General features: G+C 35.2%; 4 protein-coding genes across 4 annotated transcripts; all 4 read left to right on the top strand.

Moving 5' to 3' along the window:
• The first annotated feature begins 7,551 nt into the window (after positions 1 to 7,551).
• On the top strand, positions 7,552 to 11,147 carry LOC150066389 (olfactory receptor 4K15-like). The gene is made up of 2 exons (XM_090352786.1): positions 7,552 to 8,462; positions 11,123 to 11,147. The coding sequence occupies exons 1-2, from the start codon at positions 7,552 to 7,554 to the stop codon at positions 11,145 to 11,147; spliced, it is 936 nt and encodes a 311-aa protein (XP_090208912.1).
• A 12,324-nt stretch (positions 11,148 to 23,471) lies between these two features.
• LOC150066388 (olfactory receptor 4K5-like) lies at positions 23,472 to 24,443 on the top strand. Its single transcript, XM_090352777.1, has one exon. It carries the CDS (start codon positions 23,472 to 23,474, stop codon positions 24,441 to 24,443), a length of 972 nt encoding a protein of 323 aa, XP_090208903.1.
• An 11,770-nt stretch (positions 24,444 to 36,213) lies between these two features.
• Or4k1 (olfactory receptor family 4 subfamily K member 1) lies at positions 36,214 to 37,149 on the top strand. Its single transcript, XM_090352770.1, has one exon. The coding sequence runs from the start codon at positions 36,214 to 36,216 to the stop codon at positions 37,147 to 37,149; it is 936 nt and encodes a 311-aa protein (XP_090208896.1).
• A 14,542-nt stretch (positions 37,150 to 51,691) lies between these two features.
• On the top strand, positions 51,692 to 52,678 carry LOC150066386 (olfactory receptor 4K15). Its single transcript, XM_090354579.1, has one exon. The coding sequence runs from the start codon at positions 51,704 to 51,706 to the stop codon at positions 52,676 to 52,678; it is 975 nt and encodes a 324-aa protein (XP_090210705.1). The 5' UTR covers positions 51,692 to 51,703.
• The last annotated feature ends 19,411 nt before the right edge of the window (positions 52,679 to 72,089 follow it).

Below are 72,089 nucleotides of genomic sequence, written 5' to 3'. Positions count from 1 at the left end.
CCTATTTCCCCATAAAACATCAAAGGCATGAGACTTGTAGATACAATTTAGAAGTTCAGTTTTAATACAACAAAATAATAAACAGTAAAGTGAATTCTTATATAAAAGTTATAGGACTTAAATCTCCATAAATCTCTTTACACATACGCTTCGCATTATTTCTCAACTATAAAATGTGAAGAATATATTCATGAGCCTTAAGGGAAAAGAAGGACTTCTCAATATATACATATGTTTATATATATATATATATATTAGAAAATACGATGAAGAAATAGTCAATATAAATATTACCATTCTATCCTTCTTCCTTTCCTTTTTTCTTTTTTCCTCTTTCCTTCCTCCTCTCCTCTTATCTGTCTCTTCATTCTTTGTTTCTTTCAGCAAAGTGATGTATCAAGATGATAGAATATGTGTTATGCTTTTATATTATATCTGTCTTCATGTTGAAATAGTAATAATTTTCTTATAACTTCATTAGCTCTTATTTTAATATTTAGTCTATATAAAGGGCACACTGACAATATTTAATTAGTTATTTTTGACTACTAAAACAGCACAGCATTAATACATTTGTGCATGTGACTACTTGAGAAGTTGGAATTTCAGCTTTTCAACTTTAAATGACAAAAAAAATCTTAAAATTAAGGCCGGGAGTTTGGCCTAGTGGTTAAAGTGCTTGCCTAGCATGCATGAAGACCCGGGTTCGATTCCTCGCTACCACATACATAGAAAAAAAGCCAGAAGTGGTGCTGAGGCTCAAGTGGTAGAGCTCTAGCCTTGAGAAAGTCCAAGGACAGGGCTTAGGCCCTGAGCTCAAGCCCAGGACTGGCAAAAAAAAAATAAGATAAAATTGGTTTTGAGTTAGCTGGCTTTTGATCTTGCATAATTAATAAGAATATCACAGTTTACTTTTTGCCATTAAGTATAATGCTAGCTGTGGATTTGTCATACACAGCCTTTATTATACTGAGGAATGCTTCATGGATTCCTAGTTTCTCCAGAGCTTTTAGCATAAAGGGGTGTTGGATCTTGTCAAATGCCTTTTCTGCATCTATTGAAACAATCATGTCCTTGCTCCTGTTGATGTGTTGAATTATATTAATTGATTTGCATATGCTGAACCAGCTTTGCATCCCTGTGATGTATCCTGTTTGATCATAGTTTATAATTTTTTGATGAGTTGCTGAAGACGGTTGGCCAGTATTTTGTTGAGAAGTTTTGCATCAATATTCATCAAAGAAATGGGTCTATAGTTCTCTTTCTTCCATGAATCTCTGTCTGGTTTGGGGAAGAGGGTTATACTGGCTTCATAGAGTGAGTTTGGCAAAGAGCCTTCGTTTCAATTTCATTGAAGAGCTTGAAAGTATTGGTGTGAGCTCTGCTTTGAAGACCTTATAGAATTCAGCTGTGAATCCATCTGGCCCTGGGCTTTTCTTAGGTGGAAGGTTTTTTATTGTCATTTCTACTTCAGTGCTTGAAATGGGTCTGTTTAGTTGGATTAGATCTTCTTGGTTCAGTGTGGGCATGTTAATATTGGCTAGAAACTAATCCATTTCTTCTAGATTCTCAAATTTGTTGGCATAAAGGTTTGAAAAGTATTCCCTCGTGATGCTCTGGATCTTGGTAATTTCTGTCGTGATATTACCATGCTCATCTGTGATTTTGTTTATTTGGGTGTATTCCCTTCTTTTTTTGGTAAGATTTGCTAAGGGTCTGTCAATTTTGTTAATTTTTTGAAAGAACGAACTCCTTGTTTGTTGATTTTTCCTGTAGTTTTTTGGACTCCAATTCATTTAATTCTGCTTTGATTTTAATAATTTGCTTCCTTCTACTGGGATTAGGGTTGGTTTGTTGCTCTTTTTTCAGGAGCTTAAGGTGACACATTAAATTGTTGGTTCATGATTTTTCCAATTTGTTATTGTAGGCATTCAGAACTATAAATTTTTCTCTGAGTACTGCCTTTGCTGTGTTAAGAATCAAAAATTTCATGTAGAATAATAAAAGACCTCGTATAACAAAAACACTTCTTAGCAGAAAGAACAGGCCAGGAGGAATTTCAATACCAAACTTTAGACTTTATTACAGAGCGATAGTGACCAAAACAGGTTGGTACTGGCACAAGAACAAGCCTGAAGACCAATGGAATAGAAGTGAGGACCCAGATATTAAACCACAGAACTATGGCCACCTAATCTTTGATAAGAGAGCAAAAAAAATAGAATGGAAGGAAGACAGCCTCTACAACAAATGGTGCTGGCAGAACTGGTTAAGCACCTGCAGAAAACTAAAGTTGGACCCTTCTTTGTCACTCTGCACTAGGATTAACTACAAATGGTTCAAAGACCTTGAGGTAAAAGCCAATACAATGAAAACTTTACAAGAAGAAATAGGAGATGAACTATGTCTCCTTGGCACAGGTAAAAACTTTCTTAATATGGACCTAGAAACAGAACAAATCAGTCAATGGCTGGATAAGTGGGACTGCATTAAACTGCAGAGCTTCTGTATGGCAAAGGACATAGCTAGCAAATTAACTAGAAAGCCTACAGAGTGGGAGAAGATCTTCACCAACCATACAACAGACAAAGACCTCATATCTAAAATATATCAACAGCTCAAAAACTTGAATCACTCCAAAACTAATCTCCAAAGTAACAACCATCCCATTAAAAGATGGGCCAAAGACTTAAAGAGAGTCTTCTCTGAAGAAGAAATAAGAATGGCCTATAGACACATGAAGAAATGCTTTACCTCTCTGGCCATAAAAGAAATGTGAATCAAAACAACTCTAAGATTCCACCTCACTCCAGTTAGAATGGCTAGGATAAAGAAATCTAATAACAACAGATGTTGGAGGGGATGTGGCCAGGAGGGATCACTACTACACTGTTGGTGGGAGTGAAAACTTGTAAAACCACTATGGAAAGCAGTATGGTGGTTCCTCAAAGACTAAACATAGAGTTCCCCTATGACACAGCAATTCCACTACTAGGCATTTACCCAATTGTCCAGAAACAAGCACATACTAAATCCACTAGAACAATGATGTTCATTGCAGCACTATTTACCATAGCAAAGACATGGAACCAACCCTGATGCCCCTCAGTTGATGAGTGGATCAACAAGATGTGGTATTTGTACACAATGGAATTCTATTCTGCTGTGAGAAAGAACGACATTGCCCCATTTGTAAGGAAATGGAAAGACTTAGAAAAAATCATATTAAGTGAAGTAAGCCAGACTCAAAGGAACATAGGCTCAATGGTTTCCCTCATTTGTCATAATCAGTAGAAACCTTGGGCTCTCCTAGCAGAGATTTACAATAGAACAAAATCTAGATACATAAGGCCATATAGTATGACGCTAAATGTAAGAACCTCCAGGATATAGAAACAAAAGCCATATAATGAGTGATTGTTGTCCTTGATGGACTATGTTTTCTGTCATCTCTTTTGCTGTCCCTTGATTATCTCATATTGTTACAATATTTCACGTTGTTATCTGCTATATATTTATATATGCTTAATTGGTTATTAGAAATTGGATATGGAGGGGGAAATCAGGATGAGTGGGGACTCGGGGAGAGGGAAATGGCAACCATGACATGAGAAAGGGTATCAATTTTGTGAAGTAATGCACCTTCTATCTGGTGAATATAATGTAAGCCTTCTATTAATTACAATAAAATATATGGAAAAATTCTGAAACAAAATTAGGATTGTAGTCCAATCAGTGGGAAATAAAGCATATCTACGTAAAAAAAAAGAACATCATAGGTTACCCTCTGATTAGTACTGATTCTTGGATTATTATCTTTCATGAAAATACCTTGTAGACAAACTTTCAATTATGTAAGATACCAAATAGATTTACTTCTTTCTTTATACCTTGGTATTAGAGAAGCAATCATTTTCCTTTTGTGGAGTGAATTCAGAAGCATGCTGAAAAATATCATTCCTTACTTTTGCAAAATATTAGGTAATAGTTGGAATTTCTATGAGTATTTTCTCTTTTTTAAAATATGGATTTGCAACAATAACACTATCTTTAAAACCATCTTCACCAAACAATGGTACTCAAACTTTGTCTAAAAAATTAGCATGTAAAACATTACTTCTCAAAGGTTCAATATTAAAAACCTGATTAACACACCTTTTGCACAGTCACCAGTGTTGAAGGATTTTATTTAAATACTGGATTTCTCAAATTATAAACCTTTGTTACACTTTCAAATGGCCAGTTCATCTATGGTTAAATGTTCATCTTTACTGTTAAAAGTGCACTGAAACTCTTCATTTTGTAATATTATGTAGCAAATAAAAGCAAATGAGATTTAACGCATTTTCTCGTCAATAAATTGGTGAGATAAAGAGTGAGCATCTTCATAATCTAATAAGATTATTTTCTGTTTAATGAATAAAATATTTCTAAAGTTCCCTGTTAAATTGGTGCATCCTCAAGTATGTATAATGGTACATTTTGGTATAATAGAAGGAAATACTTTATGTTTGTATAGTTATATACTGACAAATATACTATACTTATGTTAATACAATATATCCCTGTGTTCCTATTATACATAATTTTAATCTCATCTTGTTACTTAATTTTCCTAAAAGTTAGGTCCTTATCAATTAAAACTAGCTTTACCTTTTCTGAGTAAAAAGATAATAAATGCTCATGCAGCACCATCACCAATGTCAACAAAGTTCAGTGGAAATAGAAATGTTAAAGCAATTAAATTATTGTATCCCTTCACCCAGAGATAATAAATCATATTTTACCTTTGAATTAAGTCTGTAAAGTTTTAGTTAATGCATGTGTATACTTTGGGAAGCAGTAAGAATAGATTTCTATATAGGGAATCTTAGCAAGTTTCAGATTTCTATGATTCTATTTTCTTATTACTTTATTATATTTTTAATATTTGTATAGAGGTCATGTACAGAGGGATTACAATGATGTGAGCCAGGTAATGAGTATATTTCCTTCCTTGGCTTTCTCCCAGTCCCTCTCTCCCATCTCCTCCCATGAATTGTAGAGTTCATTTTCATACACAGCCATTAGAAAAAATAAAATAATGTTGTTCACAGGGAATGTACTGGATCTGGAACAAATCATGTTAAATGAGGCAAGCCAAGCTCAGAGAGTCAAAGGTAACATGTTTTTTTTCTGATATGTGGAAATTAGATCTTAAAAAATATACTTGGATATGATAAATTATATACATAAACAATGAGACAAAGAAGATAGTCTTAAAAGAGAAGTGCAAAGGTGAAAAACCTATGTGCCTCTTCATATTTTCTTCATATGCTCTATCTATGTATATATATATATATACATACATATTTCTTATAGGAAAAGAAACATAATTTAGAAAAGTTGAAAAGTATTTACTTTCCTGCAGATTTCATTATTTATCATACAAAAGGAAACCATAGACAGGTGCTTGTGGTCCTTGCCTATAATCCTAGCTACTGAGGAAAGTGAAGGACACAGTTCACAGGCATGAAGCTCATTGTGACTCAAGTGGTAGAGCACAGCCTCATAAAAAGGAGCTTAGGAAGAGTACCTTGACCTTGAATTCAAGCCCCAGAACTGGACAAAAATAAGAAAAGGAAGAAGGGATCTTACATTTCTAAGATAAAGTAGTGGATAAGTCCATTGAGTTAGTGAAGAAAAAATATGCTTTAGATAGAAGAAGAATTGAAGAGGACAGTTAGTTGTCTTGTCATCTTGACAATTAAGTCCACTATAGGAAAGTATCTTCTACCCATCAAAACACGAAGCTACATACAATGAGTTAGCTTGATCCACTTTACGTGAGACTAACTCAGCTGCCCGAACCAAGCAGGTGAGCTGTACAAGTTATATTTCATGTAAACTATGTTAGTATAGTGTATGTATATACAATTTATACATAGTGTATATGTATAGGCATAGCATATGTTCTTTTTCTAGTGAAGGGGTGCAATGAAGATACAAGTGCAGACCATCTAAAAATAACATCTCTATACAAATAATCTTTATTATGCTTCCTGCTTAGTTTATTCACATAATTTTAAGTAAATGAATTCTCATTTTCAATTCATCAAAAATATCTACTTCTCACAAAAAAGAATGAAGGTCTGTTAAGAAGCACTTAAAATGTTTTTTGGAAAGGTGATGCACAGAATTACCTCTTCAATTTCCTTTTGAATAGTGCTACCTCCTCTTTCATGCTCTCCCAGGTTTTCCCCTTCTGACTTCCCTACCTCCAAAGTTGTATAGTTCATTTCCTATAATGGGTTTCACTGCTGAATTGTTTCACCCTTTGTCCTACTGTTTCTGTGCTTCCTCTTCCCCTCCCCAAATCAGATAAAATTTTATAGAAGAAAAAAGGAACAGAAATTAAAACAGTGACAGAAGGGGGGGGAAATAAATAAGAAACAAAAAAGCATCATAAACTAATAAAAACTTCTTACTTCCATTTCCTGGAGTTCAATTTGATAAGCATTTTATATGATGTTATGCATATAGTTATTGAGACTTTTGGATCCTCTCCTAAGAATATCTTCCTTTGTTCCCCTGTGTGAATGTTCAGGTTGCTGTTTAATCATGTCCAGATGTAATTATTTGGGTTTTACTATCCATTGGGTTTACTTGTAGATTTTTAGGCACATTCTAGTTACTACACACGAGGGAAACCATGCAGCTGCTTGCTTTGCTCAGTATAATTTTTTTTCCAAGTTATCCATTTCCTTACGAATTGGGACAAAGTCATTCTTTCTTATGGAAGCATAGAATTCCATTTTCTGTCTATACACATTTTCTTGATCCATTCATCTACTGATGGACAGTTGGGTTGGTTTCATATCTTGGTTATGGTAAGCAAAGCATGGTCATGCTGGTGTTCTTAGTGTAACCTTGTTTGTGGTGAATAGGATAGATGCCCAGAAGTAGGATTGCTGGGTCACAGGGAAGCTCTGTGTTTAGTCTTTTGAGGAACCTCTATAATTGCTTTCCAGAGTGGTTAAATAAATTTACATCCTGACCAACACTATAGTAGCATTCCATTTTGGCAACATCCTTACCAGAATCTGTTTTGTTAGTTTTCTTAATAATAGCCATTCTAACTGGGGTGGGGTAGAATCTCAGTGTTGCTTTGATTTGCATTTGTTTTATGGCCAGAGAGGTCAAACATATCTCCTTGTGTCTATTGATATTTCTATTCTTATTTCTTCTTTGGAGAAGTTTCTCTTAAGTATTTATTCCATTTGAGTTGTTTCTTCTTTGTTTTGGGGTGGCTTAATTTTTCTTTTTCTGGTTATGGGGCTTGAACTCTGGGCTTGGTCATTGTCCCTGAGCCATGAGTTGAAGAGCTCAGGGACAGGGGCCAGGCCAAGTTCAAGCCCTATGACCTACAAATAAAAAAGAATATAGAGTACATTTTGAGTAGAATTTGTTAGCAGACCAGGCTTTTTGTCATGTAATCCTAGTAATATTTTCATTTCCATTCATTTTACAGGCATGTTTCTGATTTGATCTCTTTCTCTGAAGTTTGAAATTATGGATCAAAAAAACAAATCTGGAGTTACTGAATTTGTATTGCACAGCCTTTCAGGCTCTCCAGAGCTACAACTCTTTTATTTCACATTTTTCTCTCTCTTTTATTTATCCATTGTGCTGGGTAACCTCATCATTGTGCTCACCGTCATCTCTGAACCAGTCTTGCATACACCCATGTACTTCCTACTCAGTAACCTCTCTTTCATTGACATGTGTCTATCTACTTTTGCTACCCCCAAAATGATAATTGACTTGCTTATGGAGGAGAAAACCATTTCTTTTGATGGCTGCATGGCCCAGATATTCTTTCTGCACGTGTTTGCTGGTGGTGAGATGATGCTTCTTGTAGCCATGGCTTATGATAGATATGTAGCTATATGTCAACCCCTACATTATGCAGTCATCATGAGTAAACACAAGTGCATAGGCTTGGTGATGGGTTCTTGGATAATTGGGATTCTGCATTCAATAAGTCAACTGGCTTTTACAGTGAACCTTCCATTCTGTGGCCCCAATGTGGTGGATAGTTTTTTCTGTGACCTTCCTTTGGTAATCAAACTAGCTTGCACTGACACCTATGTTCTCCAGATATTGATGCTTTCAGACAGTGGTCTAATGGCAATGATATCATTTGTGCTCTTGCTGATCTCATACACGGTCATCTTTGTTACTCTGCGACGACGATCCTCAGCTGGCATGGACAAGGCACGGGCCACCCTGACAGCCCACATCACTGTGGTGATCCTCTTCTTTGGGCCATGCATCTTCATTTATGGTTGGCCATTTAGTGACTTACCAGTGGATACAGTTCTGTCAATATTTTATACTGTTTTTACCCCTCTCTTAAATCCCCTCATCTACACCTTAAGAAATAAGGAGATGATATCAGCAATGAGAAAACTAAGGAAGCGGCAAGTAAATTTCTAACTAATCCATTGTTGCTTGTGATTAAATGTGGATCATAATAAAATATAAATTACCATTATTTCCTGTGTGAATTTCTGTTATGCCTGTCTGTAATATAAATAGATAGATAGATAGATAGATAGATAGACATAGATTTAGATATAGTTTTTTTGTGTGGATCATGGGGCTTGAACTAAACCTGGGCACTGTCTCGGAGTTCTTCAGCTCAAGGCTACCTATCGCCCTACTCTTGAGCCAAGCCTCACTTTCCATTTTCTATAAGTTAATTGGAGATAAGACACTCAGGTCCTTTTGTGCCAGGGCTGACTTTGGGCCTTGGTCCTCAGATCTCAGCCTCATGAGTAGGTAGTATTACAAGTGTGAACCACTGCACCCGGTTTATATTTTATTTTTTGTAAGTTCAAATCTATCCCCTCTTTTTTCTTATCTCTTCTCTGACTTTAAAATGTTTAGTCATTTTAATTATTTTATTTTCACTTATACATATGCTGCATTTTAATCATATTCATTCCAATCAATGGTCACTTATTGCTCTCCTCCAATATAACTTTCCTCCCTACAAGAGACCCTAACTTACACTCATAATTTTTCAGTATGAACTTCACAAGAAACTTTATGATATTTGTGTTTCTCTGATTTATTTTACTTAACGGGATTATGTCCACATTTGAACAAGGAGTGAAATTTTACGGACATCAGAAGAAAAATTTAAAAATTTCCTTGGGACAAGTGAAAATAGTAATAAAACATGCCCAAACCTATGGTATACAACAAGAACTTGCATTAAAAAGATTTAAAATAATGTAGCATACCTCAAGTTCTATAAAAGCAGATATAAATCACTGTAAAATAGAAGAAATAAATAAAAAGACTGAAGTAGAAAGAGTGGTTATTACTTCCTGTCCAATGAAAAGACAAATTTGATAAACTGGCCTTATCTCAACTAGAATATACCCCCCCACACACACACATATACAGAGACAGAGGCAGAGTTTAAAGGGAAAGGAAAAATTATGACTGATAATATGATAATTAAATGGATTGTTAAAATTAGGTATTTTGAAAAACTATATGCTAATCAATTGGAGAAATATAGAGAATGGACAAAAATCTACAATAAATCAAAGTGTTTGAATTATTAATGAAGTGCTTCATCTGTATTTCATGTCTATATTTGAAGCTAAGCTAAACTGGATCACTGCATAAGGACAACCTATCTAGAAATCTCTGCAGTAATCTATGTCTAATAAACCAGCAAAAATCTTGACTTGAGTCTTGGCTCAAATTATAGAATGCTAATAGGCAAAAAATGTCATGCACACAAGAATATAAGTCCTTAAATGAAGCCATAGTACTAGCAAACACACGAAATTCAAAGCCAGTACTAGCTACTGAGGAGGCTGATACCTGAGAATTAACGTTTGAAGCCACTCTAGCAAGTATGTCTGTGAAAACCTTATCTTCTGTTAATTAGCATAAAATAAGAAGTGGAGCTGTGGCTCAAGTGGTAGAGTATCACCTAAGGAACAATGTTTAGGCCTTAATTTCAAGCTCTATAACCAGCAAAAAACAAAAACAAAAACTGCAAAAAGAAAAAATGTGGGACAATGCAGAAGACTGAATCTCCGAGGTCAAAGATAACCTAGATACTATAGAGAAAGACCAGGAAATGAGTCAGACTAAATCTAGGAAATATGAGAGATCTCTTCAGGAGCTCCAAGAGACAATTAGGAAGCCTAATTTAAGGCTAATCTGTATGGAGGGGGACTGGAGAAAGAGGTCAGTGGAACAGGAAATATATTTCAGAGAATCACCTCAGAGAACTTCCCAAATATCCAGTAGGACAGGCCCATACAGATACAAGAAGGTTTTAGAACCCCAAACAGACTTGACCAGAAAAGAACATCCCACCGCCCATTATAATCCATATAGGAGCAATAGAGACCAAAGAAAGCCTCCTAAAAGTGTCCAGAGAAAAAAGAACACTCACCAACAAAGGAAAACCAATCAGAGTAAGCACAGGTTTCTCAGAAGAGACTATGCAAGCAAGAAGAGCTTGGGAGGATGTATGTCATGCCCTAAAGACAACTACCAACCAAGAATACTGTACCCATCTTAGCTCCCATTCATAACTGAGGGAAGAATAAAAACTTTCTATTCCGAGGAAAAGTTACAACATTATGTAGTGACAAAATCAGCATTACAGAAAATTCTCAAGGATGTTCTACATATTGAAAATGAACACAAACATGGTACTGGCAAAGAAATCACACCTACAAATCATACCAGCTAATTACTGAAAGAACTGATAAGCCATAGGCCCTAACGAAATTTTAAAGAAAATGGCAGGAACTAGTAAATATGTTTCAATTCTAACCCTCAATATTAATTGAATTAACTGTCTAATTAAATGGCATAGACTGTCTAGTTGGATCAAAAAGCAAGATCCATCATTCTGCTGTCTTCAAGAGACAGATCTTTCCCAAGAAACAGACATATTTTCAAAGTGAGAAGTTAGAATAAAATCTATCAAGCTAAAGGTCCCCTTAACAGGCTGGAATTGCCATCCTCGTATCAGATAAAATAGACTTCAAACTAAAATTAGTGAGAAGAGACAAAAAAAGGATACTACATTCTACTAAAGGCATCTCTCCTCCAGAAGGATATAAACATCCTAAATATCTACAGACCTAATCCCGGAGCACTGAACTTCATGAAACAAACTACTTTTATTGAAACCACTCAGATCCAAATTCAGTGATTGTAGGTGACCTTAACACACAACTCTCACCTATGGATGGATCAACTAGGCAAAAACTCAATAAAGAACCTTCAGAATTGAACAATTGTATAAACCAACTGCATCTACTAGACATCTGCAGATCATTCCACCCAGAAACACCAGAATATATATTTTCTTCAGTAGCACATGGAACATATTCTAAAATAGATCGACAACATTTTAGGGTATGAAAAAAACCTGTGCAGATTCAGATATGCTGAAATTATTCCCTGCATTCTCTCAGACCACAAGGGAATCAAATTGGAACTGAACACCAGTCTCCACCAACAAAAACCCTATAACTCATGGAGTTGAACAACACATTGTTGAATCACCAATGGGTCATTGAGGAGAACAGAAAAGAAATTCAACAGTTTATGAAATTTACCAAAAAGGAGCACACAAAATGCCAGCTCTTTTGGGACACAGCAAATGCAATTCTCAAAGGAAAATTAGACCTCTGAGTGCCTACATTAACAAATTGGAAAAATCACAAACCAACAATTTAATGGCACACCTTAAACTCTTGGAAAAAGAGCAAACAAGAACCTCAATCCCAGTAGAAGGAAGCAAATCATTAAAATCAAAGTCAAATTAAATGAATTGGAGTCCAAAAAAGCTATGGAAAGAATCAACAATACAAGAAATTGGTTCTTTGAAAAAATTAAGCAAATTGACAAACCTTTAGTATATCTTACCAAAAGAAGGGAGCACACCCAAATAAACAAAATCACTGATGAGAATGGAAATATCACAACAGAAATGACCAAGATCCAGAGCATCATAAGGGTATACTTTTCAAACCTTTATGTCAATAAATTTGAGAATCTAGAAGAAATGAACGAAATTTCTAGCCATCATTAACATACCTAACTGAACCAAGAAGACCTAATCCTATTAAACAGACCTATTTGAAGTACTGAAATAGAAAATGCAGTAAGAGACCTCCCATCCAAGAAAAGCCCAGGGCCAGATGGAGTCACAGCTGAATTCTAAAAGGTCTTCAAAGCAGAGCTCACACCAAGCTCTTCAATGAAATTGAAAACGAAGTCTCTTTGCCAAACTCATTGTACAAAGCTATCATTAAAAAACCAGACAGAGACTCATCAAAGAAAGAGAAATATAGACCCATTTTTTGATTAATGATGCAAAACTTCTCAAAAAATACTGGCCAACCATCTTAAACAACTCATCAAAAGAATTATACACTATGATCAAACAAGATTCATCACAGGGATGCAAAGCTGGTTCAAAATACACAAGACAATGTAATTCATCACATCAACAGGAATAAGGACGAGAATCACTGGGTTGGCTCAGTAGATGCAGAAAAGGAATTAGATAAAACCCAACACAATTTTATGCTAAAATCTTTGAAGAAACTAGGAATCCATGGAACATTCTTCAGTATAATAAAGACTGTGTATGAAAAACTCACAGCTAGCATTATACTAAATGTCAAAAAGATAAAGCAATTTCCTCTAAAATCAGGAATGAGAGAAGAATGCCTTCTCTCTCCACTCCTCTTTAACATAGTATTAGAATTCCTAGCCAGAGCAATAAGGCTAGAAGAAAGTATAAAGGAGATCCAAATAGGGAAAGAGGAAGTGAAAGCTTCCCTCTTTGCAGATGACATGATTCTGTATTTAAAGATCTGTATAGATTACACTCCAAGTTGCTTTAGCTGATTTGAAACTTTTGTTAAGGTAGCAGTATATAAAATTAACCCCCCAAAATCAATCACCTTCCTATATGCCTATAAGAGTATCGAGTTAGAATTTCTGACCTTTTGCTTTTAGGTTATTCTCCAAGCTATCAAATACAGTAGCAATTTGACAACATTCTTTCTTGATTTGACATGGAAAAGTGGCTTTCTCTTTGACTTTCTGGAAATATTTACAGCCTAGAATAAGCCTGGCTGATCAAGGAAGAAAAAGGTCAAGACTAGAAAGAGGAGTTGATAGGTATGCATCCAAGAATGAACCCATGGAACAGGTGCTGCAGTTTTGAAATCAGAGATGTGCTTGTTTTTGCCAGAAACACAAAAGCAAAGGCACTTGAACCTCCTAAATTGTGATTCAAGAGCAGCTTTCTGTTGCTTGAAGGTGGCACTTACAAGGGAGGTCTTTCCACTCCCACTACCTCACAGTTCCCCATCATACCAACACCACAGTGGCAAAGATGCATCCCTGCTTGTACTTCAGAATCAAGTGTGTAATCGCGCACAACAGTGTCCCACTGCAAGTGAGCTCTGGTTACACTGTATAACTATACACAGCCCTGTTACTCACCATCTCTGAATAACCATATTCCATACTGAACCATGATAAAGAGAACTGAACATAGAAAAATCTCTTTGAAATCAGAAACTTTTCTAACTAGGTGCTGGAGACTCATATCTGAAATCTGAGGATTATGCTTGAAGCCAATCTGGGCAGGAAAGACCATGAGACTCTTATCTCCAATTAAGGAGCAAAAGCAGAAAGTAGAGCTTGGATCAAGTGGTTGAATGCCAGCCTTGAGCAAAAAAGCTAAAGGAGTTTAAGCCCTGAGTTTAAGCCCTAGTACTGGCACGCACACACACACACACACACACACACACACACACACACACACACACACACACACACACACAGCATTCTGTGTGAAAGAATTACTATTATTTTGCATTTTCTCTTTCCTCGTCTTTATGCTCCTCTTCACCATCGCCCCTTTCCAAATGTGGGTGTGATAAATATCTTAAAACTCGTTTTTCTTTGGATGGAAAAATTTTCTGTCCTCAATCTGCAAGCATTTTGCCACTGCTTAGCTAGCTGTAAGCATGGCAGTCTCATGGTAGTGTGTAAGGTGTTTACAGAAAAATCTACCAGAGCATGATGGAATGAAGAGTAACATGCCAGCTGGCTTCCAAGGGAGGCAGCCCAAGAAAATGTTAAAAGAAGCAAACACCTCCACAGGCGAGAAAGAAATTACAGCCCAACAAAAGGATCATAATGATGAGTGATGAGCTGCCACAAGCATCTTGATTAAACATGTTTGCTTTTGAGATTTGCTTCAACCTTCGCCAGAAATTCATTTTCCCTTCAATTTTTGCATTTTGTAGGGCACCAGCACAAAATTAGGTGTATACTTATTAAACATTTATTTAGAGGACAAAAAAAAGTATCGAGTTAGCAATCGTAAAAGCAACCCATTTTGCAATAGCCTCAAAGAAAATAAAGTACTTAGGATTAACTAAGAATGCAGAACTGAGGAAATGAAAAACTTCCCATGCTCCTGAATTGGAAGAATTAACATTGCAAAATGGCAATCTTGCCAAGGGCTATCTACAAATTCAAGGCAATACCCATCAATATCCCAATGTCAGTCTTTTTTATATATTTTTATTGTAATTATTAGAAGGGTCATATTATATTGAAAAGATGGAAGGTGCATTGCTTCACAAACATTGATACCGTTTCTCATGGCTTGGTCCTCATTTCCCACCCGATCCCTCATCTTGTTTTCCTCCCTTCTCTCTCCTATTTCACATAACCAAATATGGATATATACAATATATTATATAACAAGGTGAAATACCGTAACAATATGAGATAACCAAAGGACAGCAAAAGAGATGACAGATAACATAGTACATTAATGACAACAATCACTCATTATATGGCTTTTGTTTCCTATCCTGGAGGTCCTTTCATTTAACCTCATACTATATGGCCTTATGTATCTAGATTTTGTTCTATTGCAAATCTCTGCTAGGAGAGCCCAAGGTTTCTACTGATTATGACAAATGAGGGAAACCATTGAGCCTGTGTTCCTTTGAGTCTGGCTTACTTCACTTAATATGATTTTTTCTAAGTCTTTCCATTTCCTTACAATTGGGGCAATGTCGTTCTTTCTCACAGCAGTGTAGACTTCCACATCTTGTTGATTCACTCATCAACTGAGGGATATCTGGGTTGGTTCCATATCTTTGCTATGGTAAATAGTGCTGCAATGAACATCATTGTTCTAGTGGATTTAGTATGTCCTTGTTTCTGGAAAATTGGGTAAATGTCAAGTAGTGGGATTGCTGTGTCATAGGGGAACTCTATGTTTAGTCTTTGAGGAACCACCATACTGCTTTCTATAGTGGTTGAATGAGTTTGCACTCCCACCAACAGTGCAGTAGTGATCCCTCCTGGACACATCCCCTCCAGCATCTGTTGTTATTAGATTTGTTGATCATGGTCATTATAACTGGAGTAAGGTGGCATCTTAGAGCTGCTTTGATTTGCATTTCCTTTATGGCCAGAGAAGTCAAGTATTTCTTTTTTTTACAACAGTTAAAATTATGTGAGAAGAACCTAATAGTCTTCCCTTACTTTTCTTTGTCTTCATATAATTTTTATTGTAACTAATTGAAGGGTTACATGATATTTGCCAGGTAGAAGGTGCATTAATTCACATACACTGATACCCTTTCACATATCTTGGTCCCCATTTCCCTCCCCCCACCCCCACCCTTCATCTTGTTTTCCCCCCCTCCCTATCCAATTTCAAATAACCAAATACAAATATATCCGATATATCAGATAACAAGGTGAGATACTGTAACAATATGAGACAACCATGGGGCAGCAAAAGAGATGAGAAATAACATAGTACATTAAGGACAACAAGCATTCATTCTATGGCTTTTGTTTCTATATCCTAGAGGTCCTTTCATTTAGCGTCATACTATATGGCCTTATGTATCAAGGTTTTGCTCTATTGCAAATCTCTGCTAGGAGAGCCCAAGGTTTCTACTGATTATGACAAATGAGAGAAATCATTGAGCCTGAGTTCCTTTGAGTCTGGCTTACTTCACTTAATATGATTTTTTCTAAGTCTTTCCATTTCCTAAAAAATGGGGTGATGTCATTCTTCCTGACAGCAGCATAGAATTCCATTGTGTACAAATACCACATCTTGTTTATCCACTCATCAACTGAGGGACATCTGGGTTGGTTCCATATCTTTGCTGCAATGAATATCAATGTTCTAGTGGATTTAGTATGCCCTTGTTTCTGGACAATTGGGTAAATGCCTAGTAGTGGGATTGCTGGGTCACAGGGGAGTTCCATGCTTAGTCTTTTGAGAAACTGCCATACTGTTTTCCATAGTGGTTGAATGAATTTGCACTCCCACCAGCAGTGTAGTAGTGGTCCCTCCTGGCTACATCCCCTCCAGCATCTGTTGTTATTAGTTTTTTGATCCTGGCCATTCTAATTGGAGTGAGGTGGAATCTTAGAGTTGTTTTGATTTGCATTTCTTTTATGACCAGAGATGTGGAGCATTTCTTCATGTGTCTATAGGCCATTTTGTTTTTTCTTCAGAGAAGACTCTTTTAAGTCTTTGGCCCATCTTTTAATGGGATGGTTGTTACTTTGGAGATTAGTTTTGGAGTGATTCAATTTTTTTGAGCTGTTGACATATTTTAGATATGAGGTCTTTGTCTGCTGTATGGTTAGTGAAGATCTTCTCTCCCTCTGTAGGCTTTCTAGTTAATTTGCTAGCTATGTCCTTTGTCAGACAGAAGCTCTTCAGTTTAATGCAGTCACACTTATCCAGATTTTCTCTGATTTGTTCTGTTTCTGGGTCCTTATTAATAAAATTTTGACTTGTTCCAAAGAGACCTAGTTTATCTCCTAAATTTTTCTTGTAAAGTTTTCAGTGTATCTATCTTTATCTCCAGGTCTTTGATCCATTTGTAGTTAATCCTGGTGCAGGTTGACAAAGAAGGATCCAACTTTAGTTTTCTGCAGGTTCTTTACCAGTTCTTCCATCACCATTTGTTGAAGAGGCTGTCTTTCTTCCATTCCTATTTATTGCCTCCTTTATCCAAGATTAGGTGGCCATAAGTCTGTGGGTTATTATCTGCAGTCCTCAGTTCTATTCCATTGATCTTCAGGGTGTTCTTATGCCAGTACCAAGCTGTTTTGGTCACCATAGCTCTGTAAGAGAGTCTAAAATTTGGTATTGAAATTCCTCCTGGGCTGTTCTTTCTGCTAAGAATTGTTTTTGCCATACGGGTCTTTTATTATTCCTATTTGGAATAAATGATTTACTTTCCATTTGTTTTTTCCCGAAGTAGCAAGTTTGATTTCATGGAATTCACAGAACTTAGTGTACTTCATATACTGTCCAAGAGCATAGTGACCCTAATTTTTCTGTAATGTTTTGATAGTCCTTTTGTAATTGTCAACAATGTGGGATTGTGATTTATTTTTTCTAATGGGAATGTCTAGTAAAAGCTAGTAATTAAATCCCCAATGGAAGCTGAATATTGACTACATATTGCCAATCTTAAAAGCCTCAAATGTTCAGTTAACTATATGTACTCTTATATTTGACTAACGCAAAAGGTACCTATAAATGTCACTACCATTAGAAAGAAATTAATCCTTTGTTAGGAAATTTGAAGAATTCATTTACATTCATAATGAATTTTGTAACAGGTAAGAAAAAATTGCTGAAAAAGATTTATTTTGAAAATAGACTATGTCCAGTTCTGCATTTCAAACAACTATGACATTGTATTGTTGAGGGGATCCATAAGGGAGAGAAAAGTGTTAGAAGCAAAAGATTTGTTTAGTATTTTAGTAATTCTGGAAGAATGTGTGAAATTTTGTCATATGGTTAAGTATTATTGAAAGGGCTACAAAATTATAATTGCATGTATAATAAAATCCATTACTCTCACAACAGTTAAAGCAATGAAGTAAGCATGCAAAATTAAACCATACATGCAGTCATATATATGCATCATGATTTTAATATATCATATTATTATATACAGATTATATATATTCTTATAGAGTAAAACTGCAACTATCTTCAGAGAATTGCACTATAAAAACCATGAGAATGCTAAAATCCAACTAATGGTTTTCTTGTTCTAAAAGGTCTGTATTATTCATCCATTAAAAGTAATGTGAGAGGATTTAGTTAATTCTATAGAAGTAGAATGCAATTTCTTTTGTAAAATTACCATTTTTACCACTTTTAAATAATGTGGTAACTTAAATCTAGTTTACTTCTAACACAATAAATTTTTTTTCTGAATTTTGCATTTCCAATTTGGTGGGAAGATAAATCAGCAATCCGGAATAAAACGTGAAATAGGCAAATTTATAACTGATATTAATATACGTTTATGGAGAATTTGTTCCTGTACAACTGTATACTAAATCCCATGAGTTGCAATGTTGCAATGTTGTAGAGAAATGATATCTACAAAAATATATAATGTTGAGCAAGGATATAACACACATGTAAGAAAAATGATAAAACATTGGAAAAAGACATTTCCAGAATGTGGTAAACACTGATGCTACAAAATTATCTCATCAGACATTATTATTGATATGGTGATAAACGGAATGTCTCAAGAAGGGAAAAAATGAGGAGTGGAGAAAGGAATAAAAATGAAATAAATAAAAAAATGAAATAAACCAGATTACATAAGAATAAAGAAATACAGGGTGAATAAAAAGGGAGCTTAGTGGAAATCTATTTGTTAGAGAAGTCATATGAATAAATGATTGGAAAACTAGTTGTGTCTCTTACAAGTATAACAAAATTCACTGTTATTAGCATGTCTGCAAGGACATTTGATAGAAAGTTTCCTCTTAGGGTGGTAACAAAAGCTATGGTTGGTGTGCTCAACATATGAGCTGTGGCCGAAGAAGGAAGCATGTATATATTACTTTAATAAAATTTCTTGTAAGAATGAGAAGTTAACAGAAAAGTAAAAGTAGTTGAAATGTTTAGGATATGTTTACTTAAATATTTTTATATTCTCATTTTTAAATTCAGTTTTTGTTGTTTTGTTGTTGTGCTAATACTGAAGCTTAAAGTTGGGGCCTTGTACCATTGGTTAACTTTTGTGGTCCAAGGCAGGTACTCTGACTCTCTTGAACCATACCTCCATTTCTATTCTCAATTTTTTTGACAATCCTGGGGATAGAACTCCCAAGACTAAGCACTGACTCTCCTCAGACTATCCTCAAGGCTAGTGTTCTACCACTTGAGCCAAGGCACCATTTCTGGCTTTTCCTATGTTTGTAGTATCGAGGAATCAAACCCGGGTCTTCATGTATACTAGGCAAGCACTCTACCTTTAAGCCAAACTCCCAGCCCTTTATTCTCAATTTTTATTACTTGTTCTCTGTTGATTCAGGGTGATCAGTTTGTCAATGATTAAAATGGTTAAATTAAAATGGAAAAAAAACCTGCAAGCGAACTTGTGGTTAGCTTGATGCAAGAAACTTTGTGGTTCTTTACTGAGTTATTATTGTCTCCAACTAGATATTTAGTACTACTTGCATAAAAATGAATTGCTCCACTCCAAATGTTGATACTGTCAATGCTGAGAAATCCTAGTTAACTGAAAACTCAGTGTTTAATTGTGGATTAAGTTAGATTAAAATTCAATATCCATGTTGGCAATAGGGGCTGCCTAGGTAGGGCATAATGCTTACACTCTGGCTATCATGGCATCAAGATCCAAAGCAGCAACTTATAATGTTACAGTGTGCCATCCTGGGGTGTGATTCACATTCTAGTTTAATGACTTCCTTAGGCCTTTGATTTCTTATAACAACATAGAATTCATATGGGTATTTTCCTCAGTGTTATACAAACTTCCAATTATACATGAGAGAGCAACAGCATTTTGTTACGACTTATTACATGTTTAATCTTAGTTTTGCTCTTTTATTTCAAATTCTCACTAACACCTCTGTGGGCTGCTTGACTGATTACTACTATACTGTTAAATTTTCATTATTGATTCTGTAGTTGGGGAATAATAAATTCTCCACAGATATATTGTAAAACTTACTCAAAATACATGCTACATGTTTATCTAGCCCACTATATGCTTGTCCAAGTAAGGTTTCAAAATATCCTTAACTCTTTTATTTTTCTACCTTTAAAATTCTTGATTATAATTCACTAGAAATCTGCTTCATTTTTTTGCCAGTCATGGGGCTTGAACTCAAGACCTGGGCACTGTCCTTGGGATTTCTCAAGGCTAGTACTCTACTGTTTGAACCACAGCACCACTTCTGGCTTTTTATATGTCTGTGGTACTGAGGGCTTTGTGCATGCTAGGCAAGCACTCTACCACTAAGCCATGCTCCCAGCCCAATTCTTTTAGTTTATATAAATCACATTCATGTTAGAAACATTTTCATTAGATAGAGCTGATCATTTTATGTGATAAACACATGAACTTGAACATGAGAACCTTTAATTTGGTAGGGAAAATTAGTTATATATGGAATAAGAAGATGAATTCATTTACATTATATTTTAGAGCCTATTATTGTTCTCATACTATAAACTCAGTTTTAGTGTCATTAATCTCTTCATTAAATTATGCATCATCTTAATTTCTTATTTTATTTGCAGAATCCACGATAGGACATTTTCAAAATGAGGGCCAGTTGAAATGCTTTTCGAATGTTCTTCCAACTGAAGTATAAGCAATGTACTTTCCTTGGCCACTTCTCTATGAGGTTTGCAATTTTATCCATCTAAAAGAGAGGTGGGATATTGTGGAAACATAGGAAACATAGGAAACACTGGTTTGTCTATATGTCTTTTAGAGAGTAAGAAGAGTTGCAGAATGGTGGGAAAAGGATAAACAAATGCTGCAATGATACTTACAGAACACTGTGTTAAAAATGAACTGTGCAACTTGTGGATAGGATGGGAGGAAAAAACTGGGAGGGAGCTAGGAAAAGGGTGACATTATCAAAAAAAATGTATTCTTTGCCTAACTTATATAACTGTAATCCCTCTGTTTTTAACATTTAAAAATAAAACTTGAGTGGCCGGGAGTTTGGCCTAGTGGTAGAGTTCTTGCCTAGCATGCACAAAGACCCAGATTCAATTCCTTGGTACCACATACAGAGAAAAAAGCCAGAATTGGTGCTGTAGATCATGTGGTGCAGATCTAGCTTTGAGAAAACCCAAGGACAGTGTTCAGTCCCTGAGCCCAAGCCCAGGACTGCCAAAAAATAAATAAACAAATAAATAATAAAAAGTGAACAAGTATAATTCACAATGATATTAGTCTAAAGTTAAAACAGTGTGATCACATATTATACTGTAAAAAATCAGCCATAGGTTTTTCCAGGAATATTAAGGAAAGTATTGTACTTTAATATTTCAGAAAAGTAGTGAAAGTATCCAAGAAATTTGAATTGGTTTTGCTCTTTTGCAAAGCTTGTGGGAAGCTGGGATGAAATTACCTCTGGTGGTATTATTCCAAATCATTTTATGTCTGAGCTAATTACTATTGTGTAAGAGATAAACATATCCAGAAGTTTGAGGGTTCTATTGAAACTGAGAAAGATTACTTTAAATTTTTTATTTTATTTATTTTTTATTGAAAGATTTTAACACTGATTTTTCCCATATATTTTTCATTGTAATTAATAGAAGGGTTACATTATATTCATTAGATAGAAGGTACATTACTTCACAAACATTGATACCATTTCTCATGACATGGCCCCCATTTCCCTCCCCACCTCCCCTCGCTCATCTTGATTTCCCCCCTTCCCTATCCAATTTCAAATAACCAGTTAAGCATATATAAAATGTATCGGATAACAAGGTGAAATATTGTAACAATGTGAGATAGCCAAGGGATGGCAAAAGAGATGAGAGATAACAGTACATTAAGGACAACAATCACTCTTTATGTGGCTTTTTTAACACTGATTTTTATGTTATATTTCAAATGTCATGTTTAACAAATATTCAGAAAGAGACTCTCAATATGCAATTACTGTCACATAAATTTTAGAACATAATTAAAATTAAGCTGAAAGTTTGTATGTCATAGCTACATAGCAATCTACATAATATAACACTATGTCTATAGAGTATATATCCCATCATAGATTTTTATGTCTATGTAGTTATATTTATATCTCTAAGACTGTGTCAATAACTTTCGGTACCTGAATATTGAGTCATTGCTCTTATTCTGTTCGGATCTAATATGCACATATCAAGGTAAATTTTTATTTTATTAATAAGTTGATGCACAGAGGGGTTACAGTCATATAAGTAAGGTAATGAGTATATTTCTTTTTGAACAGTGTTACCCCTTCCTTATTTTCTCCCTTTATCCCTTCCCCGACTCCTCTCCCCCCAAGATGTAAAGTTTATTTCCAATATAGTGTCATGCATGTATTACTGTTGGACTGGTCTACCCTTTGTCCTTTGTCATGCCATTTCTGTGATTCCCCTTCCCCTCCCCAAATCAGATAAACTTATATACAAGAAAAAGGGTCCTGACAACAGGAAGTAAACCAAGGGGAAAAATGAAAGAAAAATGAAGTAACCACAAACAGTACGTTAACACAACAACAAAAATCACCAAAGAAAACAACAAAAAAACCCCACTTGTTTCTATTATTTACCATAGCTAAGATTTGGAATCAACCAGATACCCCTGAACAGATGAATGGATGAAGAAAATACATACACAGTGAAATTTTATGCTTCCTTTAGAAAAAAAGGCACACTTCCATTCTTAAGGATATGGGAAAACATGGAAAGATTCATATTAAATAAAGTAAGCCAGACCCCCCAAAATATAGATACCATGGTTTCCCTCATTTGTAATAATTAGTGTGTATCTAGGATTTTCCTAGCAGAGGATCACAATAACTCAATAGCTATGTATATATGACCATATAAAACTATGCTAATCTAAATTAAATATTATTTGATTATTCTCATAATCTTAAAACTGTACAGACATACTGTCATAGTCTTTTAATTTTTTTGTGTGTGTACCAGTTTTATGACTTGAATTCAGAGCCTTGTACTATATTTGAAATGTTTTTCTGAAGGCTGACACACTACATTTCTATTTCTAGGTTTTTGATGGTTAATTAGAGAGAAGATTCTCACAGATTTTTCTCCTCAGCTGGTTCCAAAGCACAATCCTCAGATCTCAGTCTGCTGAGTACTTAGGAAAACAGGCATGTAGCAATTGCACCCTGCTCGCAAAAATTTTATATTAATCAAAGACAAGTTATATCTGCTTTTGAAATTATCATGTCAGAAACTTGAGAAAATTAATATTGTTCTTATTCATATTTCTAATTTCTTTTTTATTACCCTTGCTTTAGGGCTGTTTCTAATCCAGTCAGGAGACTGGATCATGGATAAAGCCAATTCTTCCATGGTATCTGAATTTGTGTTGCTGGGACTCTCTGATTCTCAGCATCTCCAGCTTTTCTTCTTTCTTTTCTTCTCAGTGTTGTACATGGTCATTGTTTTAGGAAACCTTCTTGTTATTATCACAGTGACTTCTGATATCAGCCTGCAATCCCCCATGTATTTCCTGCTGGGAAACCTTTCCTTTGTTGATATTTGTCAGGCTTCTTTTGCTACACCTAAGATGATTGCAGATTTTCTCAGTGAACATAAAGCCATATCCTTCACTGGATGCATAGCCCAAATTTTCTTTATTCATTTGTTTACTGGAGGAGAGATGGTGCTACTGGTTTCTATGGCCTATGACAGATACGTGGCCATATGTAAACCTCTGTACTATGTGACTCTCATGAGACAAAGGACATGTACTTTCTTAGTAATAATGTCTTGGGCTGTGGGTTTGGTGCACACATTAAGCCAGTTATCATTTACTGTGAATCTACCATTTTGTGGACCCAATGTAGTGGACAGTTTTTTTTGTGATCTCCCCCGAGTGGCCAAACTTGCCTGCTTGGACTCTTACACCATTGAAATATTAATTGTGGTCAACAGTGGAATTCTTTCCTTAAGCACATTCTCTGCTTTGGTGAGTTCTTACATCATTATTCTTATCACAGTCTGGTTCAAGTCTTCAGCTGCGATGGCCAAGGCATTTTCTACACTGGCTGCTCACATCATGGTGGTAGCATTATTCTTTGGACCTTGCATCTTCATTTATGTGTGGCCCTTTACCACCTACCCTGTGGATAAAGTGCTTGCGATATTTTACACAGTTTTCACTCCCATCCTAAATCCCATCATTTACACACTAAGGAATAGAGACATAAAGATTGCTATGAGGAAAATTGCAACCCATTACCTAAGACCACTCCAAAATTTCAAAATGCCACCAATAGGAAATGATTTCCTTTATTAAACAAAATTCAAAAAGAAACGTACTTATTACCCTAACATTTGTAACTGTAAACCCTTTGTACAATCACTTTTACAATAAAATTTAAAATAAAAAGGAAAAATAAAATTCCTTGAAATCCTTCAAATCAACAGCATGCCTGCACATATTTTCAATGCTTTCTACTTCCATATCTAAGCTGAGGGAAAAGAAATAAAGAAAATAAGAGTGGAGAGGATAAATGAATATGAACAAGAATAGGTCCAGAGAAAAGTTAAATATCAGAAGAATATGGAAAAGTCAGGCCTTGGAGGCTCATTCCTGCAATCCTGAGATATTCAGGAAGCCGTGATTTGAGGACGGCATTTCTAAGTCAGATTTGGCATAAAAGCTTATGAGACTTATCTCCAATTAACCAGCAAAAAAAAAAAGAAGCCAGATGAGCAATTATGGCACAAGTGGTAGAGTGTCACCCTTATATGCAAAAGCTAATGGACAATGTTTAAGCTCCGAGTTCATGCTCCTGTACTGGCACACAAAAAAAAAGGAAGAAAAGAAAATCCCATTTGTTTATATGATTACTGGCCATAGAAATAAACAAGGGAATCACTTGATAAAATAAAATACATGCATTCACTGCTTTGATTATAAGAATAGAGTGAGAAAGTGTGTTGGTAACTCAAAATTCTTTGGTGTGTATAAATAGAGATTTTATTTTCCAGTCATGGGACTTGAACTCTGGGTCTGGGCACTGTTCCTGGCCTCTTCAGCTCAAGGCTACTGCCCTACCTCTTGACTTGGAGGTTGGCCCTAAACTCTTTAGCTTAAGGCTACCACCCTACCCCTTGAGCCACTGTTCCACTTTCTGTTTTCTGGTGATTAATTGGAGATAAGAGTCTTATGGATTTTTTAGTGCTCCGGTTTGCTTTGAGCTGCTATCCTCAGATCTAAGTGTCCCGAGTAGCTAGGATTATAGACATCAGCCACTGTGCCTGGCTGAAATAGAGATTTTATTTAATTTTGTCTTGTGAGTTTCTGTACTACTCTTAAAAAAAACCTGTATGAACAGTATTTAAGAATCTGATGCTGATTTTTTCCAAGTTTAGTGGAAAGTTTATGTACTGATTTAGGCTAAGTGAACATGGGCTTAAGTTCAGATTCTTAGGTTAGATAGTCTTCTTCCAACATCAATCACATTGAACCTCATATGATTTTTCAGTAAGTAGCAATGTCTGAAAATATAGAATATTGCATTGTTAGGATCTTCATTTGTTATCTTCATGTAATGAGCTTTCACTGATGAGTTAAGATAATGCCTGATTCCTTTGGAATTTTAAATTATAGAAAAGAGAGAACAGTCTAGACAGAAGAACCACTGTAAGTATCTTTGCTACTCTGCATGTGAAGCAAATTTAATCAGAACAGTTGTAGGCACCCAGTGGGTGATCTGAATCCTACAAATGGATTTCTAGGGAGTATTGGGAGAATTTATTAATCTAGATTAGAACTTTTAAGGCCTTCTTCCATAAATTCTTGATTTTATCAGTAACAAATTGACTCAGGTAAACATTAATCTCTCTTTTATGTGAATAATTCTAACAGTGGATTTGCACTTTCTGGTTGGCCCTGTCATCCTCCCATCTCCACTTAGTGTTTTAAAATCAACCTACTTTTTATTTTTAGTATGCTTGATGTAAAATTTAAGAAAGAAATATTAAAAGAATATTTAGAAACATCACAGGAAAATTATAGGAGCAATTTTCATTTTGTGTAGTTGTACCTTTTAAGAACTAACAGTTCTTTCTTAGAGGTTTCCTTTAGATTAGTTCTTGCATTTTTTGCCTAGGCCTTGCCTTTGATTTTAATCCACCTACATAAGTTTTTTGTGTAGCTGCAATTTCAGTGTGTACCACTATCCCACTTTATTTTTGATTTTATTAGTTTATAAGCTAACTTTTGTCTGAGATAACCCGTAACCATGATTCTCTTTATCTTTACCTGCCAAATAGCTGTAATTACAAGTATAAACTAGTATGTTAGGCTTTAGTTCATTGCCTCTTGCTAAAAAATTAACAATTTTTATTCTAGTACTAGACTCTCAATTGTGAGAAGATGTTTTGTGATTGCCAGAGTAAGAAGGGACTACTTTATCTGGTCCCAGAATGCTTCTTGAAATGTAGCTTTCATTGCCCTGTGTTCAACTCCTTCTACTTCACTCACCCTTAAATACTTTGTCAGTCTCAGTATTAAAGTCTCTTTTCCTCATTTGCAGATAACCATCTTTAGGCCCAGAGCAACCCAGATAACATTTCCCTGTAAAGGTATACCTATTTTTGTCCTCTACAATGAGTTCCAAAACTTAGCTTGTTTAGGACATCATGTTCTCAAAATTACTTCCATGGATTTTCTTTGGAATTCTATTTTATTGCTTTTTAGTAATTAGTATCTATGTAAATTATTATTCCTTGTCTTAAATATTTCTTGTTCAAATTCCTTATATAAGTTGGGTCTTTTCCCTCAATTGGATCTCATATGATAGATCTAAAAATGCATATACCACTGAGCTTCATATACTTGAAGGTGAAAGGAAATGTATCTATGAAATTACAAAAATAAAATAAAATTTAGCATCTAGCTGGATGCAGTCATTTGGTACATTCAACATTCAAAATTGGTGATCCAAGAAAGTATGGTTCTTTTGATGCTCAACCAAAGATTTTTGGGGGATAATATTCTCCACTGATTTTCCTGCCCAGGTTGGCTTTGAATCACGATCCTCAGATTTCATCCTAAAATACATAGGATTATAGGCATGAACTACCAATGCTTGGTATATAAATAGAAATTAAATAAATGAAAGAAGTTATAGAAGAGCAAATGTGGTCATGTGTTTATTTAAGCATTAATTTTCAATATTATGTTTTGTTATGTTTTATGTTAATTTTAATATTATGCAAAAACTTTCATATTCATCTAACTACCAATAAAAATTTACATATAAATAATATATGTATATATATATAATTTGGAGGTAAAAAAAACTTTATATAATAAAAAGAATATTAAACAACCAAAAAACAAATCAAGGGACATAACACTGCCTGATTTCAAATCACATTCACAACATTTTAGCAATTAACACAACTTGTCACTGGCAGAAATGTCAGTGAGACCAGAAGAACTAAATAGATGGTCCAGAGATCATATCTATAGTCAACTGATTTCAATAAGATGTTAAGAACACACATTTGCAAAAAGACAGATTTAAATAAAACATTCTAGAATGATTGGGTAGTTGAATACAAAAGGGAAAATTTAGAGCTTTGTCTTTTTTTCATATATTTTGTAATGTAATTAAATAGAGGGGTTACAGTTATATTCACCAGATACAAAGTGCATTATTTCACACACATTGACACCCTTTCTAATATTTTTAGAGCTTTGACTTTTAAAAAGTAAAATATGTATTCAAGAATTAATTGTAGACCTAAACTATGACTACAAAAAATTATGAAAATTAGGATATTAAAATGTGCAAGATTTCTTGGGTTGCAGAAATATAGAAAATGAAAATAAAAGCAGAAAAATGACATTTCATTCAATTGAAAACTTTCTATGAAAATTCATACAACTATTATGGAAAAACAGTGTGGAGGTTCCTCAAAAATAAAAGTAAAATGATAGTGGGCTTATATCCAAATGAAAAGAATGCAGATCTGTGGTTACAATAGCCAAGAAATTGAAATGACTTTAGTATCCATGATGAATAAAGAGAAAGTTTATATACAATGAAATCCTACTCAGTCATGAAAAGAATGAAATCCTGTCTTAAAACACAGGTATGGGTCAAAGTTGTTATGTTCATTAAAATAAGCCAGGTACAGAAAGACAAGTTCTATGTGATGGGAGTCTTCATTGTTTTTATAACTTCATGCTGCTCCCATGACCCACTGTTTGGTCCTTTCAGGAGTCCCCTCCTGGTTCTCAGGTAAACCTCACATCATCTTATCTGAAATCGGAGATGCCTTATCTGAAAGTACAGAACTTCTGGCTTCAGGAGGATACCCCTACCACAAAACCTCAAACAGGACAGGACAAAGAAATACAATAGTCTTATTCTACAATATATAAAAACCTAACACTCTCCCATCCCCCCAACTTCCTGCTCTTTGTTTCTCCCACTCTCCCCCATGTTACATGGAGTTCCTCTGCAGCCATGATTAAAGCCTGTCCTAATTTGCTGAGGGCTCTGCCTTCTTTCTCTATTTTCAACTATTTGCTCTTTCCCAACACTCATGACTCATGACCTTGTGTCAGTCCTGGAGCTTGACCTCAGGCCCTGGGTGTTGTCCCTGAGCTCTTTTTGCTCAAGGCTAGTACTCTACCACTTGAGATACAGCTCTAATTATGGCTTTTTATTACTTCATTAGAAATGAGGGTCTCACAGACTTTCCTGCTGGGGCTGGCTTAATCATCAAATCTCGGCTTCCTAAGCAGTTAGGATTACAGATACAAGATATAAGGAACAAGCAAAGCTGATAGACAATAACTGAATTGTTGTTACTAGAGTCTGTGGGTAATGGAAAGTTTAATCATTTGGTACTAAGATATAGTTAGGCAGAAACAAGGAATTCTCTGCTAGACTATCTTTTTGCCTTGAACTCTAGGACCAGGCACTATCCTTATGCTTTTGTGCTTGAGGCTCTAGCACTCTACAACTTGAACCACAGATCCACTTATAGCTTTGTGTGGCTAACTGGAGAGAGAAATCTCACGTTCTCCTGCTAGGATAGCTGTGAACTGTAATCTTCAGAACTCAGCCTCATGAATAGCTAGAATTATAGGCACAAGCCATCAGTCCCCAGCAAAGCTGACAGCAGAATTGCTATTAGAAGGTACTGGAGTTGGAAAAGATTGATTACTTGGTATTAAAGCAAAGTTTGGTAGAAATAACAAGTTCATTTGTGCTAGAATTTTTGCAAAAACTAGAAGAAAGATCAGGAATAATGCAGTCCAAATTCATTCTGAGAAATTTTCTTCAAAAGAGTCAGCAAAAGTAAAAACGGGAGCATGACTCAGATGATATAACTAGCTTTGCAAACAAGCCCAGAAAACCTGTTTTAAAAATAGACATCTCATATTAAACCACAGACCTATGGCCACCTAATCTTTGACAAGGGAGCAAAAAATTAGAATGGAAGATAGACAGCCTCTTCAACAAGTGGTGCTGGCAGAACTGGTTAAGTACCTGCAGAAAACTAAAGTTGAATACTCCTTTGTCACCCTGCACTAGAATTAACTCCAAATGGATCAAAGACCTCGAGGTAAAAGCTGACACACTGAAAACTTTACAAGAAGGAATAGGAGATACACCAGGCCTCCTTGACACAGATCGAAGCTTTCTTAATAAGGACAAAGAGAATCACAACAAATCAGAGAAAGGCTGGATAAGTGGGACTGCATTAAACTGCACAGCGTTAGTACGGCAAAGGACATAGCTAGTAAATTAATTAGGAAGCTTACAGAGTGGGAGAAGATCTTCATTAACCATACAACAGACAAAGGCCTCATATCTAAAATATATCAATAGCTCAAAAAATTGAATCACTCCAAAACTAATCTCCAAAGAAACAACCATCCCATTAAAAGATGGGCCAAAGACTTAAAGAGAGTCTTCTCTGAAGAAGAAACAAAAATGGCCTACAGACACATGAAGAAATGCTCAACATCTCTGGTCATAAAAGAAATGCAAATCAAAACAACACTAAGATTCCACCTCACACCAGTTAGAATGGCCAGGATCCAGAAAACGAATAATAACAGATGCTGGAGGGGATGTGGCCAGGAGGGATCACTACTACACTGTTGGTGGGAGTGCAAATTCGTTCAACCACTATGGAAAACAGTATGGCAGTTCCTCAAAAGACTAAACATAGAGCTCCCTATGACCCAGCAATTCCACTACTAGGCATTTACCCAATTGTCCTGAAACAAGGGCATACTAAATCCACTAGCACAACAATGTTCATTGCAGCACTATTTACCATAGCAAAGATATGGAACCAACCCTGATGCCCCTCAGTTGATGAGTGGATCAACAACATGTAGTATTTGTACACAATGGATTCTATGCTGCTGTCAAGAAGAATGACATCGCCCCATTTGTTAGGAAATGGAAAGACTTAGAAAAAATCATATTAAGTGAAGTAAGCCAGACTCAAAGGAACATAGGCTCAATGGTTTCCCTCATTTGGTTCAAACACTATACACTACATTTACTATTTGGTAGTTGACAAGTATGAGATTTTAACATTCTCTATTGTTTAATAGTTGCATTGGTCCTATACATAATTTTAAACTTTTATGTGTATCGTTTGTTTGTTTAAAAAAATAAAATATAATCATACTAATCTGTACTTTTCCTTTATAATCATTCTACTTATTTTTGGTGGTCATGGGACTAGAACTCTGGGCCTGGGCATTGTCTCTGAGATCTTCAGTTCAAAGCTATCACCCTACCCCTTGAGCAACAGCGCCACTTCTGGTTTTCTGGTGATTAGTTGAAGATAAGAGTCTCATGGAACTTTTAGTGCCTGGATGGCTTTGAACTGTGATCCTCAGATCTGCTTCCTTTGCTTTCTTCCTTCTACACTGTCCTTGGGCTTTATCAAGGCTAGCACTCTACCACTTCTTTTTCCGTTTATGTGGTATAGGGGAAACCGAACCCAGGGATTCATGCATGCTAGGAAAGCACTATACCAGTAGACCATGCTCCCGGCTTCAGAAAAATGTACTTTTAAGAAATAAGAAATTAAATTGAAATAAATATTGCTACTTCTCTGGCAAACGTTACTAGCTAGGTACTCTGGCAGGCTCTATGCTACTTTCAAAAATTGTATTCTTCTCATGTTTTCTTCCAGAATGTTTCCTTCTAGATTTTGTTCTCTGGGAGGGAGGGAGGATGTCTTTTGTAGGGCACTCAGGCTTTCTATTGGTCTTTTGAACCATCCGTAATGTGACAAGTTGTTGCTGCATCTCTCTGTGGCTGACTGAGGTGTAGATTCCCGTTTCTGGTCTTTAAATTCATGCTGAAGATGAGTGGAAAGCTCATGTTCACACTGTCTCTGCTGCTACCACCACAACCTTTATCACAGCTTTCCTGGCCACCACCACTGCCACCAATGGCAGATTGTTAAATCTGTCTTCTCATGCAGGCTGCTTGTAGTTTTCTTCTTTGTTATAAATCACTGCATATTTATAGGTTACTTGGTGTTACTCTCTAGATGTGGATAATATGGGGGGACCCTAAAACTCTGCTTCTTCAGAGAGAGCTTTGTTGGTCCCCTGTTATTTTTCTGCTATACTCATACTCTTCTTTAAGGAACTTTTTCTTTTGGTTTCTCTCCTTCAAAAAGTGATACTGTAAAACATAATTGCTCCCACTGCATAATGACTTCATATCTCCAAAGGAAGATTTACTCCCTCCAATGAAATCATGTTCCTGGAATGAGTATAAAAGGGCAAATGAGCAGAGACATTACTATCTCAGGGCAGGATCTGAGTAGCTGTTTCTGACAACTTTAGAACAGTGGCCAAGTTAAAATGCATCAAACCAGTATTATAATACAAATATTTCCAGTATGAAGATTCAGAGCTTACAAGCAAATGTAGAAGACCCTAAATCTGAAGAAGATAAGGAAGAAGTAAAACAGTGGTATTATTAAAAGTGTAAGTGCCATGTGTGTATTGCATATTGATGGTTTAGAGAAATGGTTGATAAATTCTCTTCTATTTGATGAGTCTATTACTAACGGATAACAAAGAGGAAATTGTCTCAGTAAAACTGGAGCACTCATCTGCAGAGGCAAATTCCTTTTCTCCATTTCTCTATCTGACTCTTTCTCTCAATCTATTGGTTTTGGGTAACCCTGACAAGAACTGAATTAGTATCCTCTGAACAGAGAGAAGTACCATGATTTCTTTCTGAGCTCCTTTCATGCTTTCTGTTCAAGGATTATTTATGTCTAGACTAAACAGATTTGTATTGAGTATTAAATTTTCCTTTAATGAAAGATGGATCGACTTCATAAAGTACAATAATGCTTATTAAGGTTCTTTCATTGCTTTCTACTTATGGGCTTATAAAAGTATTATAAACTAAAGGCCAGAATAATTGCTCATTATTATAGTTTTGGAGTTCATCTTTGAGATGATATGATGTAACACAATTTTTAAAAATTGGTTTATATTAAGAATGAGAATTTTTAAAGGTATATTTGGGAATTTGAAAATACTTTTGAGGGAGCAAAAGTAGGAGAAAAACATGTGAAGGGGTAACAATGTTCAAGAAGTAATGTACTCTCTACCTTATGAATGTAACTGTAATCCCTGTATACATCACTCTGATAGTAAAAAAAGAAAATACTTTTGTCTTTGAGGTGTAGCGGAAATGATTCAGTTAATATTTCATCAGTGGAAAAGATCTAAATGTCCTTGTTCACAGTACAAGAAATGACAGAGTATGTGCTTCCAAAGCATAATTGTTTCTGCTCTGAGAACATCCAGTACTGTCTCTTAAGCTTGGTCATATAACCATCAAGTGGAAAAATTTATTCATCCTCACTAGTGAGCACTTAACTATTAAGAAGAAATTCATATCTGATTTTGAACCTGTTCTATTCTACTTGAATTATGAAATGGAAAATTAGTGTGGCTTGAATTTTAGAAGTTTATTTTGGACAATAAGGTGACAAACAAGCTCACTTATTTGAATTTGTGAAGATTTTGTAGGAAATTTGGTTATTTAGTATTTCTTGACAGGTAAGGTAATGTTTAATGACTTTAGCATGCAAATATAGCCCATTATTCTTGTTCTCCTTTGTGTCCATCTCCTTCTGTTTCTCTTCTTTTTCATTCTCCATTTCTTTCTCTACTTCTCTTCTCTCTTTGAATTTATACAACTTTAGAATTTCACTGTTTCTGCACTCGTCCCATTGGTCCACTTTATTAGTCTAAAAGCTTATCCTAAGTTCCTGAAAATTATCACTTTAAGTGAACGTTTGGTAATTGTGTGATATTAGAAAATTATAATTCTCAGTTCCTCTTGACCTCATTTCACATAGTTATGAAGTGTGTATGTGAATAGAAGCTATTTTGCAGTGTTATGGTTAGAATTAAATGACTAACTTTTAACATAGTTGGGATCAATATTTCAAATATATCAATTTCTGTACAGCTACTTAACACAATTATTTTATAAGCAGATTTTGTATCACTGTATACAATTCAAGTATGTACAAGTTAGATGATTCATTAAAGTTGTAAATCCTATCACAAAATAAAATTCTGGAGTACTTTTAATGTAATCATTTTTATTATCAATTATAACTTGATGTTATCAAAGTACATCACAACATTCTGAGTAAAGTATATTATATTCATAATTGAAAATATCCTGGTGAAACCTATTTGTACAATTAATATATGCTAATAAAGTAGAAAATATAAGGACACAAAATAAGACTTTATTAGACTACACAGTTCTGAGTTATCTTATGAAATTACTACAAGCATTACACATTTGATTGGTTGTTAGAAGCAGGTCATTTGCATCAGTTTCACAATTCATTGTTTTGGTCTTTAGAATCCTTTAGTACTGATAATTTTCCTTTCAAATATTTGTTTACCTCCTTCTCTCCCTTACCCATGTAAGCACTTGACTAGACATTCCAGTATCTTCCTTAATCCTCCTCATGAGGGTAAGAATCCCATCTCCCCTAGTGGAAAGCTTCTGTTTAGGTAAACTCATGCTTTACTTTTTCTATATTCTTGAATAACAAGTTTTTAAATTCTTTAGAAACTTGATTTAATAGTTAAATACAAAAATGGACATCACTGAAAAGGAACGATTTAATGCTTAAACATCCAAGTTAAATTACACACTGAAACAGGTGCCAGTGGTTTACCCTTGTAATCCTAGCTATTTAGGATTATAAAACCTGAAGATTTCATTTTGAAGCCAAACATGCAGAAAAGTCTCAGGACTCAACCTCTAATTAGCCATCAAAATGATAGATATGATACACAAATGGTATAATATCAGCCATGAGCAGGTAAACAGAGAGAACACCCAATTCTCCAAATCCCTGAGTCTCAACCCTAGTGTCAGAAGACAGATGGATAGACACACACACACACACACACACACACACACACACACACACACACGGAGCTTATATACAGTTTAATTTAACTTGATTTGTTTAAGATCACTAATGCATTATTCACTGAAAAATAAAAAATACAGCTAGTCTCTGCTGCCTCACTCCTGTAATCCTAGCTATTTAAAAGGCAGAAATCTGAGTATCATGGTTCAAAACCAGCCCAGCAGGATTCTATGAGACCTTGATCTCTAACTATTAAAATGCTAGAAGTGGAGCTATAGCTTAAGTAGTGGAGTTTCATATTTGAGCAAAAATTCTAAGAAAGAGCACCCAAGTGCCAAGTTCAAGCCCAATTACTGGCACAAACAATTAAATATTTATTAATTAAAATTACTTGTGTGCAAGATATTTTTTAATATTGGCTATAATTTGGTGGTATCAAAATACATCACTATGTTCTGTGTAAAGTGCATTATATGCTGGTTATACAGTGCTGAAGTCAAATTGTTTCCTCAGTTACCTCAAGAAGACTGTGTAGGATTTTTCTTGGTAGCAAGTGACTCACAGGGTAAGAAAACAACCCAGCAATAACAGCTAAAACACCAAAGAGGAATTTGCACATTGCTTAGCTTTTTCTTCTAAGAATCTATTATATGTCTGAAAGATCCCACTTATCATTACATTTTTTCAAAAATAACACTCATGAAAGATCTTATGTATTTAGACAAATTGAAGTTTGGATGGTAGATATAGAAAAAGTTAAAAGAATGAGAAGAGACTAGAACACATGAAAGTGACTATTGCTTCATTCATAATTAGCAGGTGTTTATGGAAGAGATTAATTTCCTTCATTATTATGAGAAAGGATTAAAGGATGTGCTTTTGATCTTCAAATAAATTGCCTGAGTGTCATCATTGAGTCTTCTTTTATGTAAGATAACAATTTGCTTTTACTGTCAGTTAAAATATTGTCAAACATTTTGTGATTCTTGATTTCCAATAAATTTGTCTTATCAAGGTGGTCTTGCCTTTAATATTAATTTTATCTACATTTGGATCCCAGTTAACAATTTCCAATTTACATGTTTGCTTTTCCTCCAGCCACGCCACAGAACTTGTTGGTCCTGAGCAGTCTTTCATGTTTCTGCTTTTGTCTTCCTATTTCTCTTTTTCTTCCTACCTGAGAATACTTTTCCCTAAGTCTATTTTCTACTTACAAAAATTAAAATGAAAAATAGTTTTTATTTGAGGGAAAACTTGGTCTATCGTTATGGTATGTTTCATTTATCATGTTTATGTTACTATATGTATTACTGATTTATACTTGAATTCTGATTTCATATTTTGTTTGCTTTAATTTGAATAACTTTTCCTAAATATGAAGGAATTAAAATTTCATTATATTTCTCACACTCTTCCAACTTTCCACAAGTCATAGGTATGAAATAGTTTAAAACTAGTATACATACACACCTATGTACTTATAGATATGAAAATCATTTAATTAAACTGAGTCAGTTGAATGTTTACTGTATTTCTTTAGTTTTTATATTAACTAGGTATGCTGTAATGCCAATAGTAGTGACGATATTCTTCTGGTTTTATTTTACTTAGGTCACTTGGTTGGAAACATGGCTCACATGAATGAATCAAACGTGTCTGAGTTTGTGCTTCTTGGACTCTCCAGCTCTTGGGGACTTCAGGTGTTACTATTTGCCATCTTCTCTATAATCTATGTGACATCAGTCTTAGGCAATGTAATGATCATTGTCGTCATTTACTCTGACTCCCATTTGAACTCACCTATGTATTTCCTGCTCAGTAACCTTTCTTTCATTGATATCTGCCAATCTAATTTTGCTACTCCTAAGATGCTTATGGACTTTTTTGCTGAACACAAGACCATCTCATTTGAGGGTTGCATGACCCAAATATTTCTACTTCATAGTTTTGTTGGGAGTGAGATGATGTTGCTTGTAGCAATGGGATATGACAGATTTATAGCAATTTGTAAGCCTCTACATTACAGTACAATTATGAACCAAAGGCTATGTGTGATATTTGTGTCTGTTTCATGGGCTGTGGGTATTCTTCATTCCGTAAGTCACTTGATTTTTACAGTGGATCTTCCATTCTGTGGTCCCAATGAGGTAGATAGCTTCTTCTGTGACCTTCCCCTGGTGATAAAGCTGGCTTGCATGGACACATACAGAATGGAAATTATGACTCTGACTAATAGTGGACTGATATCTCTGAGCTGTTTTCTGGCTTTAATTATTTCATATGCCATTATTTTGATGACTGTCTGGAACAGATCCTCCAGTGTGTCATCTAAAGCCCTTTCTACACTAACTGCTCATATTACAGTAGTGATTCTCTTCTTTGGGCCTTGCATTTATTTCTATATATGGCCTTTTAGTAGACTTTCTGTGGATAAGTTCATTTCTGTCTTCTACACTATTTGTACACCTTTACTGAATCCCATCATCTACTCCATGAGGAACAAAGATGTCAAATCAGCCATGAGGAATTTGAGAAGCAGTCATGTCAACTCTTGGAAAAAGTAAGGATCTCCATGATAGAGTGTAGTGCTGAAACAGAGCCGACTGAGAATCAGAGCACCACACTAATTATCTTTGCCAGTAATATGAGCCATTGAGATATAGAAATTACTTCTTGTCCTAAGTGGAAGACATTGCATACACCAGGTCTTTTTTCTGTTTATATAAATTTTTGGTGGAACTTTATTGCTTATCAATACAGATTATCTTAAAATATGTAGAAACAAAGAATATTGGGTTTCTAATGTTCACAAATTTTTATTCATGAAATAAGCTCATTATTCTCTTCCACTGAACAAATTTGTTGCCTTGCATATAAAATATAACCACAAATTTTTGATATCTTCATTTTGTCCATATACATATACATATATTTGTATAGTAGGAACATATCTCAATTTAAATATCTTTAATTTAAAATGTGGATTTCTCATCATACATTAGTTAGCTTATCTATTTTAATTTAATTTTTATTTATGTAATTTAGTATTACATATTTGGTTGTTTGTAAGGTTTTTTACTATTTCTTTGGAAAGTTTGGTTGCTAATTTCTTTTAGATTATTTAATACATAGTATTACTTACTGTAAAACTTACTGTAAGTATTTGCTAGCATCAATGGCATATGTGTTTGTTTCCCAATGTACATATAGTTTAGGCTAGTAATTCAACTGTATCGAATTCGGCATCATTCAGAGAAAATGCAAATGTTTGCGATGTCGCCCACACATATTCAAAATTTACATATTATTTTTATTTGAGGACCAGATCTATTATTTTCTGTTTCTTTAGAACAGAAGAAAGTGAGATTAAGGTTCATTTAGTGATAAAGATGAAAGGAATCTATTGACTATCATTTCATTTTCCAGTCAAACATTTTTGAATAAGAGTCCTTACAAAAGCTTTCATATAAATGTAAATGCTTGCATTCTAACAATGAGAAACAGAACTGCTTAATGGAAATTTGTAAACCTGTAATTGTCATCACTCCAGATTCAGTATTTTAACCTTTTTACATTCTAAAAGTAAGTTGGGACTATGTACTATTACCTCCAAATGGTAAGTCTTACTGCAAGGAGAATTTTAGATATAGATACAATCTTGAAATAATTTGGAGGTTTTGTAACTTCAGAACTTTGTTCAGCTTCATTGGTACAATGCCAAACATAGTGATCACTCTTAAAAAGATGATTTTTCTCTAACGTATTTTTATACAGTTCTGAAAATACTTTGAATATTTAATAAACATGAAATTGGCCGTAATATAGTTGGTGCACATTTTTTTCTTTTATGTTTCTGTAGAAAATAGAGATTGATTGTAAACCTGAAAATTCAGGGTCTTTCACTCCTCAGATCTTTACTAAATAAATATGTCTTATTCATGAACAGTTATGACCAGGTATAGTCAAAACCAAAAACCTCTATGAATGTCTTACTTGGCTCAGCAGATATAGATAAACTCATAATGTCACAATCAATTGTGTTTTAATCAATGTGTTATAATCTGAGTATTATCCTGATTTGGGCCTTCCCGAAAGATAATTATGCCCCTAAAACAAGATAAAAAGATATGGTAATCCTCTCAAGCTGAAAAAGAAAAGTGAGTGCCTCAATTAATGATAAAATGAAAATTATAGGTTTGTTGAAAGGTGGCATGCATTTAGTACAGTTTGAGTGGCATTGGGTATATAATACATATAAGTATTATACATAGTACATGTAATGTATTTGATAGTGTAAAATTATTGAATTATATTATGCACAGTATAATATATACTATATTATGTTATTATTCTATATTATTTTATGTCCATAAAATATTCTAACACTCATTAACATTTAACATTATTTATTATATATGTTATAATATCATTTTTATGTTATGCATAATATATACTAAATATATTACATATGCTATGTGTTTGTACATATAAATACTCTATGCTACATATAGTATATAAAATATACTATACAATTATAATACAGTATCTGCTGTATTGTAACAAAGTATATTACATATGCAGCATATTATATTTTCAGCACATTATATATGCTAAATATAGCATCATATTTTAGTATATTACCACACAATAATAACTGAATTCAAATCCATTTCTGACAAATTTCTTATTTATGACTGGAAGTTCTAATTTATAAACATCAATAAGATGGTAAAATTTGGTAAAGAATTTTTAATAATAATATACTTTTGTGTGGGTAAAGGTCTGAAATTTCACAATTTTTTCTACAGTATCTACAGCTGTTCAGATTGATATGGAAGTTTACTGAGAAATAAGTCATGGGAAGAATGTTTTATTTATTTGGCTTTTTATTTTATTTTTAATTATATTTTTTAAAATGGAGTTACAGTTACATTCATGAAGTAATGAATACATTTCTTCTTGTACATTTTTCCACTTCCCATGATTTTCTCCCACTTACCCCCCAAGTTGCAAAGTTCATTTCCAGCAAATTGTTCTGTGAACATCGCTGTTACATAGATTCACCCTTTGTATATTGTCATAAAGAATGATGTTTTAAACCTTATTAAAGAAAATGGAAAACTGGTGCTGGTGGCTCACATTTGTAATCCTAGCTACTCTGGAAGCTGAGATCTGAGGATCACAATTCTAAGACAGCCCAGGCACAAAAGTCCAGTGAGATTCTTATCTCCAATTAACCACAAGGAAAGCAGAAGTGGCATCGTGGCTCAGTGGCAGGGCACTAGCTTTGAGATGATGAGCTCAGGGACAGACAATGCCCAGACCAAGAGTTCAAGACTCCTCACTCAAGAAAAGAAAGAAAGAAGGAAAGAAAGAATGGAAGGAAGAAAGGAAGGCAGGAAGGAAGAAAGGAAAATGGATTGATAGGAAATTAATTGATAGGCTTTGATGTGTCTAAGATTTAACAGCATGCATTTAAGTATCAATTTGATTACAGAAAATAAGAAAAATCATGAATTTTTTATTTACAAGTTAATTTAGCATCTCCTTTTATTTATTTCTATTTATTTTTAAATCAAATTTTTATTGTAATTAATAGAGGGTTACATAGTATTCACCAGATACAAAGTGCATTACTTCACATTGATACCTCTTCTCATGTTTTTGTCCCCATTTCCCCCCTTCCTTTCCCCTCATCTTGTTTTCCCCCTTCCCTATCCTATTTCAAATAAACAAATAAACATATATGCAATATACCAGATAACAAGGTAAGATACTGTAACTATATGAGATAACCAAGGAAAAACAAAAGAGATGAAAAATAACATAGTACATTAAGAACACCAGTCACACCTTATATGGCTCTTGTTTCTACATTTGGAGGTCCTTTCAGTTAGCCTCATCCTATATGGCCTTATGTATCTAGGTTTTGCCCTATTGTAAACCTCATAGCTAGCAAACTAAATAGATAGCTCACGGAGTGGGAGATCTTCAGTAACCATACAACAGACAAAAGCCTCATTTCTAAAATATATCAACAGCTCAAAAAGTTGAATCACTTCAAAGCTAATCTCCAAAGAAACAACCATCCCATTAAAAGATGGGCCAAAGACTGAAAGAGAGTCTTCTCTGAAGAAGAAACAAAAATGGCCTATAGACACATGAAGAAATGCTCAACATCTCTGGCCGTAAAAGAAATGCAAATCAAAACAACTCTGAGATTCCATCTCAATCCAATTTAAATGGCCATAATCAAGAAATCTAATAGCAACAGATGCTGGAGGGGATGTGGCCAGGAAGGATCACTACTACACTGTTGGTAGATGTGCAAACTCATTCAGTTACAATGGAAAGCGGTATGGTGGTTCCTCAAAAGACTAAACATAGAACTCCCCTATGACCCAGCAATTCCACTACTTGGCATTTACCCAGTTGTCCAGAAACAAGGACATACTAAATCCACTAGCATAACAATGTTCAGTGCAGCACTATTTACCATAGCAAGGGTATGGAACCAACTTAAATGCCCCTCAATAGATGATTGGAACAACAAGATGTGGTATTTATACACAATGGAATTCTATGCTGCTGTCAGAAAGAACAACATCGCCCTATTTGTAAGGACATGGAAAGACTTAGAAATAATCATATTAAGTGAAGTAACCCAGACTCAAAGGAACATAGGCTCAATGGTTTCCCTCATTTGTCGTAATTAGTATAAACCTTGGACTCTCCTAGCATCTCCTTTTATTCATAGGAGAATGACATAATTCCCTCTACTACCAGAGATCATTTAGGCAGTGAAATTTTTAGGGAGCCTACATGTATGTAAGTCTGAACAAGTGACCAAAACTGGAACTATGAAATAGAGGAGAGAGTACTAAAATAGGGAAACAAGTTAATGTTTAGTAGGTTTTATGAAAAGAGCAAATATTTCTGTGAGATGATAAACAATATCAACCTAGATTATCTAAGGAAATACACCAATTGAAATCTCCCCTGAAAATACCATATATTTTATTAATACTTCAGTGAGCATTTTCTTCATAGTGTACTTTTCTGCTAGTAAATTGAGTTTAGCTTCAACATAATGAGGAAAAAGAAACATGCATCTTTGTCTCTCTGTGCTTGACATATTCTACTTAACATATTTTTCAGTCCATTTCTTTGCAAATGAGACAATGTGATTCCTCCTAATAAATAAGTAAAATTCCATGTGTGTATATACTACATTTTTTTCTGTTTTCATTTTGCCAGTCGTAGGGCTTGAACTCAGGGTCTGGACACTGTCCTTGAGTTATCTCAAGGCTAGTGCTATACCACTTGAGCAGCAGCACCACTTGCTTTTTCTGTATATGTAGTACTGTGGAACCAAACCCACTGCTTCGTGCATGCTAGGCAAGCACTTTACAGTAGACCCACATTTCCAGCCTACACTACATTTTCTTGGTCCATTCCTCTATTGAAGAACATCTGGGCTATTGACTATAGCTTACTTATGGTGAATAGTGAAGCAATAAATATGATGATGTAGATAGCTTTACTTTATCCTGATTTGTAATCTTTTTGTTTTCTTTTGCCAGTCCTGGGATTTGAACTCAGGGCCTAGGCACTGTTCTTGAGGCTTGAGCTTTCTAAAAGATAGTGCTCTAACACTTGAGCCACAACATCACTTCTGGCCTTTTCTTTGTATATAATACCAAGGAATCAAATCCAGGGCTTCATACATGCTAGGCAAGCACTCTAGTACTAGGTCACTCTCCTGGCCCTGATTTGTAATTTAAAAAAATGCACAGAGTGGTATTGCTGAATCATGGGGTAGTTCTATGCTGAATATTAAAAAAAAACAATTTTAGGATAGTAACTGTCAGCAACTCCACTTATTTTTCCAAACATTCATGGTTAAATATAATTTGTTTTTGCTGCGTTGGTACATTTTACCAGCATAAAATTAAAAACAGATTAGCCTACAAATGATTGTAATTGATAATTAGTATTTGTTCTCCTAGCCATATATATATATGTATATATATATATACATTAAAAATTTAGCTCTCAAATGACAACCTTAATTCATCACTTCTAGTTTTGTAGGTCACATATCATAAGCAGAAAATTTTAATAAAGCACATACAAATGACAAACAAGGAAAAAACATTCAATTTGACAATATAGATACTAATTAAAATAAGGGAGGAGCATTATCTACTGGTCTGATGAAGAAAAAGTAGTATTAAATAAGAGTGAAAATTTACAACAAAAGTTTCTATTATCTAAAGCGTGCTGAATACTTTTAGTAAGAAGTGTGTTATATTCATCAGAATATGACTTCCATGAAATAATTATTTTTAGAAACTAATTTTGAATGATTTATTTCCAAGTTTTATAATTAAATGTTTATTTGTTTTGAAAATCCGCAGTTCTATCAAATAAAGTTTCAGGAAAACTTGCTAAAAGCAAAGGAAAAAATGTATGATTTTCTCAAAGCAGTAGGGTCATCCCTCTTTCTACAGAATATTCCCTTGTTCACTTAATTTTCCTCAGTAAATTTTATTTCAAAGTTAAAACATCATTTTTATAAAGGAAAACTTATGAATTCAATTTAACCTAAAATCAAGCCATCCGCTGGTGGCTGGTTGCTCACAGTCCTAACTCTAGCTATTCAGGAGGCTGAGATTTGAGGATTTAAATTAGAAATCAGTGCGGTCAGGAAAGACAATGATATTTTTATCATTATTTAACACCAGGAAACCACAAGTGAAGATGTGGTTCAAAGTAATAGAGCAGTAGCCAAGAGCAAAAGTGCTCAGAGACATTGCTGAAGCCTTGAGTTCAAGCTCCAGAACTGAGAAAATAAGCAAATACATGCATAAATAAATTTTTATATGAACCAGGTGAAGATCAATATATCATTGTCACCTTCAGTTTACTTAGAAAAGCTAGTTTTGGTTAACATTTTACAGTTGTCTAAAATTAAACCAAATTAAAACCATCTACAGTAAAATTAACGAAATTAAAATTCTGTATTAACTAAATACAATAAAAATCATTATTTCATTTACAATAAAAGTTGTTTAATAAGTCAATAATTCCTATTGGAAAAAAATAATACATAAAGCATAGAAAAAGTATGAGTCATTCTGTTTTGGCAGTGCTTTGATTTATGACCTCAGTACTAACAGAAAAGAATGCAATTGTTTGAAGCCATTTGCACAACTTTGACTCGACTGCAAAAGGTCAGAAGACATTCATAATTTCAGACTTGTCAAAGCAATAAAACACAGAAGGAATCAGTGATGGATCACAGAATAATTTATAGGTACATGGAGCTACAGCCAAAGAAAATTGTCTTCTGGCAAGAGATCCAGAAGACAGATATTAAAATAATGAGTGCTTCTTTGGAGAAAAATAAGTCACCACAAATAATATAAGTAATAAAAAATTTTAAAGTGCAAAACATGTATGACTATAAACTTCAGTGTTTGGGAGAATGACTTGGCCATGTCCCACACTGATATAAAATGCCAGGCCTGAAGCTAAAGAATTTATTGTTTCAAGGCTGAAAGCATGGCTCAAGTGGCAGAGTGCCAGCCTAGCAAGTGCAAGGCCCTGTTATTGGCATATTTAATATATACAATGTAAAGGCTTAATTGTGGCTTTCCTATATTTTTATATCACACCCCAACCACTTTTATAACATTCCTTTCTTTAAATTTTATCTTACTGTTACTGTAGAGGTGATCTATAGAGGGGTTACAGTTACATGAATCAGATGAGTATGATTTTTTGAGCTATGTCTCACCTCCCTTCACTCTGTCCCAGTTTTTCTCTCCCATCCCCTCTCACAGGCCATGAAGTTCATTTCCAATGTAGTGTGAGTACTATTGTATTTGTTCGCCCTTTGTTCCACCTTTTCTGTGCCTCCCTTATCCTACTAAATACAAACAAGACAAAAGGAAAACAAAATAGCAACAGCAGCAACTAAAAAATCTCTTGTTTCTTTTTTGGAGTTTATTTCATAAAACGCTATTTTATATGATCATATGCACATAGCTATTGAGCCTTTGTCCTGCACTCCTATGTATACCCTTCTTTGGCCTCATTGTATAAATGTCTAAAGTCCATAAACTTTATCATGTCCATGTGTGGTGTGTGTGTGTGTGTGTGTGTGTGTGTGTGTGTGTGTGTGTGTGTGTATCGAACATGGGACTTGTGCATGCTAGGCAAGCACTCTACCAGTAGGGCAAACTCCTGCCCCCCCAATTGACATTTTTGAATTGTGTTCTAGTGGTAATTTCAATTGCATCATCAAATATTTAGTTGGCATCCTCAAAGAAGGTGCTGAAGGAAAAATATTCCAAATTTTATAAACAGTAAACACTTAGAGAATAAAAAATATAAAATACAAGACTGGAGCTAAAGAATCATGAAAAACATTTCTTTTTTAGTTTTGAGTTATTTTTTAATTTTATTTTATTGCTGGGGTGATAGAGAGGTTACATTTACACTTGTCAGGTAGTGAGTGCATTATTTCTTGAACACTTATACCCCAATATTTTTTCTTCCAATTAACCTTCTCCACTCCCTCCCAATCATTTTGTTTTTCTCCTTCCCTTCCCTATTTCATATAAACAAATAATATATATACAATATAGCAGGTACCAAAGTCAGACACGGTAACAATATGAGATAAGCCATAAGGGGAAAAGAAAAAAAGAAATAACTTCACATAGTATGTTAAGAACAACAACCACACAGATAAACCTCTTGTTTCCATATTCTGGAGTTCATTTTGCTTGGCCTCATCAGATATGGCCATCAGTGATAAATGCCAGACATGATGTCATAATTTATACCTGGAATACCACTGCTGTCCCTGAGCTTTTGTGCTGAAGGCTAGCTAACATTCTACTACTTGAGCCACAGATCCATTCAATCTTTTAATGGTGATTTACTGGTGTCTCCACACTATCTTGCCTGGGTTTGCTTTGAACCATAGTCCATGATTACAAGCATGAACTACCCAGTTTTTTTTTAAAGGTATTTTTTTAAATTACAAAAATATAGCCAGGCGCAGTGGCTCACGCCTGTAATCCTAGCTCCTCAAGGGGCTGAGATCTGAGGACCAAGGTTCAAAGCCAGCCCAGGCACAAAAGGACCTGAGACTCTTATCTCCAATTAACCTCTAGAAAACGGTAAGTGGGACTTGGCTCAAGGGTACGGTGGTAGCCTTCAGCTGAAGGGCTCAGGGACATTACCCAGCCCCAGGGGTATGTAGGGTGCTGCCCTCAGCTGAAGAGCTCAGGGACAGCACCCAGGCCCAGTTCAAGCCCCAAGACCCACAAAGAAAAATAATAATTCTCATCTTAGAAAGCTATATGTATCCAAATTCTTCTAAAACAAAAGTAAATATAATATTTATTATAACTGACCTACCATGTGAGGAATGTTAGAGAAATTCCTTAAGAAAAAAAGCATCCCAGGTATAAATATGGACTTAAATTAGAGTACTAAGGGCATTAGAATGTCAGATATGTAAGTAAAACATTTTTCCTATACATATTTTAAATCCTTCTAAATGATAAATGTTCAAAAGAAAAATATTACAATACTCCTGTTTAAATGGAAAAAATGCAATCTGGCATTTAAGAATGGAAAACAGCAATAATAACCAATAGTGGCAGAGAATATTAATACTGTGATGAAGCTTCCACATATACCCTTATTAAAAAAAGGCAAAATCAAGGAAAAATGCTGTGGGATGCTTTAATATATTTTGGAACCTTAGAAATAGATATTTAGTCTAAAATTACTCAATAGGAGATCTAAGTGAAAATAAATGTCAAACATCAGATTGTGTGTGTGTGTGTGTGTGTGTGTGTGTGTGTGTGTGTGCAGTGTGCACATCAAGTGCACCAGTTCTGGAGTGTGTACTTGGGATTTCAAGCTTTATCTTGTTTGTTCAGGTGCAGGGCACTGCCATTTGTTTCAACTGAATTTTTAAGGTAGTAAAATAGGAGAGAGATAAATGAAAGGTTCTCAGAAGCATTGGTCAAAAGATATTTAGGAATATTGAAGTCACAATATTCCAGAGAAGAGGTAAAAAATAAAACTCATTAAGTTCTAGTTATAAATTCACAAGGTTCTATCCTTCTGAAGGGGACTGAGCTTAAGTAGAAAAGACATTGAACAACAAACATAGACAATCCAAACTGGGCCAAATAACAAATCCTCTAAGAACTCGTTTGCCTAATGTACACATTTAATATATTAACCTATAGTATTTGGTTTCTACTCTCTATGGTAGCACCACAATTATATGAGGGCATAGGAAGAAATCATTTTTGTTGTTGTTTTTGAACTCCATTCTTGAATGAAGATCAACCTTAGAGGAGGAGAAAATAGAAGCTTCACAAAAGAGCATTTTCCCCCAAGAAATTGAAATAAGAGGTGAAAATATTTACAGTTCTTTAGGTTTTTTTTTACTAGAACTACACTAGTGGATGTAGTGTTTCTATTATAAAACAGCTTCCACTACCCTATCATGGAATTGTTGCCTTAGGAACCAAGCATATGGATTGGTCTTATGTTTTTGCTCTGCTGTGTAGCATGCAATTGCAGAATGTCTCCATTGTTTTTTTTGACATATTTACTATATCTATATGTCTCCTAAAGCAGATCTAACTAACAAAATTATTTATTGCTTTCCTATATACCATGTATGCATTCGCCAACAGGATAAAACATTAACATTAATCATGTTGTTGGTCCATCTGGGAAATTCTCAAGATGAGGTAAAATAATTATTGTAACCAAAGCCTCTCATAGAATTATTGCTAATAAAGGTGACTTCTGTGATCTCAACTTTCCTCTGAGTCTATTGGTCAATGCAGTCCAGTGACGTCAAAATCCTAATTGGTTTCTAAGCATTTACATAGATTTTCTTATATCTGTGTGGAGAGGACATTGACTTTTCAAATTGTGAAAGGTGAAAAACATAGTCTGCAGACATGGAATGTATGTCTTTGTCCCTCACCCAATGACTTCTGAAGCAGTGAATTTCTCTTGGTAGGTGCTAATGTTACCAGACCCAGGATAAGGATAGTGATATTTTCTGCACCTGGAAGGAGAGACTGAGTTGAAAGGTACTATTTTTCTATGATATATAAATAAATATTTTGTGCTTACACTGCCACATACACTAGAAAATAGTCTTTTTAATGCAACTCTAGTGCTTTATAATTGTTCTTTATGTCTAGAGGCTTTTGGAAATATTTGTAGCCAATTAATGTACCACTATTATGAAAAAAAAACAGTTAGGCTAACTCCTCTGCAGAATTTGGAAATGGGATTTTGTTTTCAAAACATGAAATTTCCTCTTCTTAATCATCTTCTTTTCTTATTTCAGATTCCTGATTACTATAAGTGGTCCCCAATCTACTTGTATTTCATCTCCCTGAAAATAGCTCATCCTCTACGGACCTTTTCTATATATTTAAGTGTTTAAAGTAAAATTTTCGCTTATATCTACAGGGATTAGGAGATATGGAGGCAGCAACTAAATTCTTCTCATACTGCAGATTACAGGGTATCTCCACTGTTCATTTCATTCCAGGTAAGTAAGCTTTTTTGGTCACCATCACTATAAAAACTACATACAAATATTTACCTCTGGCATAGTTCAGAAATCACTTTTATGTCTCTGATTTGGTTTGAGAGGAGAGTGAAGGCGCAAGAATGAAGAAAAAGTTGTGGATGATGGATGTCTGGCATAGTAGAATTTGATGATTTCTGTGTAGTTACCTTGTATTTGCTATATGTATCAGTTTTATTGCCTGCATTTTAAGTATCAGAAAAACTGTAATTTGCTAGAATTTAAAGAAGGAAGAATCTGGGTATTGTTTAGCCCAATCTCATATGGCATATAGTAATTCATCTAATATAAAAATGCAATATTTGTCTTTACATGAACACAGCTGATACTCATTATTTTACATATCAGAGCATATTATGTAGCATTATCAGTAATTTATTATAATTTGGAATAACACATCATTAAGGATGTGAGTGCTCATTTTGGGAGCAGATGTACTAAAAAGTGTTTAGATATGGTAATTACAGCTTATCAGATTTCTCACACACAGTTTTTTTTTATTGTCAGGGTAATGTATAGAGGAGTTACAGTTATATTCTTCAGGTACTAGGTGCATTGCTTCTCACACATTGATATGCCTTGTCATGCTTTTATCCCCATTTCCTCCCCCACCCCTCCCAATCATCTTGTTTTCCCCCTTTACTTTCTTATTTCAAATAAACAAAGTCAGATACAGTAACAGTGTGAAATTAACCAAAGAGCAACAAAAGAGAAGATTAATAACATAGTACATTAAGATTGTTCTTAATGTACTATTATTTCTCATCTCTTGTTGTCCCTTGGATATCTCATATTGTTCCAGTATCTCCCTTGTTATCTGATATATTGTATACATGTTTACTTGTTTATTTGAAATAGGATAGGGAAGGGGGGAACAAGATGAGGGGAGGGGTAGGAAGAGGGAAATAGGGACAAACACATGAGAAAGGATAGCAATGTTTGTGAAGTATTGCACCTTCTATCTGGCAAATATAATGTAACCCTTCTATTAATTATAATAAAAATATATTTTAAAAAAGAACAACAATCACATTCTAGAGTTCCTTTCATTTAGTCTCATCTTATGTACCTAGGTACTTTATGTACTTAGGTTTTGTGCTATAGTAATCCTCTGCTAGGAGAGTCCTAGGTGTGTCCTAATTATTACAAATGAAGGAAAACTATGTTCCTTTGGGTCTGGCTTACTTCACTTAATATGCTTTTTTCCAAGTCTTAACATTTCCTTACAAATGGGGCGATGCCATTCTTTCTGATGGCAGCATAGAATTCCATTGTCACACACATATTTTTAAAGAAACATTTCAAATGTGTATTTCAAGGCAATATGTTAATTTTTTAATATTTGAGGATTTTGAGTCTTGAAAGGCTGTCACTTTAACACAGATGATTTACATAATAGTATTATATTCACTGCATGGCAGTTTATATTGTATATTAAAAGATAGCTCATTTCATTTAATTGAATCCCTCAGCTTCTCTGGATAAGTAAATCATTCTTCTTATTGTTATTGTAAAATTTCAGGGAAAGAGATAATAAACCTAACTCTTCATTACCAGTGCAAAATATGCCTCTGAAAAAAGCTATCATTTAAATACTTAAAATGAAATAATTTAAGAATATTATATAGGAAATAGAGTTCATGATGTTCATTACTTGCACCATATGTAGTGAGAAACATAGCTCTTAAATTTCTTCAATTTGCCTAATACTTTTCCATACGTAATGGGGTGTTATTTTTCTGAAAACTCCAAGAATTCAGAGACAATAATAGAATACAGCTTGGAAAAATTACTGAAAAATTGTTGGTGATTAATTCTTGAGCTGATTTGCTCACATATTTTACTGAGAAGTCTTCTGTGCTACTAAATCCTGCTCTTACACTCTTTCATGCTCTAGCACCAGCAGGCCCCTTAGGAGACTTCTTATCTGTAGTTAATGTATATTTTATCTCATATAGTGCACATGAAACCACATTAGATAATTTTATTGGTTATTATTTATTTTTCAGTCTCTGGAGAACTGAGAGACCTCAAGAACTGAGAAAGTGTTGAGTAAGTTTCTCAAGGTAATGTAGTGATTCACTTGTTCTATTTCTGATTTCTGCTTGTAGTTTTCTTTACCTTAAATCTACACTTGTTAAACATTTTGAAAATAATGGACTCACAGTCTGTAATAATGAATTAATTTTTCAGTATATGGGTTGTAAAAACTAAAGATTAGAAATATAAAGGGAACCTCAGAATTTGGTTTCTGGTTGCTAAAATTACTCATTATATTCTTATCTTAATTCATATCCTCTGGTGAAACTTTGGGAGAGATTAAGAATTTCAATTATATTTAAGGAATACACTAAAATCAAATTTAAAATGCTTTAAAATCAGAAAAATATAGGCAAAAACTGACACACATGAAGAAAGATTTTTTCAAGTACCAATAATATAAAGCTGATTTATAAATTTGATTTTTATATTTCATGCTTTCATGTGACTTCTTAAGGTCAACAGACTTTATATAAGTAAAAACTGCATAAATAGATTTTAGTAGAATGGACTAAAAATGAAAAGAACAGCACATTTTGGATCATGCCCCAGATTTCTTTATTTTCCAAAATTCTTAATATACATACTCATCATTTATAATTATAACTTGCAAAAAGCTAAATATATTAATTATTCATAACCTAATAAACTATGCAAGTTCAATGCCTTCAAGTAATAATTAAGGAAAAATGCAACAGATTTCTTCATAAAAGAGCTTCTATGATGATTTGCATAATAGACAGAGGGCTCTGGACAAACCCTAATTATTAACTTTTCCCAGGGCTAGGAGTTTGGCCTAGGGCTAGAGTGCTTTCCTAGCATGCATAAAGCCCTGGGTTTGATTCCTTGGTTACCACAAACCCTGAAAAACACACCAGAAGTAGTGCTGTGATTAGCCTCAATAAAACTCAAGGACAGTGCCCATTCCCAGAGTTCAAGCTCCACGACTGGCAAAACAAAAACAAGAAAAAGAAACTTTTTTCAGTATTTTGAATTTAAATTTAAATTTAATTTAAGAGAAGATAAGATGGAAAACGTATAGCCAATATATACTTCTGCAAGCTCACCTATATAAACATAATGAACATTTTCTGTTTCTGCCCTCCTTTCACAGTAATTATTGAGTTTTTCAACATCTCTGCTGTCATGCCCAAGGCCCACTCCACCCTAACAGCACACATCTCTCTGGTCACACTGCTGTGTGGACCTTGTGTTTTTATTGATGAATGATTCTTTTCAGATTTTAGCTATCTAGAGTCATAAAGGACTCTGTGGTAATATATATATAATTTAGAATATTTCAAGAAAATCCAAGTAAATAGATTCTGGAAACTTAAGAATGGGTGAGAAAGCAAGCAAAACTCACTTCACTGGTTGCTATTCATTTTCCTCCTTTTCAGGTCTGTAAGTCTCTTCCAAAGTCAATGAATGAGACGAATCACTCTCGGGTGACAGAATTTGTACTGCTGGGACTTTCCAGTTCCAAGGAACTCCAGCCTTTTCTGTTTCTCATATTCTCACTACTCTACCTATCCATACTCCTGGGCAACTTTCTCATCATCCTGACTGTGACCTCAGACTCCCGCCTTCATACCCCCATGTATTTTCTGCTTGCAAATCTCTCCTTCATAGATGTATGTGTTGCCTCATTTGCTACTCCCAAAATGATTGCTGACTTTCTGGTGGAGCACAAGACTATTTCCTTTGATGCCTGTCTGGCTCAGATTTTCTTTGTTCACCTCTTTACAGGCAGTGAAATGGTTATTCTTGTATCCATGGCCTATGACCGCTATGTTGCAATATGCAAGCCTCTCCACTATATGACAATCATGAGCCGCAGAGTGTGTATTATACTTGTTCTCATTTCTTGGAGTGTGGGTTTCATCCACACTACTAGCCAGCTGGCATTCACTGTCAACTTGCCTTTTTGTGGTCCTAATCAGGTTGACAGCTTTTTCTGTGACCTCCCTCTCGTGACAAAGCTAGCATGCATAGATACTTATGTTATTAGCTTACTAATAGTTGCGGACAGTGGCTTTCTTTCTCTGAGTTCCTTTCTCCTCTTGGTTGTCTCCTACACTGTGATACTCATCACAGTGCGGAATCGCTCTTCTGCTGGAATGGCCAAGGCCCGCTCCACATTGACTGCTCACATCACTGTGGTTACACTGTTCTTTGGGCCATGCATCTTCATCTATGTGTGGCCCTTCAGCAGCTATTCAATTGACAAAGTGCTTGCTGTATTCTATACCATATTTACTCCCATTTTAAATCCTGTTATCTACAGTCTAAGGAATAAAGAAATGAAAGCAGCTATGTCAAAACTAAAGAGCAGGTATCTAAAGTCTGGCCAGGTTTCTGCTGTTTTAAGAAATGTTCTTTTACTGGAAACAAAGTAATCTTTAAAAGACTGTTGCTGTTTGCTTTTGTTTCTAGATATTTTCAAATAGACCTGATGATAAGCCAATTATTTTAACTTGTGAAGTTATTATCTCAATGTAATGGCTAATAAGCAAATCCTAATGGATTTTAGAAAATAAAATGTTTAAATGTATGTCCTTCTTTGATTTTTCTTTCTTTAAATTTTTTTTTGCCAGTCATGGGGACTGAACTCAGGACCTGAGTACTGTCCTTGGACTTTCTCAAGGCTAGAACTCTACCAGCTGAGCCACAGCACCAATTCCAGCTTTTTTCTCTGTATGTGGTACTGAGGAATGAACATGGGTCTTCGTGCACGCTAGGCAACTACTCTTACCACTAGGCCAACCTCCTCCTGGTCCTTCTTTTCTCTCTGTTTTGAAATATGAATGTTTCTAAAATAAAGAATTGTTGGCTTTCATATAAACTCATACTTACTAAAACATAAATACACTGAGTCTTTCACTGAAAATGTGTCATTCATATTCTAATTAACAAGAATTTTATTACTGTTTATTAAGAAAGAAATGCCTGGGCTGGAGAGAGGGAGGGAGGGAGGGAGGGAGAGAGAGAGAGAGAGAGAGAGAGAGAGAGAGAGAGAGAGAGAGAGAGAGAGAGAGAGAGACAGAGACAGAGACAGAGACAGAGAGACAGAGACAGAGAGAGACAGAGAGAGAGAGAGACAGAGAGAGAGAGAGAGGGAGGGAGAGAGCGAGAGGGAGGGAGAGAGAGAGAGAGACAGAGAGAGAGAGACAGAGAGAGAGACAGAGAGAGAGACAGAGAGAGAGACAGAGAGAGAGAGAGAGAGAGAGGGAGGGAAGGAGGGAGGGAGGGAGGGAGAGGGAGGGAGGGAGGGAGAGAGAAATGCCTATTATACCGCAGTTTACAACTGAATACATTGCAATGAGTAGCTACTGTTTTATCCAGCTTGGTATTTATCTTTCATCTGTCATAATATACTACTCTTTGACAATTGAGTTCTGACTCAATCAGACACTAGTTATGCTTTTATTATTTTATTTAATTTTTTGTGCCAGTCCCCAGGCTTAAATTTGGGTCCAGGGCATAATCCCTAAGCTTCTTTTTGCTTAAGGCTAGTCCTCTACTACTTGAACCACAGTGCCCTTATGTGGTACTGAGGAATCAAACCCAGGGCTTCATGCATCATAGGCAAGAACTCTAAACCACTAAGCCATATTCCCAGTCCTGTGTTTTTATTTTACTGGGTCTTTGCATCAATTCTTTTCTTCAGGATAAGCTTTCCTAATACTTAACCTATAGAAATCAAGTTACATAGAGTTATTTGTGTTAAATAGAAAATGTACATATTCATTTGAAAGGCCAGGGATACTAGGAGCAATATTCTAATTTTCATTTCAGTGACTATAGCACTTTGTTTTACAGTAGAACACTACCACTTCTGAGAAAATACAGGTCTTATTGGGCCTGTGTCATTAGGATTACTTACTACTTACCAAGTCACAGTTACAGCAATAAATACAATGAACTAAAATATGTTAACTATTAGATTTTCAGTTAGAAGTTGAGAACAATCCAAACACCTATCAGGCTGGAAGGATTCTTTGTCCTTATATCATGTTCTTCTGTAACCTAACCACATCTCCTTTACAACAAATTTTTGGATTCATCTTGGGTTGTTACCACCAATTGACAAAAAATACAAAATTTTTTTCTTTGTAGTAAAAGCTAACAAATTGATTATTGCAATGGCCCTACACAAGTTGTTTAGAGTATACAATGATGAGGTAAATTTTTATTTATAATGAGTACCCATGAACATTTTATTTGATTAGTTACATTTGATGTGTGCAATTAAACTTAGGGAAAAATAAACATGAATTCTTGGAGGGCAGGAATCAACAAAGTTTGGGCATCTTTTTGCCAGCGTATACAAATATATCAATCAAATTATGATATATACCAGCAAGAATTCAAATGGAATAATTCCTTAAAACAACTAGTTCAGTCTAAGAAAGTAAATAATAGAAAGCAGGTACTTGAAATATGCATGTGGGAAGTGGTAAGAAGAGAAGAAATCAGGGAGAATGAAGTCACAATATTCAATCCACATCCCATAAAATTAGGAAAACTGGGGTTGGGCTGGGATAGAGAAAAAGATGAAAGGGGTAACATTAATGAAGATTCATTGTTTTCATACATTGAGGTGTTGAATGGCAACTTCTTTCTGCAACTACTGAAGGATAATAAAAATTTAATTGCAAGAAGAAGGAGGAAGAGGAAGAAGAGGAGAAGGGAGAGGGAGAAATCATAAGTATGAAAGTGTGAGAAAGAATAACACAAAAAGGGGAAAAAAGTAACATATGAACCAAGAAGGAGCTGGAATTTGGCCTAGTGGTAGAGTGCTTGCCTAGCATGCATGAAGAACTGGTTGGATTTCTCAGTGTCACATATATGGAAAAAGGTGGAAGTGGTACTGTGGCTCAAGTTGTAGAGATCTAGCCTTGAGAAAGCCCAAGGACAGTGTTCAGGCCCTGAGTTCAAGCCAGGACTGGCAAAAAAAACCAAGAAATACCAAATATGTTCAGCAAAACTTGAAAATGAATATGATGAAGGCAAACAAAACAAATGAGACTATATTAACCTTGAGCTGTTTCTAACATTGGGCTAATTAAACCATTTCTGGGATTCAGTTCCAAAGAATGAAAATAACTCTTTTTGGAGATAAAATTTTTATTCTTTAATTTTAAAGCCCTGTGGCATATTTGTTACATAAAGCCAAGCACCACCAATCAATGAGATATTAAACAATTATTTTCAAATGCTTTGGTGAGGGTTTATAATTTGGAAAATTCTCATGCTATGGTAATTTAACAGGTAATTTATTCTCAGCATATGTATGAATCTGTCTGATTTACATATATTAATTTAATAAATAAGCCAAGTTATTACAATAATTAATGATGATTAAATTTAAAAGATTCATATGAGTTTTTGTATACTCACTCTCTTGCAGAGAAAGTAATCAAGGCAATCTTTCAAGGTTTATGCTCTTAGTGCAAACATAATTAGCACATGAATGAAGTAAAATGGAAGCTGTAATTTAAGGCATGTGTGGGCTTGTCTGCCTGAAAGCATAGGGCCCTCTTTAATTAAAATTTCTACCATCCAGTGTGTTTATGTGTAGATTTATAGACAAATTCTAGATACCACAAATGAGAAAATCGATTCAAACTATTATTTCACTTAATATTATTTTTCCCAAGCCTTTATATTTCCTTACTAGTGATACAATATTATTCTTTTTAATGGGTAAGAATTTCAATGCAGGGCCGGAGTTTGGCCTAGTGGTAGAGTGCTTGCCTAGCATGCATGAAGACCTGGGTTCGATTCCTCGGTACCACATACTTAGAAAAAAAGTCGGAAGTGGTGCTGAGGCTCAAGTGGTAGAGCTCTAGCCTTGAGAAAATGTCCAAGGACAGTGCTCAGGCCCTGAGCTCAAGCCCAGGACTGGCAAAAAAAGAGAAGAATTTCAATGCATGTTTATACTATAATTTCTCAATCCATTTTTTTTCACTGAAGGGCATCTAGGTTGATTCCATATTTTAGCTATAATAAGCAATGTTGCAATGAACATGAAAAAGATATACTGGAACATGATAAATTATACAGGTCTCTAAGCATTCACACATGGAGAGGGACTACAAAAGCATAATAGCTATATGTGTCTGATCATATAAAATAATGTATGAACTCAGGAAATGGAAACATAACTTTTCTTTGTTGGTATTTATATTTAGTTTTCTTTTTCTATTGTTTATCAATTTTTCTATCTTTGGGAAGGTAAAAGAGCACAGAAATGTTGGGACACAGGTGGACAAATATAGCATACTAAGTAGACAGTATGTTGAAACTGAATTATGCAACTTGTGGGTGAGGATATGATGGAGCAACAGGGAGAGAGTAAGGGAAGGCATGACATCATTCAAAAAGAAATGTACATGACTTATGTAACTGTATCCCCTCTGTAATCATTTTTCTAATAAAAATGCATGAAAGTGAAAAACATTTATCCACTTATTGGTATGAGTGGGCCTAAATATTTGGCCTTTGAAAAGCTGTCATCATTCATTGATGATTCAAATGTGTTAGATGATTTCATCAACTATGGTGGTTATGGTTTCTCATGATTGGAATGCTTGTAGTACCCTTTCCAGGATAACTAGTCTAGGACTTATGGCCATTTTACATATGATTATTACATAATCATAAGTTCATGCTTATTTTTATCTATGTCTAAAGACATGTACATAGTTCCCAATCAAGTAAAATATTCATAGGGATCATAAAAATTATTTCTGACATGGAACATAATTTAGATTTATATTGCTGTGGGATAACTTTGTTTCTTGGACAGACTAGTGACGGGGCCAGGAAATAAATATCTCTCTTTTTATTTTTTCCTCAGTCATGGGGCTTGAACTCTGAGCCTGGGAGTTGTCCCTGAACTCTTCAGATCAAGGCTAACATTCTACTACTTGAACCACAGCACTACTTCCAGTTTTGTGGTGGTTAATTGGAGATACGAGTCTCACCAGAGCCTGGCTAGGAAATAAATATCTTAGGATACATTATAATTATAATTATTTGTGAATTTGATTAACAGCTAGATAACTGTGTTATCAAGAACTAAAATGTATGGTTCCATGGAAGAAGTACACAGTTAAAGACCAGCTACTATACTGATAATTGTTGGCAATCTACTCTTGGGTTTTCTTTTTCTACTTAGAATAATTACTGTCCTTATTGGATTGATGATCACATTAGAGAATGAATTTGAATTACATGGAGCCAAATTGATGACTACTAGGATAGGCTGAATTTTATTTTTACAGCTCATGCTCAGTATACTCAAGTCCTAGGTTCAATCCCTAGTAAAACTAGAAAACATCCAAAGACTGAAAGAAGAAGAGCAATAATAAATATATTGAATTGGGAAAAGTTGCAAATTGCTAACACACAAACTAGAAATAAAACTGAAAGTGTGTGACCTTATGCCTTCAGGTGGAGGTAAGAAATCTTGATGAAGTGGCCAACAAACATCCAGTTATATAGACTATATGAAAACATAAATTACTGAACTGTAAAACTCTTGATGAAACAAAAGAAACAAAAAAACTTGTTCAGAAGGAACCTTACACCACCTTAACGTAAGTCACAACTGCTTCCTCTGCCAACTATACCAGCTTTTTGTTTGTTTGGGTTTGCATTTTTTGTGGTCTTTTGAGTCACCCTGATTTGTGGAGAGTTCAGCCAGCCTGGCACAGCCCATGGCAGAGAAGCAGAAACAGATTGGCATGCCTAGGATAATTCATAGACAGCAGTGAGGACCTGTACATACTCGATCCCAGGCCACTCTAAGACATGAATACAACTACCAATGGTAGACTTTTAGTATGAATAATAAAAATTCACAAACCTAGTCCTCGACTGATGGGTGGATGAAATGAATTGATAGTAGCTGATGATTCTCATCCCCTACATAAATAGTGCATGGGAAAATTGAGGGTCAATAAACCACGTAATTTTCATCGTTGATGTTACTGCTCTCTGTGTAGACATAAGTATCACTTCCCGGAAGAGATTTTCATTGAAGTAGCCAAAATTAGGACTGAGATACCTGACACCAAGCTTGATGATGGGGAACCATACAGCAAGTTGACCCTACTTTTGGTCAGAGCAATCACTGCATTCCTTGTTTTCAAGGAATTCACTGCAAGAGTGACAGATGGTTTTCTGACCTACCAGGTAAGCTCAGTTATGCCACTTGTCACCCCTGAATCCAATTCTTTTCTCCAGAAATCTTCACCTCTCTTAGAATCCAGACATAGGAGCCTAATACCCATGAGTCAGTGCTACTGCCTAGGGCTTCCCTTGCCTTCCTTATTCCAGCAGCTGCTTATGGTTCAGTCTTGACCAACCATGCAACAGCATGGGTTGTAACTAGGGTGCACTCAATGAATTCATGGGCAGTGGGTCTGCAGAGAGCTGTGAAATCTAAAAGAGATATAGACCTCATATAAAAAATGCTTTCAAAAAAACTGGAGGCTACTCAGAAGACTGAAATCTGAGGATCACACACGGTTCAAAGCCAGCCCAGGCATGAAAGTCCATGAGTCTCATCTCCAATTAACCAAGAGAAAACTGGAAGTGGCACTGTGGCTCAAAGTGCTAGAGGTAGAACACTAGCATAAGCTTAAGAGCTCAGGGCAGAGCCTAGGCCCAGAGTTCAAGCCCCCAAAACAAACAAACAAACAAAAAAACAAAGGGAAGGATAAACAACAAACTCATTTTATGATGCTATATTGCAATCATTCCAAAACCAAGTGAAGACACAGCAGCCACAAAGGAAATTTAAAGACCAATTTCCTTGACAGATATAACAACACTTCTCAGTAATGCAATGATATCCAATAATACATTAAAAAAGTCATACTCAAAAAAAAAAAGATCATACTCCATGATCAAGTTAATTTCATTCCAGGGATGTAAGAGTAGTTTAACGTGTGTAAATTAGTTAATGTAAGACATCACATAAACAGAATCAAGGACAAAAGCCCCTCAATCATTGAATATATTCAGAAAAAGCCTTTGCCAAAATTCAGTATCTTTTCATAAAAAGTAGATCTGAAGAAGTATGGAAAAGAAGGAACATAACTCCACATAATGAAGGCACATAGGACAAATTATAGTCAACATTGTACTAAAGAAAAAAAACTGAAACCACTCATTTTCTCTAAAATCAGAAATGAAACAAAAATAATTATTTCCATTCTTTTTCTGTACAATGTTTCCTGGAAGTCCTAACCAGAGTAATTAGACAAGACACAGAAGCAAAGTATTTGAATAGGGAAGTTCACATATTATATCATTCTATAGCATAATATATTTAAGAACCCACAATATTCCATAAAAACTCTTAGATCAGATAAAATTTTCTAACAATGCAGCAGAATTCAGATCGGTAAATAAAAGCAATAATCATTGATTTTCTTTTTTATATGTTTTATTGTATTAATAAAAGGGTTACATGATATTTGCCAGATAGAAGGTGCATTAATTCACATACATTGATACCCTTTCACATGTGTTGGTACCCATTACCCTCCCCCCCCACCCCCCCCCCACCCCCTGTCTTGGTTTTCGCCCTTTCCCTATCAAATTTCAAATAACCAAATACAAATAAATTCAATACATCAGATAACAAAGTGAGATACTGTAACAATATGAGATACCCAAGGGACAGCAAAGGAGATGAGGGATAACATAGTACATTAAGGACAACAATCATTCGTTATATGGCTTTTGTTTCAATATCCTGGAGGTCCTTTCAATTAGCTTCATACTATATGGCCTTATGTATCAAGGTTTTGCTCTATTGCAGATCTCTGCTAGTAGAGCACAAGGTTTCTACTGATTATGACAAATGAGGGAAAGATTTTCTACAACAATGAGCAGACTAGAAAACAAATCAGAGAAATGATCACATTGATAAATCCCCAAAAATCAAAATGCGAAAGAATTAACTGATAGATACCGTCACATTCATTTACGTGTTTATTAATTGTTGTATATGTAGAGCTCTTTCATGTCCTTGACTAAATTTATTTTAATGCATCTGGCAGATTTGTAAATAGGAATGTTTTCCTTTTACTCCTTCTCCTCATCCTTCTGTTTATTCTAGTCCTTCATGATACTTGAGTTTGAACCTAGGGCCTTCTCCTTGACAGATAGTCTCTCTACCAAACCATTTTCCTTTTTTATTTTTATTTTTTAAATCATTTAAAAGTAATGTATAGTTACACAAATAGGATATTGAGCACACTTCTTTTTGAAAACTGCCACTCCTTCATTTTCTCACAGATTTTTTACTTCTGGCACCTCATCTTACTAAAGTTGTATTGTTAATTTCCAACATTGAGTGATTATCACTGCTGAATTAATTTATCATTTGTCAAACCATGTCTGTGCTTCTCCTTCAAATCCTCAACTCAGATAAACTTACATACAAGACTAAATGAAATGAAAAGAAAGTGAGAAAAGTGGGGAAAAACCCACAAAAAGTAAAATAAAAAATCTCTTGTGGAGCCAGGACCGTGGCCTAGTAATAGAGTGCTTGTCTAGCACACACAAAGCCCTGGGATGGATTCCTCAGTACAACATAAACAGAAAAGGCCAGAAATAGTGCTGTGGCTCCAGAAAGCTCAAGGACAGGACCTATTTCTTGGTACTACGTACACTGCAAAAAGCCAGCAGTGGTGCTATGGCTCAAGTGGTAGAGTGCTAGCCTTGAGAAAGCCCAAAGACAATGCCCAGGCTCTGTGGTCAAGCCCAAGGACTTGAAAAAAAATCTCTTGCTTCCATTTCTTGGAATTCATTTCAATTAGCATCATTTTATATGATCATAACAGATGCCAGTGAGGATGTGCCCAAAAAGGAATGCTCCTTCTATGGGAATTCATATTTCCTCAACCACTCTGGAAACAGTATAGAGGTTTCTCAAATTGCCAAACATAGAGGTTCCCTACAACTCAGAAATTCCACTACTGGCATTTGCCAATTGACCACAAAGCAGGTCACACTAAAGCCACCAGCACAATCATGTTTATTGAAGTTTTGTTTACCAAAACTAAAATAAGGAATCAATCCAGATGCCATTCAGTAGATGAATGAATCAAGAAAATGTGGCATATGTACAAAATGGAATTAATGTTTCCATAAAAAGTGTGGCAGTTCCCCATTAGTGAGCAAACTGAAAGACAGGGAAAATTACGTTAAGGAAAGTAAGGCAGATAATATCCAAAGATGTCAGTGGTTCAGAGTGAGTCTTTCTTAACTTTCATCCAGATACCAGTTTTAGCATCGTACCTGAAAGTTTATGCATAAAGGTAGATTCTAAGTAATTTTTAGGACCACAGAGATTTCAGTCAGATAGGAAAAAGCCAGGCGCCAGATCAAGAAGAAAGTTTGGAGCCCACACCATTGGGCGGCTGTAGCACTAGCTGCTCCCCAAACGAGCAGCTGCAGAAACAAAGTCTGCTTCTGGAACTCAAGCAAACAGTGCTTCTTGCCAGCTTCAGGGACTCAGAAAATCAAAGGAATTGTGAGTACCTCATTAAAGACATTTTCACTTTCTGCTCACAGAATGACATTGGGAAGTTAGGCCCTCCCTCATGAGCCAATAGCAGCACCATTTGATTACTGCCAAAGACCATGCCATATCCATGGAGCCTGAGAAGTGGTGCTAGCAGTGCGATCTTTCAAAAGGGCCAAAATTTTTCCCAAGTCAGCTTAGTTGGACCTCTGCTTCCCTGAGCTAGCAGAAGTAGTTCCTCCTGGGTGGAGCCTTTTTCCTGGTAAACAAAACCACATGTGTTTCCATCCCAGGTTCTCTGCTAAACTGGCTAAAGCTCAAGCTACGGAAAATAGTCAAATTTCTGCTGCGGGACTCATAAATCTAAAGGCCGTGCCAGTAAATTAACCTGGGAGAACTGTCACAAAGTCCCCAAACAAAATTTGTAAGGCAGAACTTTTTCGACACAATCACGTAAATTGGAAAAAAATCAGCAAATCAAAGGAAAACCACAGATTTCTCAGCAGAGACCATGCAAGCAAGAAGAGATTGGAAGGATAGATGTCATGCCCTTAAGTCAAATAACTACCAACCAAGAATACTGTACCCAGCTAAGCTCTCATTCATAACTGAGGGAAACAATAAAAACATTCCATTCCAGGGAAAAGCTGCAACATTAAGTAGCAACCAAACTAACATTACAAAAAATTGTCAAAAATGTTCTACACATTGAAAACCAACACAAATATAATACAGAGAAAGAGATGGCACCTAAAAATCATATCATCTAAGTACAAGAACTGTCAAATGAAAGCTTTTAAAAATGGCAGGAACTAGTAAATATTTCTCAGTCCTAACTCTCAATATCAATGGACTTAACTCTCCAATTAAATGGCATAGGCTGTCTAGTTGGATCAAAAAGCAAGATCCATCATTCTGCTGTCTTCAAGAGACACAACTCACCCCAAAAAACAAACATTTTTTGAAGTGAGAGGTTGGAATAAAGTTTATCAAGTTAATGGCTCCCATAAACAGGCTGGAGTTGCCATCCTCATATCAGATAAAATAGACTTCAAACTAAAATTAGTGAGAAAAGACAAAGAAGGTTACTACATACTAATAAAGGGATCTCTCCTGCAGGAGGACATAACCATCCTAAATATCTATACACCTAATCCCGGAGCACCAAACTTCATCAAGAAACTTTACTTTTACTGAAACCATATATAGATCGAAACACAGTGATTGTTGGTGACTTAAACACACCACTCTCACCTATGGACAGATCAACCACACAAAAACTCAACAGAGAAACCTCAGAATTGAACAACTGTATAGACCAACTAGATCTAACAGACATGTGCAGATTACTTCACCCAGCAACAATACAATATATGTTTTTCAGCAGCACATGAAACATTTCCCAAAATAAACCACATTTTAGGGAATAAAACAAATCTGGGCAGATTCAGAAACACTGAAGTTATTCCCTGCACTCTCTCAGACCACAAGGGCATCAAATTGGAGCTGAACACCCATCTCCACCATCGAAAACCCTGTAACTCATGGAATTGAACAACACATTGTTGAATCACCAATGGGTCATCGAAGAGATCAGAACAGAAATCCAACAGTTCATGAAATTTAACAATAAGGAGCACACAAAATACCAGCTCCTTTGGGACACAGTAAAGGCAGTACTCAGAGGAAAATTTATAGCGATGAGTGCCTACAACAACAAGATGGAAAAATCGTGAACCAACAGGTTAATGTCTCACCTTAAGCGCCTGGAAGAAGAGCAACAAACCAACCCTAATCCCAGTAGAGAAAAGCAAATTATTAAAATCAAAGCAGAATTAAATGATTTGGAATCCAAAAAAACTATAGAAAGAATCAACAAAACAAGTAGTTAGTTCTTTGAAAGAAGTAACAAAATTGACAGACCCTTAGCAAATCGTACCAAAAAAAGAAGGTAGCATACCGAAATAAACAAAATCACAGATGAAAATGGTAATATCACAACAGAAATTACCAAGATCCAGAGTATCATGAGGGAATACTTCTCAAACCTTTACGCCAATAAATTTGAGAATCTAGAAGAAATGGATGAATTCCTAGCCAATATAAACATACACACTTGAACCAAGAAGAACTAACCTAACTAAACAGGTCTATTTCAAGCACTAAAATAGAAATGGCAGTAAGAGACCTTCCACCAGATGGATTCAGAGCTGAGTTCTATACGGTCTTCAAAGCAGAGCTCACACCAATACTCCTCAAGCTCTTCAACGAAATTGAAAATGAAGGTTCTTTACCAAACTCATTCTATGAAGCCAGTATAACCCTCATCCCCAATCCAGACAGAGATTCATCAAAGAAAGAGAACTATAGACCTATTTCTTTGATGAACATCGATGCAAAACTTCTCAACAAAATACTGGCAAACCATCTACAACAACTCATCAAAAAATATACACTATGATCAAACAGGATTCATCACAGGGAGGCAAAGCTGTTTCAACATACACGAATCAATTAACAAAATTCATCACATCAACAGGAGTAAGGACAAAAATCACATGATTGTCTCAATAGATGCGGAAAAGGCATTTGACAAGATCCAACACCCCTTTATGTTAAAAGCTCTGGAGAAAGTAGGAATGCATGGAACATTCCTCAATATAATAAAGGCTGTGTATGACAAACCCACAGCTAGTATGGTGAAAAGCTAAAGCCATTCCCTCTAAAATCAGGAACAAGACAAGGATGCCCACTCTCTCCACTCCTCTTTAACATAGTACTAGAATTCCTAGCCAGTTCAATAAGGCAAGAAGCAAGCATAAGGGGGATCCAAATAGGGAAAAAGGAAGTAAAACTATCCCTCTTTGCAGACGACATGATTCTGTATTTAAAGAATCCTATAGACTCTACTCCCAAACTCCTTGAGCTGATTCAAAACTTTGGAAGGGTAGCAGGCTATAAAATTAACCCTCAAAAATCAACTGCCTTCCTCTATGCCAACAGTGAGAGGAACAAGGCAATAATCAGGAAAGCAACTCCTTTTGCAATAGCCTCAAAGAAAAGAAAGTACCTAGGAATTAGCTTAACTAAGAATGTAAAGGACCTTTTTGATGAAAACTTTAAAACACTAAAAAAGGAAATTAAAGCAGAACTAAGGAAATGGAAAAACCTCCCATGTTCCTGGATTGGAAGAATCAACATTGCGAAAATGACAATCTTGCCAAGGGCTATCTACAAATTCAACGCAATACCCATCAACATCCCAATGGCATTCTTCAAAGAAATAGAAGAGGCAATCCAAAATTTCATATGGAATAATGAAAGACCCCGTATAGCAAAAACACTTCTTAGCAGAAAGAACAGCGCTGGAGGAATTTCAATTCCAAAGTTTAGACTCTATTACAGAGCTCTAATTATCAAACAGCTTGGTACTGGCACAAGAACAGGCCTGAAGACCAATGGAATAGAACTAAGGACCCAGATATTAAACCACAGACCTATAGTCACCTAATCTTTGACAAGGGAGCCAAAAAAATAGAATGGAAGAAAGACAGCCTCTTCAAAAAGTTGTGCTGGCAGAACTGGTTAAGCACCTGCAGAAAACTAAAGTTGGATCCTTCTTTGTCACCCTGCACTAGAATTAGCTCCAAATGGATCAAAGACCTGGAGGTAAAAGCTGACACACTGAAAACTTTACAAGAAGGAGTAGGAGATACACTAGGCCTCCTTGGCACAGGTTGAAACTTTCTTAATAAGGACCAAGAATCACAGCAAATAAGAGAAAGACTGGATAAGTGGGACTGCATTAAACTACAAAACTTTTGTATGGCAAAGGACATAGCTAGAAAATTAATTAGGAAGCCTACAGAGTGGGAGAAGATCTTCACCAACCAAACAATGGACAAAGGCCTCATATCTAAAATATATCAATAGCTCAAAAAATTGAATCACTCCAGAACTAATCCCCAAAATAACAACCATCCCATTAAAAAATGGGCCAAAGACTTAAAGAGAGTCTTCTCTGAAGAAGAAACAAAAATGGCCTATAGACTCATGAAGAAATGCTCAACATCTCTGGTCATAAAAGAAATGCAAATCAAAACAACTCTAAGATTCCACCTCACTCCAGTTAGAATGGCCAGGATCAGGAAAACGAATAATAACAGATGCTGGAGGGGATGTGGCCAGGAGGGATCACTACTACACTGTTGGTGGGAGTGCAAACTCGTTCAACCACTATGGAAAGCAATATGGCAGTGCCTCAAAAGGCTAAACATAGAACTCCCCTATGACCCAGCAATTCCACTACTTGGCATTTACCCAACCATCCAGAAACTAGGGCATACTAAATCCACTAGCACAACAATGTTCATTGCAGCATTATTCACCATAGTAAAAATATGGAACCAACGTAGATGTCCCTCAGTTGATGAGTGGATCAACAAGTTGTGGTATTTGTACACAATGGAATTCTATGCTGCTGTCAGAAAAAAATGACATCGCCCCATTTGTTAGGAAATGGAAAGACTTAGAAAAAATCATATTAAGTGAAGTAAGCCAGACTCAAAGGAACTTAGGCTCAATGGTTTCCCTCATTCATCATAACCAATAGAAACCTTGGTCTCCAGTAGCAAAGATTTGCAATAGAACAAAAACTTGATACATAAGGCCATATAGTATGAAGCTAATTGAATGGACCTCTAGGATATTGAAACAAAAGCCATATAACGAATGATTGCTGTCCTTAAGGTGCTATGTTATTTCTCATCTTTTTTGCTGTTCCCTCGTTATCTCATATTGTCACAATATCTCACTTTGTTATCTGATATATTGGATACATTTGTATTTGGTTACTTGAAATTGGACAAGGAAGGGGGGAAAACCAAGAACGGGGGTGGGAGGGAGGGTAATGGGGACCAAGGCATGTGGAAGGGTATCAATGTACGTGAATTAATGCACCTTCTATCTGGCCAATATCATGTAACCCTTTTATTACATACAATAAAAATATTAAAAAAAGAAAAAATCATATTAAGTGAAGTCTGCCAAACTCGAAGGTAATTGGGCTCAATGGTTCCCCTCATTTGGCATAATCAGTAGAAACCTTGGGCTCTACTAGCAGAGATCTGCAATAGAGAAAAACCTTGATACATAAGGCCATATAGTATGAAGCTAATTGAAAAGACCTCCAGGATATTGAAACAAAAGCCATACAATGAATGATTGTTGTCCTTAATGTACTATGTTATCTCTCATCTCTTTTGCTGTCCCTTGGTTATCTCATATTGTTAGAGTATCTCACTTTGTTATCTGATGTATTGGATTTATTTGTATTTGGTTATTTGACATTGGATAGGGAAGGGGTGGAGGGGAGGGTAATGGGGACCAAGACATGTGAAAGGGTATCAATATATGTGAATTAATGTACCTTCTATCTGGCAAATATCATATAACCCTTTTATTAATTACAATAAAAAAAGAAATAATAAAAAAAGAAAAAAAAAAGAAGAAAGCAGGAAGTTGTGCTGAGGCTCAAGTGGTAGAACTCTAGCCTTGAGAAAGTCCAAGGACAGTGCTCAGGCCCTGAGCTCAGGCTCAGGACTGGCAAAAAAAAATTATAGTACAAGTTTGAGTTCTGTGTAACAATTCATATAACCCTATATCCAATAAATATTTTTAAACTACCTAAATATGTATTTGTACTATGCACCTTAACAACTCTATTTTAGCATCTATGGTAGCTGAAATATATCAGGGGGTACATTTTCAGTACAGCATGGAGAGATTTAGCTGAAAGATTCCCATTAATGTCAATAAGAGTAGCACAGCTCAATCTAAATCCACACTGTGTTGAAATTTTACCCCAAAGAACCTGAACTATAACTCTCCCAAAGTTGAAATAAAATTAGGATTTCCAACACAAATCTATTTTTCTGAACTAAGCACTAACCCACCATTATTAAATTCATAATACAAACATATTTTTTATTCTCTACCACTAGGTATTTCATCTGGAAACCAAAATTTCAGCATTTTAACTCTAGTTTTTATACTTATTAATAGATATTCTCTCACAAATATGTTTGTTAAATATTTTCATTGAACTGTATTTCTACTGCAAAATGTATTACCATTTGCTCATTATATTACTTAAAATAAGGTACTTTGTATGGCCTTTCACTGAGTGCAAATAACGTTCACTAAAAACAATATTAAAAACATCATTTTACAAATTATTTTTCATGGCAATAAATACTTTTTATATTGAAAAATATTTCTATATTGAAAAATTAATGGAAAAATGATCAAAATTGCCTTTTCTTGCCTTAAGCAACATTTAAATAACAAATATTTGTCCGTTTTTATTTCCTGGAAGAAAGAAAGTACTAATTTAACACCTGAATCTAACAGATTATTCAAAAATGCTCATTGGAAGATACTGTAATACATAATATTTCAGACCAAAAATAAACCATAAAAATTTTTCCCCAGACTAAACTGAGCTAATAAGCAAATGTAAGTAAATGCACTAAAAATATTGTGATGATTATGAAGATTCCAACTTAAATTCCATATGTAAGAAAGAGCTAATGTGGATTCCATTTTTTTACTAGTTAAGGAAGCCAGGGGTACCCTGCCCAACATAGTAAAGAAGCATGTACACACACAAACACACACACACACACACACACACACACACACTAATTAAATGATATTAAAATGTATAATTATAATTATATATAAATATCAGATACAGTAAAGCAATATATAAAAGTAGAATTCCATACAATTTTGCCAGAACTTCATTGTAACCATTATAATAAAGACTATATTAGGAGCACTTAGAAACATGAAACTTACGTTTACAGGCTATACTGCATAAGTGATTGTTAAATTTTACCTTCTCCTTATTCAGGCTGTAAGTAATGGAATAGTGAGGACCAAGAAACAAAAATCCAAAATCTGTTATATATTTTTCTTAAAAATCTTCAATCTAAAAGAAAAATTCTGTAAAACGTAGTCATAGAAAGGGTGAAATCTTGTCATTTGAGACAACCTGAATGAAACTGAAGATTCTTAGGTTATAATCAGTAAGTCAGACAGAGAAAGAACAAGTTTTACTCAGTCTCACTAAGTTAGTCAAGACTTTCTGTCACTGTAACAAAACTGAGAGACAGATGAAGAATTTACTCAGGCTCCAGGTTTCAGAGAAATCCATCCATGGCCAGCTAGTTCCATATTTCTTAGCATGTGATAAAGCAGAATGTCATGTTGGAAGGATGTGGTAGAGAAAAAATTGCCTTATTTCATGGCAAGCAGAAAGCAAAAATAGCAAAAAAAAAGTGAAAGGGCCAATATATACAACTCCACTGACTGATTTCCTACAATTAGGTTACATCTTCCACATTTTCACCACTCCCCAATAGTCTATACAAATTATTCATCAGTGAATTAAATGTTGATTAATCAGAGCTCTTATTATCTCATCCTTCCTGCAAACCCCTCAGAAGACATACCAAGAGGTGTGCTTCACAATTTTCTAATCAAGTTGACAACCAAGACTAACCATCAAATTCACTTCTATATAAAACCTAATAAAATCGATATCACACAAATTATAGTGGTTTTAAGTGACTGAGGAGGGGAGGAGTGTGCAGAAAGATTGACCAGTGAATACTCAGATATCATTAATAGTGGTAAGATGTTATGCTGGGGTGTAGTATATGCTGGTTACTCTAAAGGATGCTTATGTCATGTGTTTCAAAAAGCTGCATGTTCTTGCCATGAAGTAATGATATTGAGGAAGTAGATATATTCAATCTGATTTAACATTAAATGATATATATATATACACTTATGAGAATATGACATGGTATGTCACACATTCTTTTCAATCACTATGGCATTATGTAGAAAGTAAACTAAATGTGATACCAACAATAAAATGTTCTGCATATATTTTCATACTTTGTGATTAAAAATATTATCTCTGCTACTTTCACCTTTTCTTGATTAGTTGCCAGATCATAAGTACAATCTTAGGCAGGTTATGTCTATTTCTAACCATAAGAATCACAAACATAAATTTTGAGAGCTCCCAAAAGTGCTGTGAGACCCAAAAGGACTGTGAGGAGGGAATGCATCCTTTCAGCATGAACTCTCAGAATGTTGAGCGTTTCCCAAAATGGTCAATCATTCCCGGCTTGATGGGAATGCAGATTTACCTCCTAAATGTAGGCTCATTCCATACCAAACTTTCTGAGGATTGTTAACTGTTAAGTCATTTACCAGTTACACTTGCTTCTTAAGATAAAGAGGTTATTTATCACTCAAGTCAGAATATACCACATGATAGTACTTGTGACTTTAGGGAAACTGTGACCTCACTTTCTGACCTCACTCAATAAATACCTTATAAAATAGACCTGGGAGGCTCCTGATACATCAAATCTCAATTCCATGGTCTGGTGCTTGTTACTGTTGTGTCTCTGATCGTGATGAATTGTGACAATAAATCAACGCCTAAAATCAATCTTGAAATCTAAAAAAAAAAAAAAAAGAAAGAAACATAGTGACTGCCTTGGGTAGAGACTTGTTACAAATTACATTTTTTTATGTTTTTTTATTAAAGAATTATTACCCTTGATTTTTACATCACATTTCAAATGACGTATTTAATAAACAAGTATTCAATAAGGGAATCTATATATACAATCACTTGCACTTAGATTTTAGAACATAATTAAATTAGGATTAGGGTTTGTATGTCATAGATACATATTAATCTATGTAATAAAATGTCTATAAAGTCATAAATTTTTATGTTTATGTAGTTGTGTTTACATTTCCAATACCATGTCCATAGCATTGGGTACACAAATATTGAGTCCTCGCTCTTGTACTGTTTGGATCTAATAGCCACGTATTAAGGATACCATGCAGCATTTGTTCCTTTGGTCTTGACTTGTCTCATTCAACATGATTTGATCTAGATTCATCCACTTCCCTGCAAATGCCATTATTTTATCTTCTCTATTGGCTATGTAGAATTCCATTTTATATACATATATATATATATATATATATATATATATATATAACACATTTTTTGTATCAAGTCATCTGGATTGTTTCCATTGCCTGTTTTTTGTGAACAGTGCAGAGATGAACATTGCTGAGCAGGTGTTCTTATCATACCCTGGGTTATGATGTTCAGGATAGAAGCCCAGGAGTGACATGGTGGCATAGTAGGAAAGGTCTTTTTCAGTTCTTTAATAAACCTCCACACTGCTTTCCATGGTGGCTGAACTTGCTTACAATCCCAATAGCAGTACAGTAGGGTTCCTTTTTCTCCACAATCCCGTCAGCATCTGTCATTGTCTGAGTTCAAAATCTTGGCCATTCTTATTGGGGTAAGATGGTATCTTGGGGTTGTTTTTATTTGCATTTCCTTTATGACCATGGATGATGAGCATTTTCTCATATGGTTTTCTGCCATTTTAACCTCTTCTTTTGATGTCTCTCTTTAGTTCCCTTGCCCTATTAGTGATTGGTTTGTTGGGTTTGGGGGGGATTAGTTTCTTGAATTCCCTATAGATACTGGATATTAAGCATTTGTCTGATGTATTATTGGCAAATATCTTTGCCCAGTTTGTTGGCTTATCACTCTACTTTTGTAGCTATGCTTTTATCTGTGCAATTTTTTTTTTATTTTTAGGTAATCCCATTTATTGAGTCTCTCTCCGGTCTCTTTTTGTGGGAAACCAATATGAGTCTGGTCTAACAGTTATACTTGAAAGGCCTATATTGAGGACAAAGGGTGAAAGTACAATCTTGCCTTCGTGCAAAGGTGGAGTGACCTTTTTGTCTAAATTCTCACGGGTCATGACAGTGTGCTTTGATAGTATTCCCAGACTTGTTTGGTTACCCTCTCTCTCCAGGAGATAGATTTGCTGAAAATAACTTGATAGTTGAGACTAGATGATTCTTTATACAAACAATAAGTCTTGTTATTATTCAAGTATGGAACTGTAGCTTGATTGCCAACATAAGCAATTGCTTTCTGTTCTCTTGTACTAAGGTATAAAATAGACAAGCTGTTTAATAAAGTTGTCAGATGCAGCAATTGCTCTGGCCCTCCCGAAACCCTCTGTCTCTGTCTTATTTTCCTTTTAGCCTCTCAGCCCTACTCTTCGAAGACCCTTGGCTGGCTGGCTCCAGCAAATGGTGCCAAAACCTGGAAACCTCTTCTCCTGGAT

The sequence above is a fragment of the Megascapheus bottae genome, chromosome 2 (assembly GCF_031878675.1).
Source record: "Megascapheus bottae isolate mThoBot1 chromosome 2, mThoBot2.hap1, whole genome shotgun sequence".
In the NCBI taxonomy this organism is placed as follows: domain Eukaryota; kingdom Metazoa; phylum Chordata; class Mammalia; order Rodentia; family Geomyidae; genus Megascapheus; species Megascapheus bottae.
The sequence above is the reverse complement of the archived record's forward strand: the minus strand, read 5'-3'. Positions and strand labels throughout refer to the sequence as shown.

What these genes read in the sequence shown, in the direction of transcription:
- LOC150066389 (XM_090352786.1), top strand. Translation starts at nt 7,552, where the DNA reads ATGGATCAAAAAAACAAATCTGGAGTTACTGAATTTGTATTGCACAGC. An exon ending in ATGAGAAAACTAAGGAAGCG is followed by an intron (nt 8,463 to 11,122) that starts GCAAGTAAATTT and finishes ATTCTACTAAAG; the next exon opens with GCATCTCTCCTCCAGAAGGA.
- LOC150066388 (XM_090352777.1), top strand. Translation starts at nt 23,472, where the DNA reads ATGGATAAAGCCAATTCTTCCATGGTATCTGAATTTGTGTTGCTGGGA.
- Or4k1 (XM_090352770.1), top strand. Translation starts at nt 36,214, where the DNA reads ATGGCTCACATGAATGAATCAAACGTGTCTGAGTTTGTGCTTCTTGGA.
- LOC150066386 (XM_090354579.1), top strand. Translation starts at nt 51,704, where the DNA reads ATGAATGAGACGAATCACTCTCGGGTGACAGAATTTGTACTGCTGGGA.